At 40.9% G+C, this 72,089-nt stretch overlaps 5 protein-coding genes and 1 long non-coding RNA gene across 6 annotated transcripts in view; 5 read left to right on the forward strand and 1 right to left on the reverse strand.

The window, feature by feature from the left end:
- The window catches only part of LOC109848512 (5'-3' exoribonuclease 4-like), a 19,496-nt gene extending 12,541 nt beyond the window's left edge, over nucleotides 1–6,955 (reverse strand). Inside the window, 1 exon segment of the mRNA XM_020418030.1 lies at nucleotides 6,695–6,955. Coding sequence (XP_020273619.1) covers nucleotides 6,695–6,889 — 195 coding nt within the window. The 5' untranslated portion in view covers nucleotides 6,890–6,955.
- Nucleotides 14,995–15,259, forward strand: LOC109849410. Its single transcript, XR_002249086.1, has 2 exons — nucleotides 14,995–15,091; nucleotides 15,211–15,259. It is a non-coding gene; the product is annotated as an uncharacterized LOC109849410 (long non-coding RNA).
- LOC109849409 (40S ribosomal protein S18) lies at nucleotides 17,779–20,906 on the forward strand. Its single transcript, XM_020419238.1, has 4 exons — nucleotides 17,779–17,888; nucleotides 17,965–18,125; nucleotides 18,923–19,111; nucleotides 20,578–20,906. Exons 1-4 carry the CDS (start codon nucleotides 17,886–17,888, stop codon nucleotides 20,681–20,683), a joined length of 459 nt encoding a protein of 152 aa, XP_020274827.1. The 5' UTR covers nucleotides 17,779–17,885; the 3' UTR covers nucleotides 20,684–20,906.
- Nucleotides 34,148–37,420, forward strand: LOC109850383. The gene is made up of 2 exons (XM_020420403.1): nucleotides 34,148–34,856; nucleotides 36,975–37,420. Exons 1-2 carry the CDS (start codon nucleotides 34,534–34,536, stop codon nucleotides 37,036–37,038), a joined length of 387 nt encoding a protein of 128 aa, XP_020275992.1. The 5' UTR covers nucleotides 34,148–34,533; the 3' UTR covers nucleotides 37,039–37,420.
- LOC109850905 lies at nucleotides 42,389–43,215 on the forward strand. Its single transcript, XM_020420989.1, has 2 exons — nucleotides 42,389–42,595; nucleotides 42,879–43,215. Exons 1-2 carry the CDS (start codon nucleotides 42,436–42,438, stop codon nucleotides 43,085–43,087), a joined length of 369 nt encoding a protein of 122 aa, XP_020276578.1. The 5' UTR covers nucleotides 42,389–42,435; the 3' UTR covers nucleotides 43,088–43,215.
- Nucleotides 52,089–53,090, forward strand: LOC109847841. The gene has a single exon (XM_020417078.1). It carries the CDS (start codon nucleotides 52,089–52,091, stop codon nucleotides 53,088–53,090), a length of 1,002 nt encoding a protein of 333 aa, XP_020272667.1.

The following is a 72,089-nucleotide window of genomic DNA, read 5'->3' on the forward strand; positions in this document are numbered from 1 at the left end:
ATATTTTTTCCCCTAAAATAGAATTTTCTCTATTAGGCTCTCGACCTTTATCTTATACTCAAAAGTTGAATACAATTCCTTGTATTATCGTCTTCTCCCTACCAATGTTACAGAATGCGCTAGGCGGACTAGGTGTTTGAACCAGCGCCTAGATGCCTACGCATGTCGGTGTTTTTTAAATTATTTAATTATAATAATTGATAAAAAAAATATGCATTAAATTGTAGGTTGCTTAAAAAATCACTGTAGATAGTTAATCCCCGCAAAACACTGATTACAGAAGTTACAATCTGACGACTTTCACAACAACATACGAAGGTCACAATCTGACGACTTTTGAGGGTTACAACTGACAACTCTCACACCTCAGAGAGCCAAATGTCAGGATTACAAGATGACAATCTTTGTAACGCTCTAACAAACGAGATTACAAGTTGATAGTCTCTTCAAAGCAAAATGCGGAGCTCATCGCTGCGTTCCAAGATCGACGCGGAGCTCACTACCGCGTTTTCAGCCCAATACGCGAAGCTCACTACCGTGTTTTATAATCTAAACGCGAGGCTCATTCCCAGAACGCGAATCTCGCGTTTGACTCATTCAAACACATTTTAGACAGTTCCAAAACTGTTTTACACAAATTAAGGGCATTAAACCCTCATTAAGGAACGATTTAAGGGGTCAGTTACACCCCTTAAACCCCTATAAATAGCTGAGAAGTCAGCTACAAAAGGGATTCTTCTCTTTTTGAATCATCTTTGATTGGCTTTTGTGGAAGCTTTTGAGAACTTTTGGCATGGCTTCTTGAACCCATTTCGATTATCTCTTGAGATAGGCTTTTTTGGCTAAAAATGATTAATTTTATTTCTCAAATCAACTCTTCCCAATAGTTCCTAACTTGGCTAGAGTTTAAAACTTGCTCGGCGAGTGCTCCTCAAACTCGCCTAGAGTTTAAAACTTGCTCGGCAAGTTCCTCTAAAACTCATTTAGAGTTCTAAACTTGCTTTACAAGTTCTTCCTGACATCAAGTCAAGAGGAATAGACTAACGTTCCACGAAGTGAAGTGCTCGGATCGTCAACGGGATACAATAATCAAACTCTCATCGTCACCAAGAAGAACCCAGCTTTAAACAAAGGGAAAGGTCATTGTCGATCTTTCTCTCTTTTGTAAATCGAAAAATCAATAAGAGAAATTATAATTTTTTTTCTAAGTCAGTTAGAGAGAGATTACTATGAGAGATTGTATTTACTCTTTTCCTAAGTCATTTAGGTTGATTAATACAAATACATTTCCTCTCATTTCTTCTTTAATTTTTTTCTGACAAACATAAATTCATATAAATTTGTAAAAAAAGATAGCAATATTAGATTCACAATAAACTATGCATACTTAAATACTAATAGCCAAAATAATAACTAACAATGTTATAAAAAACGCTAGGAGACCTAGACATTGGACCCGACGGCTAGAGCCTAGGAGATGTTTATTTTTTAATTACAATAATTGATAGTAAACGTCAATGTTATAGAAAATTTAGATGCCGGACTGATGTCTAAGCGGATTTCTTTCTTCATTTAGGTGGTGATAGATGAGATTTTGCTAAAGGTCAGAGGATGTAGTGGAGGTATTCATATTTGGAGGTTAAAGGAGCTTGAAGGAGGTTAAAGGATGTAGAGGCTGCAACACAGAAAATTACGATCAATTTCTAAAGGATGCAGTCCATGTAAGCAAACAATGTTGCTCTAAACACTCTCAAAATCTAGATGGACAACTTAGATACCGCTCAGGTGCTAATTAGGTGGCTTAGGTACTAGGCGGACTAAGCGGAGGCTTTTTAAAATAGTGCTCCCTATCAGATTTTTCTCTATTTCGAAGAAGTTTGGAGGCTAAATCCTAGGTTGCATTGGTTAACTGATTAGCAAAAATCAAGGTCGGCCATCAGACAATTGGACTTCCAGAGATTGTGATAAGCACTAGCCTCGACACATTCTCTGTTCAGTAGTTAGACAATAACACCAATCTAAGCTAGGCTAACTTTCTAATAAAATTTGATAATCTAGTTATGAGTTTGTACTATGCAGACAACCATGTTGTGATTGGAAGGACATAACAAATGATCCACCTGCTTCTATAAATGATGTAACGATATGATAAATACTTGAGTTACAGTGAGTTACAGAACAGACTCCTGATTACTTTTCACTGATTGACTCACTTGCTGGTTGCATGAAATGTTCCACATTTTATACGAGACTTGCAACTTACAAATTACAATATAGAAATGAGTAATAACAACCCTATACGAGTCTGTAATTATCCCTATGCTCAGAACAATGTGAGTAGTGAGTACTAATGGTTACATGCCGATTTTTCCTTTCCGAAGTATGGATGGGTGTGGGAGGAACTTTCAATGTAGCCTGTGTTATCAATGTGCAATGTAGACTGTGTTATCGATGCGCAATGTGCAATGTAGAGCACAAAGTCTCTTTACGCGCACTTGCGCAAAGTGTGAGGCAATGTGCGAGCCCGAGTGAATACTTTTTTAAGATAGATACTCAAACATGAAAGAACATGTTTATGAATTTCACATAAAAATTATGTCAACATAGATAGTATCTACTAACAAATCACACCATAACATCTTAATTCATAATGCCAACACATCCAACACAGAAGTAAAGTTCATAAGCTTCCAACCAAAGGTCAAATCAAGATTAATAATGAAACAAAATCAAATTGTAAATGAGAGCAGGCTACTAAAATGACCAAATAAGGTAAATTTTCTTTTCAGGATATGGGTTATTGGGTATAAGGACCCGATTGAAATGTTAAAGGATAGAATTATATGATGCAATGCCTTGAATGTGACTTGTGCGAAGCACAAAAAGGCGCTACTGCGTCAGTTGCTCTCTGCCACCGCTCCACATCACAGGGTGCAAAAGGCGCAATGAATTATTGGGTATAAGGAACATAATTGTATGAAGCTATGCCTTGAATGCCGTCTATGTGAAGCACAAAAAGGCGCTGACGCGTCAAATGCAGGACGCTTCGCAACCGCCCCGCATCACAGGGCACATAACTAGCAATCAGGCGCGCACCTTTGATAACACTGAACAGGTGTGTAAATACTAAAGTTCATTAAACTTCAGAATATGAGTCTATTGCAGGTTTAACCATTTTGAGAATTTGTTTATGATATAAAGTAAGGTAGATGACAGGAGAGGATTTCAGCAATTAGATGAACTACACTTGGCAACAACTTTCAGATAGCTGCATATGCATCACACTCAATTTTAAGTCCTAGGCTTATCACCGTAATTTTTAGTGGTATTGAAATGCCCATATTAATGGTGAATGCAACTACATATGGACAAATGCACAAAAACAAACAACTTTTTTTCTCATATTAGGCAATAAATTTTATTCTGTATTATATTCGGCTCCCAATCTTAAAAATTGTAAGTTTCGCCCTCAATCTTCATTCTTCTTCAAAACAGTGGTATTATTTAAACTGGACAAATTTTCAAAACAGTCCCTTTTGGACTTTTAATCCCAAAAAACGCTCTATTTTGAACTTAATTACAAAAACCGACTTATTCTAAAACCATGTCGATTTTTGTAAAAAAACTTTCGAAACTTCACGGGACTTCAAGTCCCATGAAGTTTAGCAGCCAAGTTGTTATGCTGCTAAACTTCACGGGACTTCAAGTCCCGTGAAGATTTTTTAACGTTCGAACAAATACTCAAAAACTTCATGGGACTTGAAGTCCCGTGAAGTTTGAGGTTGATTTTTCTAGAGAATCGACTCTCTGAAAAATCTACCATGTAACTCCACGGGACTTCAAGTCCCGTGGAATTGAGTTGCCCTCCTATAAAAACGCAACTCCCTTTCTCCCTTGAAACCCAACATTCTCTCTCTCCCAAAACCCTAACCTCACCCGACCCTCTCTATCTCTCTCTCCCAAAACCCTAGCTCCGTCCATCCTCACCCGACCACCTCACCTCCCCACGCCGACGCCGTCCCCACCGTCGACCATCACCGCCATCGTCACCGTCGGAGATCACCGGAATTAGGGCATCGTCAAAAAATTAAGGTAAAATTTTAAAAAAAATCTATTTTAATTTTTTATATATTCTCTCAATATCTTGATGATTACTTGTAAGAAATTAGCTTTTAAAATAAATTTGGAAATATGTTGGGCATTTTGTGAAGAAAAATTAAACAATATTGTGTATGAGGTTAGAGGGGAAAATATTGAAATTTGTAACCGTGAAGTTAATATTAAGGCTTGACATTTGGTTAAAATTTCTAATATTAAAATTAGGTTAAAATTTTCTCAATATCTTGGCTAACATTTTGGTTAAAATTTCTAATATCGATCAAAGAGATTCACTATGTAAAATTATGAGTTTCTAATATTAATATTGAATTTTTTACTCCTCAGGGGTAACGATGAACAATCGAGTCCTAGTTTTTTGTTCATATGATGGGAAGATTAACTATCTCCAAAATAATATGTCCGTTTATGAAGGAGGTGTGACGAAGCCCTTGTTTATATCAAAGTCGTGTACTTTCGATGAATTGGTTAATGAATTACACAAACTTGTATTAACCAACTCACGTGAGTATCAACTCAATGTTATTTGCAATTATCCCGTTGGGGGAATAGAACAAGCGACGTTCAAATATCAAGTGACTATGATATGGGTCTCATTGGAGTCTTACACGACGAGAAGCGTTCGGCAGAATTGTTTATTGAAAAACATCAGAGGAATTTGGGTAAATCGGTGAATCACGACGGAATGTATTCCCACATATTGGAGGACCTTGAAGTTAACTCCGTCAGCTTTTTATCTCCGCAACAAGATGAAGACTGGACACAGTCACAATACATGAGCGGTCCTTCGTTTGTGGGCATGTCAAATGCTTTCGGTACTAACACAGCCCATCAAGATGATAATGCAAGTGTCGAATCCGATGATGGTGATGAAAAGGACGGCTTACAAATTAATAGCATGACGTTGATAGATCGTGATGAAACGGACAACTAACACATTGACGGATGTTATACTAATAATGATTATGTCATGTTAGAGGATCCACCGCCCGATGAACTTCAAGAAGAAAAATGGATTGGTAACTCCATGATGAAAAGTATTCCTATCGGCACTAATATCGTTAATGATACACAAGACGAGGACTTCTCATTCATGAAAGGGGATTTATTTGAAAGTAAGAAGACATTGATCCATGCACTTCGGTTGTATGCCATTGAAAAAATATCAAGTTTAGACCAATAAAAAATAACACAACAAGCTATAATGTGATTTGTTTTTATCACGAAGATGGAGAAGACGAAGATAACAGTGGACACCACGACGGAAATGTGAAATGTTCTTGGAAGCTGAATTCACGTTCGGGTGTAAGAGTAGGCAGGCAATTTAAAATCACGGCTTACAACGGACTCCACACATGTAGCAATTCTCGATTAGAGATGAATAACAAGCATGCGTCCTCTTCTTTTATATATCGATTGATTTTATCGTATCTAAGGGACAATCTTGATCTAAGGCCAAAAGGATATCTGTATTCTAGTGTATACTGTGTGCGGCTTGGATGTATCATACAACAAGTGTTTAAATGCTAGGAGGAAGACGATGATAAAAATATTTGGGGATTGGGATAAATCTTATGAGATCTTACCATATTATCTCGAAGCACTCGAAAGAGAAAATCCGGGGATGTTTATGAATTATCATCAGAACCTGTTGATGGCGGAGAATGTCGATTCACAAGTGTATTTTGGGCATTTGGCCTTGTATTGAGGCTTTCAGATATTATCTTTCTATTCTTAGTATCGATGGCACCCATTTGTACGGTAAGTACAAAGGCGTTTTGCTTGTTGCAATCGGAATTGACGTAGATGACGAATTATTTTCTTTGACGTTTGCAGTAGTTAATGTTGAAAACACAGTGAATTAGGCGTGGTTTTTTGCATGCATTAGATATCATATCCCTAGTGTGGGGGCACGGGTGATTACATTCATATCAGATATGATGAAAGGAATTCCAAAAACACTCCAACAACACTTTTCGTCGTCACATGCACATCGCTATTGCTTGCGACATATTAGGGATAACTTCAAGAAGAAGCATGGAAACGGGCAGGTTCAAAATCTTCCTTGGAAAGCCGGCTGTGCAACTTAACAACTTGGCTGCTAAACTTTACGGGACTTGAAGTCCCGTGAAGTTTCGGAAGTTTTTTTTTACAAAAACTGACCTGATTTCAGCGCTGAGGCTGAAACCAGGTCGGATTTCGTAATTAAGTTCAAAATAGGGCGTTGTTTGGGATTAAAAGTCCAAAAGGGACTGTTTTGAAAATTTGTCCTATTTAAACTACTTAATGTGTCCGGGGTTGCAAATTGCAAATAAGAGGGTGTTTTTTTCAAAACATATAATGAATTTAGGTGTGTAAATCACAAATGTAAAGATTTGGAAAAGCCTAATACAAAATTAAAAATAAGAAAGAACTTAGGGTCTAACCTATTAAGTGGTGCATAATCACTCTAGAGACTAACTGATTTCCTTAAGTCACGAAAATGGACAGTCCATACCAAAAACAAACAATCAACAACCAGCAGAAAATCTAATGAACCAAAATTAATAAGAGATACGAGAAATTGAGAAATTGTTACCCTTCGTTCGGGATGAAAGCAGGGGTGAATGATTCCGTTCATGTCAAGATACAAATTATCGAATTCGACGCCATTAGGGTTAGGTTTTGTGAGATCGACGCCTCGATCCACCTCCATGGGCTCGTCCTCGATCACGTCGGCGATCGAGAGAGGGTAGCGATCGGCGACCCATCGGTAGAAAGCCGGAACCCCCATATCTCTCTCTCTCTCTCTCTCTCTCTCTCTCTACAAAAACGAAAGAAAAATGAGAAATTTTTGAAAACAACCCTTTTTAGGATGATATTAGCAAAAAGGACCGTATTTGAACAAAATGAGGTGCAAGGGGAGAAGTTAATTACACTGGATGGCTAGTCCCGTGTAATTACAAAGGGTAATTAACCACGTGAATTACATGAGACTAGCAGTCATGTCTAATTCGCGAATATAACTCCCGGCCACCTCTACCTACCCTCATACCCCACTTCATTTCCTAAAAAATCTTGTGACCCCCTCCCGAAAACCGACCTCCTTCTTGTTGGATTTGCTCGTAACTACCGCCGTCTCCAACGCACTTCACGACGAAGCTATCGACCACCATCGCCTCCAACGGACTTCACGACGAAGCTCTTGACCGCCGCCGCCTTCGACCAAGCTCGTGACAACAACCGCCTCCGACCACATCCACCAAGCTCCAATCAAGGTTAAAATTTTCTCTATTTTGTTGTTAATTTTGATGAATGATATGGAATGAGTAGAATTAGGGTTTAATTTTGATTAACAGCCACTGATTAACAGCCACTAATGTGAAAAAAAACTCTTCCTGTTATAAAATTGACCGCTTTCATCTAACGTGGGCTAAAGAGAATCGTTTTTGCTCATTTTGTTCAAATACGGTCGTTTTTGCTAATATTAGTCTAAAAAGGATTGTTTGCAAAAAATTCTCCCAATAAAAATGTCGATCTTGTCGATGGAGATGCAGCGAGTTGTGACACTAACCGTACTGTCGTGATTGTTGTCGAGGAATTTGTAAATAAGTTCGGGATAGTTTACAGTTTTGCAAATGGAAGCTTGTTTAACCTTTGCAAGGGTAGGTACCGTAAATAGAGATGCTAAACGGTATCCATGTCCGAGGAAATATACGTAATCATATACGTTAGGATATGGATATGGTTACTCAAACCCATAACCTATAAGATATGGTTACGGATATGTTTTTGTAGTGAAATATCTGTATTCGTATCCGAAATATCCGAATACATATTAGTCATACTCTTACGGTAGTTTCGATTCTTATATTATGGATTTGCGGTTTATTTTGATGATCAAGATGTCTAATCTTAATTTTTCAGTTATAATGAACATATTAACGAACTCTTTTGTATCACATGAACTATATTTTTCTGAGTAATATCTAGTTTTTTATATTCGTTTTATATTCGCATGCATATCTGTTTATATATCCGCTTGTATATCCGTAACCGTATTTGATTTTAGCGGATATGATTATGAATTTTTCTTACCGACATATATTTGTATCTGTATCCGTATCCGATATGGGTAAGCGGATATGAATATAGTAAGTATCATACCCAAGTCTTATCCGAACCGAATGCACTCCTAGTAGGTAAGCTCTTTTTGTATGTTCTTGGAAACTTTGAACTTTCATTTTAAACTCCTTCCACATGTAAACGCGTGAAGAGAATAGGTGGGCCAGACCCACGTGACCACGAATCCAGCGCGGCCTCGTTTCCGCGTGAAGAAAAGTGGTAGGCCAGGCCACGTGAAGTTCAACACGTGAAGAAACTTTTGATGCAAACCGCGTGAAGGGAAAGGCCCACCCAACTCGAATTCGAAGCTATATATAGCTTCAGGTTCCTATGTTTTCGTCTGTGCGAAGGAGTGCAGCAGTCAGCAATTTTCTTCTTTTTGGCGGCTACAGTGCTGAGAGAGAGAGAGGTGGCTGTCTCGGGTTTTGTGAAGAGAGAAAAAGTATTTGGAGGCTGGTCTTTTCTTGTGAAGAAAAGTAAGGAGCCTATTTGAGGGTTTAGATTGTGAGAGTTGTAAACCTATTGTATTCTTTTTCTCTTTAATAGTAAATCTCACCCTCCTTGCCCCGTGGATGTAGGCAGTTTGCTGAACCACGTAAAAATTGATTGTTTGAGTTTGTGGCCATTGTAATAGTTTTTTAGGATCCCTCGACGCGCAGTCCTAGAGCTGACGAGAGGAAGAGCAAATATCCCACTTTAATGGGATATTAGGCTTCAGATTCTTGTTCCCTTTGAGAAACAAGGATTCTTATCGATCTTTCTCTCTTATTGTGCACCAGAAACTCTGCCGAAATTTCCGCTGCCCACAACAAGTGGTATTAGAGCCCAGATTCCAGATCTAGGGTTTGGTTGGAGGAGTAGATCAATTTGGAAGCCCGTTTAGGACTTCGTTGGTGATAAAGGTGGGATCTTTTGGTAAAGACTCTATCTTTTAGTTTGGATCTATTCTTTGTTCGTTGGTGCGTAAGATGTCGGGGAAAGAAGGTGCTTCAGGTGTCGAGGGTGGTTCTTCTGGCGTGAAGACTATTCAGAGTTTGAATATCCACTCTATGAAGATAGATGTGGAGAAATTTAATGGCACAAACAACTTTAGTTTATGGAGATACGAGGTTTTGGATGCGCTGAACGCGCAGAATTTGGAGGATACATTGGAGTTAGATGGCAAGCCAGAGGAGATTGAAGAGAAGGTTTGGAAGAAGATGAATCGAACGGCGTGTGGTGTGATTAGATCTTGTTTGACTCAAGATCTAAAATATGATGTGATGAATGTGACTTCTGCAAAGAAGATTTGGGAGATTCTCGAAAGCAAGTATCCGACAAAGAGTGTTGAGAACCGCTTGCATTTGAAGAGGAGACTTTATCGTTTTCAGTTGAAGAAGGAAACCTCCATTAGAGATTACATGAACCACTACACAAAGCTTCTTGCGGATTTGGCGAACGTGGATGTTATAATTGAAGATGAGGACAAGGCGTTGTTGCTATTGAGTTCCTTGCCCGACGAGGAATATGAGACATTCGTCCTTACTCTTATTAATGGGAAGGTATCCCTTTCGTATAGTGAGGTCACTGCTGCTTTGGTGAATTATCAGCTTCGGAAGAAAGATAAGGAGAATTCGACTGAGTCGGTAGCAGAGGCGTTGGTCGCAAGAGGGAAGAATCCAAACCGGAAGAATTGGAAGTCACAGTCTAAAGTAGGGCATCCTACAATTAGAAAATATCAGTGTGCTTGGTGCAAGAAGACTGGTCATTGGAAGAAAGACTGCCCAAAGCTCGACGAATGGATGAAGAATAAGCAGAATGGAAAAGGGAAGCAGCCATCATCAGAAGCAAATATCGTATCGGATGGTAATAATTCTGACTCTTCTATTTATTCGCTTTCTATCAGTCCTACAGATAGCTATTCGGAGGAATCTGAATGGATGTTAGATAGTGGTGCGACCTATCATGTGTGCCCTAGAACGGAATGGTTTTCCAGTTTTGAGAAGCTGGTGGATAGTGGTATGGTGTACATGGCTGATAACCGTGCATGCCAGATCCTTGGGATAGGAAGAATTCACATCAAAATGTTTGACGGGACTGTTAGGGAGTTAAATGATGTGAGATATGTTCCTTCTTTAAGGAAGAACTTGATCTCGATTGGAGCTTTGGTTGGAGAGGGTCTGAAGGTTCGTGTTGAGAACATGGTTCTCGAGATTGCGAGAGACTCTCGTATTTTGATGAAGGGCGTCAGGAGAAATAACCTGTATTACTTGACTGGAGGTATAGTGGCAGGTGGAGAGCTGACGACTTCTGTTGATTCGACTAGACTGCGGCATTTGGGGCTTGGCCATTCCAGTATTGATTCCTCGCATAGATTGAAAGAGGGTGCAAAGACCTGCAGTTTGAAGTCCAGTGAACATGTTGATGTGAGCAAGAAGACCGAGGTGAAGTGTGGCACCTCTATTCACCGTGCTAAGGGTCGTTCTGGAGGAGTTCACGTGGATGTTTGGGGGCCTTCCAATGGGGCATCATTGGGAGGTAATAGGCGTTTGGTTTCCTTTGTTGGTGGCTGTTCTAGGCGTGTTTGGGTTGCAACTAAATCCCCGATGGATAAAGTCCTAGTAGTCTCTAATAGTTTGAAGAAGTGTGTGATAGACAGAAAGGTGAATGTACTCCATTCTGGTGGGAGGTACAAGATGGACCTATTTCTGTATTGGAGCTGAGCTCACGGCATTTCGAGACACTTCGTTGGAAAGGAAATCTTGGGGCAACTAAATAGGGTGACAAATTCGGAGAACCGTGCCTTGCTGGAGGAGGATCGGTGTTTGTGGTCGAGCAATGGTTTGCAGAAGAGTTTCTGGACAGAGGCTTCGACATATTTGGGTCATCCTATTAAAGAGTTGTTAACTGCTGTAATTGAAGGTAAAACTCAATTAGAAGATAGGTCTGGTAGTGTCACTTTGGTTGAGGCTTCGATGAGGAAGCCAATTGACTCTCAGCAGGTGGAGAGTTTTGGACAGACCTTAGAGGTTTTGCAGCGGGTGGAGACTGATGCTACTCCACATTGGGTGAGGATTTTCTCACATACTCCAGGTCATTCTGCATTGGTTGGGATTCCAGCTGAGGTGACACAGCGTGGAAGTCATTTGGATTTAGATGCAGATGATGAGTTGGTTTTTGACTCGAGTGCAGCTGACAGATATAGTTTGGATATGGTCATTGGTTCACCTCAGGTGGAGGTGTTTGAGGCCATTGGAGGTGCTATCAGCCGCAGAGTTGATGATATTGGAGAAGGGTTGCGAACTCTTCTATTGGTTTGAGGTCGTTCGCGGTCATTTGGGTGAACTACGTTCGGCTTGATTCCTTGGGCAAGAGGATACGTAGGCAGTCTTTATGATGCAGCCGGGTTTGGATTTTGATGGGGATGAGATCGATTTGGTGAGTTGATACTGACTTTTGGAGAGTGTTTGCATTCTCATTTGGGTTCTCGACTTGTTATGGATTGGGTCTGTTGTCGTGAATTGTTTCACGGTGTACTAGGCACAACAAATGAGACATTTGGTTTGGTTGGTGTCGGCTCAGTTTTGGGAAAACTTCACCGAGGTGGAGAATTGTAAACGCGTGAAGAGAATAGGTGGGCCAGACCCACGTGACCACGAATCCAGCGCGGCCTCGTTTCCGCGTGAAGAGAAGTGGTAGGCCAGGCCACGTGAAGTTCAACACGTGAAGAAACTTTTGATGCAAACCGCGTGAAGGGAAAGGCCCACCCAACTCGAATTCGAAGCTATATATAGCTTCAGGTTCCTAGGTTTTCGTCTGTGCGAAGGAGTGCAGCAGTCAGCAATTTTCTTCTTTTTGACGGCTACAGTGCTGAGAGAGAGAGGTGGTTGTCTCGGGTTTTGTGAAGAGAGAAAAAGTATTTGGAGGCTGACATTTTCTTGTGAAGAAAAGCAAGGAGCCTATTTGAGGGTTTAGATTGTGAGAGTTATAAACCTATTGTATTCTTTTTCTCTTTAATAGTAGATCTCTCCCTCCTTGCCCCGTGGACGTATGCAGTTTGCCGAACCACGTAAAAATTGATTGTTTGAGTTTGTGGCCATTGTAATAGTTTTTTAGGATCCCTCGACGCGCAGTCCTAGAGCTGACGAGAAGAAGAGCAAATATCCCACTTTGATGGGATATTAGGCTTCAGATTCTTGTTCCCTTTGAGAAACAATGATTCTTATCGATCTTTCTCTCTTATTGTGCACCAGAAACTCTGCCGAAATTTCCGCTGCCCACAACAAGTGGTATTAGAGAAAGCTAGAGAAAGCTGAGGAATAGTTATGCATCGGGATGCTAATTATTATTTAAAATAACTTGTTATTATATAAGCTAGAGAAAGCTGAGGAATAGTTATTAAACAATTATTCGTTCAAAATTTTCTTATAATTTATTTGGGCTAAAATACTAAATTGGTATATTTATACGAATACTTTTGCCAGTTTGGTATTTAAAAAAACTCCGGCAACAACAAGACATTAAAGCTCGGCCTTTTTGACAATAAGACTCATTTCTCAAAATTCCGATGAAAAAATTTGTTTTTAACCCCCTTATCTCCCAAAATTATTAAATTGATACCCAAAATTATCAAAAAAATATTTCATCCCCTTCCTCCCCCCTCCTCCTCCTCATCCTCCTCACCCATTCCCCTCTCCTCCCCTCCTCCCCCCTCCAGTCCCTCTCCCCACCTCACTCTTCAACGAAGCCCCCCCTCCGACCGTACAACTCTGTCGTCTCGTCCTGCCTACGCGTCGGGCGCCTCGGCCTCGCCCTTTCCCGCAGGCTCTTCGACGTGATGCCGGAGATGAACGTGCTCACTTGGACCTACATGATCAATGACCTGAGTCTTTTGATAGATGCGCTCAATTGCCCGAGTCTGTTTCAGTCAGAGAATCCAAAAGACAGCCTGAGATTTGAATATGCAGGTTAACTCACTACACATGGGAAAATAAATGTTGATGTGCAAATTGTTTTGAATTGCCAACGTCAAACTTTGAACCTAATGCCTTCTCAAAACTAGTGCCATAAAATGTTCATGCACTAGTAAAAATTCACGTATCCTAGACGGAATATTCTAGACAGAAATTTTTCCGTCTAGAATGTATTAAACTAGACGGAAAATTTCCGTCTAGAATATTCCGTCTAGGATAAATTATTCTAGACGGAAATTTCCGTCTAGAATAGTATTCTAGACGGTTTTTTTATTTTTAATTTTTTTTAAAAAATCCTGATATTCTAGATGGAAATTTCCGTCTAGAATGTATCCTAGACGAAAATTTCTGTCTAGAATACGTGCCCATTTAAAAAAAAATTAACCCGTCAAAACCCCCGCTGCCCTGCATTCCCCCAAAAATCGAAATTTTCATCCCCAAAATCAAAACCCCCGCTGCCCTCCATTCCCCCCAAAAAATCCTCAACTCCAACACCTCCCCCCCCCCCCCCTCCTCTCCCTCTCCCTACTCAACCTCACCCCCGACCCCTCCCTCCCCCTCTACTCCCTCTCCCTCCACGGCCTCCACCACCTCTCCCGCCTCCTCTCCTCCTCACCGCACCCACCTGCCCCCCGTCTTGCTCGCCCGATTTCAAAACCGAGCCCAGAATCCCCTCCCTCTTCGGGCCCCTACCAAACGCCCAAAGCAAATTCAAACCAGAAGCGACATCAAAATCTTAAAGTAAAGGACCCAAAAGAAAACCCCAAAAAAAGGGCGAGGATGTCTATGTCAGATTCAACAATGGCGGTAATTTCTTGATTTTTCGTTTGCTTTGCTCGTGGAAAATTTTAAATTTCATTTGATTAAAGCTTATATTTTTTAAAGTGTAGATTTGACCATTGGATTGGAACTGGGTATATAATGATACACTTGCATCGTTCTTTTCAGACTTCTAAATTTTTGGATTCATGTGAAGTTGATTTATGTTTTCCAAGATATTGAGTTTTCTAAGCAAGAAAATAATCCAATAGGTGCCAAATATAAATCAAATGGATTAAGAGATTAACTTCATTGCAATATTTGTTTGCTTCTGGAGTTTCATATATCACCTTAATTTCCATATTTTTATACTACATCAGTTTTCGTTCCTTGCAAATTGACAGCCATGTAGGACTCATTATTTTAATAATTTAATTAATTCTTAAAATTCTGTATAATCCAACTTTGTTGTTTGAATATTTTCCTACCCTATACATCTGAGTGAATTCTGTAGTAGTGTTTCTGTTTCTGTCATATGCTTTATCCATTCTATCTAGGTTTCTTGAAGTGTCTGGCACCTGAACAGAGCCCCGGACTGAGGCCCGAAGTATGTTAAATATGATAAGCTATTTCGCAGTTTCTTTCTTGTTGAATACAACAATAACTGAAATTAGACTTATTTTGTAATCATTTTTTGTCATTGGCTTAAGAAATTAGCCTCAACTTTTAATCCACTTATTTAAAAACATATGGTCGTGCATGTGTGAAAAGGAGTATCTTTCGATCATCTCAAATGTGCCACCAGCCAGATGTTGCCTACAATAAGATTCTTTAGTTTTTTCACGGAATAATTCAAGTGTGGAAAGTTAGAATTGTTAATTACCGCATCTTTATATAGATTTTCGTATTGTTGCTGGGCTAGCATGGTAATCGTTCATATGAACTCATGCATGTGATGTTTGCAAATTCTATTAATTTGCACTCTAAATTTTTTTATTGACTTTATCCTCAATTATTTATCTGTAACAATCTTATATTTTGGGAGTATATTTTGTGGTATCTAATATAATGTGTCTGTTGTGTCTTCCATAGGAGAGAATACGCATTGGTAAAGAGCTTTTAGAAGCCAAACGAATGGAGGAAGAAAATGAAAGAAAACGGTTATACTCTGACTGCTTTTAAGTATTATGTTTATATTTTATGTTTTCCATACATTTGGTGTGTGTTGCACAGCTGTCTTTGGAATAATGAGTTATAAGTTTGTCTCTTTAATGTCTAGAATAATGGCACTGAGAAAGGCAGAGAAAGAGGAAGAGAAGAGGGCGAGAGAAAGAGAAGAGCTTTTACATATTCTTTATTGTTTGCCTCTTCAATTTGTATGTCTTTCATGTTTAATGTTAAATGTGTTACATATATAATAGGTTAGATAGAATGCATATATAATAGGTTAGACATATATAATAGGAATGTGCTGCGACTGTCAAGGTGCCATAGTAGAATACTTCTTGGTTTCGCATCTTTATTAACAAAGTATTGTTTGGGGCATAAAAGACTTTACACAATGATGAATACCCTTTATTTGCTTTGCTCTTTATTCAAATGAATACATAAGCTGGACTCCTGAATAAATGCCACAAGTGAAGAGTCCATTCCACCATTTGTATATTTTTACTGTCTAAATAGGTCTAGAAATCACATCCTTTTGGCATTACGGTGGTATTCCCTAAACGGGCGGGCAATTTCCTACATATCATGTGTCATTGTACTACTTGTGCATGTACTCAGTTAACTATGTCTTAACATGATTCTCTGCCATGTTCTAGAATGTCAATGAGGAAAGTACTAAAGTTAATGACCTTTCACTTGTCAAGGAAAGGTTTTTGCTAAATGAGACTTGATTATTGAGTTATAGGATAATAAAAAAACATGCAAGCTCTCCTCTAGAGACATTTTAAGTCATTAGTATAATGTTAATGATGTTGGCCATCCATCGTATATATAATGGACAGTTATAAAGCTTTCCACTCTCTTATCTCTTTTAACTTAGTCACTTCCTCCATTTCGTCACTTCCTCCATTTCGGTCCATATTAAAATAGAATCAGGCCTTTTTATACTGTTGTTTATTGTGCTATATCTTACTGCTATGAACAATCACACAAAAGAAAAAACACACCAAAACAAATGCATTATGCAAATGCAATTACTCTTTAATTTGTGATGCCACCGATGAATTGGTAGAGAAGCAATATTTTGTATTTGGAAAAAACAAAGTATATTGATCTCTTTTGCCATGCATGTCTGTCGAGTTTGCTAACGTGAATGATCTCTTTTGCAGGATCCACTGGTGACTAAAGGTGCAAACACTGCATATATGGATATTGAACTGGTGGGTGAATGCTTTGGGGTCCTCTCATCATTTGGCCAATTCTGAATGTGTTACGTAGGAAATTAATGATTGGAAGAATCATTGTTCGACTACTTAGTTTGAAGGTTTTTATGAGCTTTAGGGTTCAAATTGGTATTGTTTTTAGGAACTGTTGAGCAATCTAAATTTGTAAATAATTTATGTAAAAGTTTGTAAACAATTTATGTATCTCTAGTATTTTGGTAAATGTATTATTTGAATATAATTGGATTTGATATTATAATTTAATTAGATCTTGTTGGATATGAATTCAATCTAGTATTGTTCAATGTTGTGTACATGCACCAAAAGTAGGTTCGGCAAAAAAAAAAAAAACAACTGTAGCACAACATCATAGACGGAAATTCTGTCTAGGATGCTCAAATTCCGTCTAGGATGCTTTTTTTAAAAGAAAAAATTTAAAAAAAAATTAAAAACATCAATTTTCGTCTAGGATGAGTATTTTAGACGGAATTTCCGTCTAGAATACTCATCCTAGACGGAAATTTTTTCCGTCTAGAATACAGTATTCTAGACGAAAATCCCGTCTAGAATATTTCGTCTAGGATATATTCTAGACGGTTTTGAATTCCGTCTAGAATATTCCGTCTAGGATGTATTCTAGACGGAATTTCCGTCTAGAATACTACATTCTAGATGGAAACTTTCTAGACGGCTATTCTAGACGGAATTCCGTCTAGAATATACATCCTAGACGGAATTTTGAGTATTCTAGACGGAATTTTCCGTCTAGAATACCTTATTTTTTACTTGTGATGCAATCACACTAAAAGTTAGAAGTCGTGATGAGCAATGAAGGCCTTGTATTTAGCAGTTTGATAGAGCAATATTTAGAAGCATAGGCAGGACGAGACGACGGAGTTGTAGCAAGCAAGGTCGGCGGGGCGGGGGGCTTCGTGGAAGAACTAGAGGGCGAGGGAGAGGGAGCCGGAGGGATATTTTTTTGATAATTTTGGGTATCAATTTAATAATTTTGGGAGATAAGGGGGTTAAAAACAAATTTTCTCGCCGGAATTTTGAGAAATGAGTCTTATTGTCAAAAAGGCCGAGCTTTAATTGTCGCCGGATTTTTTTTAAATATCAAACTGGCAAAAATGTTTGTATAAATATACCAATTTGGTATTTTAGTCAATTTATTTGGGATGGGTATCTAACAGAATCAAGTATATTTCATTTTCATTAGTAAAAAAATCGAATACTATCAATAACGAATTAATTTGTTTGATTGTCGAATACTATTTGTGAACCTAAATGTGCATAAATTGGATGTAAGGTCATAAACATTTGTGAATCCGCAATTTCAATACCGGCGAAATACACAAAAGTTGAGATCGTACCGAATTGATGCGTGCGCTTGCGCCAAGGCCCAGGCCCAAATCAGAAAGTGCTATAAAAAGAAATGGTCCGGCCCATTTAACCATCCGCTATATATAACGAACAGCTCATTTCCTAGGGTTTAGTCGCGCCGCATCATTTCAGAGCTCTCGCCTTCCTCCTCTCTCGCGGAGACCACCAAACCCTAGGCGCCATGGTGAGAATCCCTTCAATTTCTTGATCTCTTCAATTTTCTTTAAACTTGTGGGTCTAACTTCGTTAGTTATCAACAGTCTCTCGTTGCGAACGAGGATTTTCAGCACATTCTTCGTGTTCTCAACACCAACGTCGATGGGAAGCAGAAGATCATGTTCGCGCTAACCTCGATCAAAGGTATCGGCCGGCGATTCGCCAACATCGTCTGCAAGAAAGCCGACGTCGACATGAACAAAAGGTATTTCCTTTGATCTAGTCATGAACAAAAGGGATTTCCTTTGATATAGTAAGTGTCTAGATTCATGAAAGTTTAAAACTTGAGCTATATTGTGATCTTTATTTGGCACTGAGCTTTGTCTGTTGGCTTTAAATTTTGTAATTTTTAGAGTAATGTGCGAAGAATTACGTCTGTTGAAGCCCAAAACGGAGCTATTCCAATGGATAAATTTCACACTCAGGGGTAGCCTGGTAATATCACCTGTTGGGTTAGAAAATTTAACAGACGGACGAGTTGGCAATAAAATTAATGATTTGAGGGACTTTTATAGATAAATTAAAGATGATTTAAGGGACTACTACGCAATTACCCTATATTTTTAATTTTGGATTTTTAGCAGTTTGAAAATTATTGCATATAATATTAAAATTATTGTGTTACGGGCTCTTATAAAGTATTGATTACTTGTTACATGCAATTGGTGAAGATGTGATGATTTCAGGTTCCACATAAATAATAGATACTTGCCTAATCAAGAACGATAGGGAATCATTTTGGATATGATTGAAATATGATTGAATGCCATAAAAGGATAGTTTGCAACAATATATGATAGTTATTTTGGATTTTAGTGTATTTCATTGGCTTCAGTAGTGGATTTGATGATGATTTACTTCGCCCAATTTGAATGCATTGTATGGATTTTTGGGTACATTGTGCTCTTCTGTTATCAGTTAGATCTTTCATAATGCTGTTTTTAGTTATTCTGATTGGGATTTTTTTTCTTCTATGACATCTATTTTATTTTATTTGTATAGAGCTGGGGAGCTCTCTGCTGCAGAGCTTGAAAATCTGATGACAATTGTGGCTAACCCCCGCCAGTTCAAGATTCCAGACTGGTTTCTGAACAGAAAGAAGGATTACAAGGATGGTAGGTACTCTCAGGTTGTTTCTAATGCATTGGACATGAAGCTCAGGGATGACCTGGAACGCTTGAAGAAGATCAGGTTGGTTATCCTTTTTAACCCTTTGCACATCTTGTTTTACTTTCGAATTTGTCTACTCTTATTGTCATTGTTTCTATCCTGAAGAATTGCAGTTAATCTTTTATATCTCTAGGATGCTGAAATCAAGTGTCGTCTAAAATTATTGATACTTCGTATCCCTTAAACATGTATGCCATTCATTTTGATTGCTTTTCTCTTGCTATGGCGCTCACATTTTTGCCCCTTAAGAGTTTACATTTTCCCTTTGTTTTTATTCATTGGTAAGTTTCTATTTCTGTGTACATTGCAGATCTAATGCTTTGACTTGGTTGATGAATACAAAACTTTGAATTTGATTTTCATCACCCGTGCATCCACTCTCTTGTTGGAAGAAAAACATCATAGATATCACTGAGCATGTAGGAAACAATTTGTAGCTATGTCCATTATTAAGTCGGTGTTATTGAAAGTGCTATATTTTTATAATGGAAACAATTGGCTCGTGAATTGACCTTTGACACAAAATATCTTATTCATTATACACTTTGTATTATTTACTTATTATTCTTATACAGAGTATGTGAAGGACAAATTTTCAAAACCAACCTGTTTTGAATCTTAATCTCAAAAAAGACCCGTTTCAAACTTAATTTCAAAAAACTGACTCAGTTGGCTGAAATTGGGTCGGTTTTTTTAAAAAAAGTTCCCAAACTTCACGGGAGTTGAAGTCCCGTGAAGTTTTTACGTAGCAAAACTTCACGGGACTTCAACTCCTGTGAAGTTTGGGAACTTTTTTTTTAAAAACCGGCCCAGTTTCAGTCCAACTGGGTCGGTTTTTGAAAATAAGTTTGAAACGGGTCGGTTTTTGAAATTAAGTTTGAAACGGGTCGGTTTTTGGGATTTTTTGGCAAAGAAGTCTATTTTGAAAATTTGTCCATGTGAAGAATATGTCACATAGGATGCTTAGTTTATAAATAATTATAAATATTACCTGCTGTATGCATGAAGTAGTGGTTGAATTGATAGATTGTGCACAATTTGTTACAACTTGCTGTAAATAGACAAATGGTTGGTAGCTCATCATGTAGTCTCAATCAGAAATTGGCTGCGAAAGATGGGTTTTGAAGTTGATCCGGCACAATTCTGATTGCAGCAATTAGATTGCATATTAATGCTCCGGAACTTGTAACAAACAAGTTGCTTGTGTTATTTTCCTGGCACATGAACTTTATCATGTTCCCATTGTGGTCTGGTTTATGTCTTTCAGGCACTAAAAAGAACAAATTCTATTGTTTAATATGAATTTTTTTATCAACATGTTTCCTAATAACCTGTGGTTCTTATTATTTAATTGTGTGTGGAGTATGATCAATCATCATTAAATTTATTAACATTTGTGATTTTTTAATGCTTGCTCCCCAAAACGGAAAGAATCTTCAAAATCTTGTTTTGTTGAAATTTTCTAATGCCTGATGCGTTCTCTGCAGGAACCACCGTGGACTGAGGCACTACTGGGGCCTCCGAGTCAGAGGACAGCACACTAAGACCACTGGCAGGCGAGGAAAGACTGTTGGTGTCTCTAAGAAGCGTTGAACTCTTGAGCTGCATCTGGTTGTATTTTCCTACTGTTGGAAGTTCATTTAGATACTATGTTTAGCTCGACTTATTTGTGAGGGTAATATCTAGTTTTTTGGCGACAATTTTGGTTATCTGTTGAACTGTTTGGAAGCTATTTCCCCTTGATTGGTACTTTGTATGGAATGGTTTCTTCAGCTTGAGTTCATATATGCGAAGTTAATTTGCTTTTAAGCTGCTATAATATTGCGGTCTTTTTCTTTCTTTCTATTTCTATTTTTTGGTCGGTCAATATTGCTGTCTTTCGGCTTCGTGAAGCGAGCTCTCCAGTATTTTTGGGCGTTTTTTGTTTACGAAAGCTATTGCTATTTTATTTCTATGAAAAAATGTCCTCTCTTTACTGACTATATGCTCAAATTTTGAATTAAATTGCAGCTATGTAAGACTTGCTCGAAATGCTGATGTTGTAAGTATAAACATGCCGTTTAATACTTGCATTACATTCTGTATTTTTCAGCTGCCTTGTGTTGTTAATCCATGATCTAATAGTACATACCAAGATTGAAAAAGTAGTAGGTTGTTTTTTTTCACGCGGCTTATATTTTTAGTCCATATTCAGAAGTTGCAATACTTGCTTCAAAGAGTTAATCAGAAATTATCGGATTTGTTTGTGGATCGGCTTCAATACTTTCTGTAAGTGAATAGGAGGGTTTATGTTCATAATTATCTTGCGGTCTAAGTAAACGTATTCGGATCCTCAGATTAGTACTTGTAATCAAGCTGTTATTGTTTAATGATGCAATTCATTAGAATACGTTAAATGCTATATTTGTAAGAATCAAAATCATCCATAACCATCCATTAAATATTCAACAGGCGAAATGGAAAGTAGCGGGGCTTATCATAAGTAAACTAATGAATAACACTTAACTTATTAAAAAAAAAGTTGAGTAGGGTATTCAACTCCTTTTCCTTTTTTTTTTTTTTTTGAAGTGCTAATGTTTGGTTGAGTGAAAGTGACGAGGTCTTTCGCTCGTTGTTTCCGCTTTCAAGCTCTTTTTGACCCTCTCCTGATAATGGTATCCCCATTTAGCATAACAATGGTCAATTTTGAAATAAGTTGAGGCCATATTTTTTTTAACGCTCATTAAGACGCATATTATGCAATTGTCGACAAGACAACGAAGCATATTTGTTCCAACGCCAATGTCAGAGGTGTGATTTAATTGTTTGCGCTAATTTAAAGTTATTAGCAGAACATTTGTAACTCGCTTCTTACTCCCTATGATTTTCTATTTAGTTGATTTTTTTACCTAAATAAAGTAATATATATCTTTAATTTTTTTTTCAGAAAATGTAAAAAGAAAATAAAGGGTTTTCCGATATTAGTACTTTAGATTGTGAACATTTTGAACTAAGTTCCTCAAATCATTGAAAACTGCTATTAGATCCCGCAATTCTTATATCTTGAACAATTGCCCTTGATTCGAGGGATTAATTTGAATAACTTATAAGAATCAAGGCGTTTAACAGCAATTCAACGATTTAAAGGACTAAATTCAAAAAAAAAAAACTTATAATTTCAAAATATTCAAGATTCAAGAAATTAATATCCTAAAAAAACCCTAAATAATAAATGTTATATCGCGAGACATGGTGCGAGAACCGAAAAGAAACCCTCCATACGCCTGGCATCACTCCCATGCCTATCCAGTTGGAACATTGATCTCTAGCTCAGGTTGTTTTCATTCCGAGTGTGACTGATGCTATTTTGAGCACAAAACAATTGATGATTTTGATGATGACATTGCACTCACAGGTGATTGTTTACAGTGGCAACGACCTTGGATGGCAAATTCACCCCTAACTCAAGCCACTAACCACTTCTTCACCAAATCATCTTGCTCACATCATCAAAATCATCTCAAGAGCATACAAATATCTGGCATTTGGCCCCTATGTGAGTTGCAAGAAGAGTCAGTCGATCGATCGCATATTGGCTAATCGTGCTTTTCACCGATGAACTTTGGTCCGAAGTGTGTGATTCTTCCTTGGTTCTTGCAACCCCAGAATTCTCAAGCTGGTTTTGAGATGTAGACCTGTCACCCCTTGTCTTCACCTCAAAAAAGATTACAAACCCTTTTGCCTTCACTGTTTGGAAAACAATGTGTGATGGGATCTTCAGGGGTACCAAAAAGATCGCCTGCTATCGCACTAATTCTTGCGGAGGTCTTTGCACGACAACATGCACGTAAGATGTTGGGTTATTAGTGCTTGTTTGTTAGGAATTCATGATGATGCTGTGTCAAAGAGCAATGCTGGTGTTAACCTTTCAATGGAGTACAGAGGCGAAGGGACTGATATACAAGGGAAGATCTGATATGCAAGCTTCTTGGAGATTGGGGAGCTACCTGCAAGTTGAGGAAACTAATAAGGACTTAATAAGAGTCCAGCTCAGCAAGAAAATAACCGTTCAAGTCCAGCTCAGCTGAAATATTTGTTAGGAATTCATGATGATGCTGTGTCAAAGAGCAATGCTGGTGTTAACCTTTCAATGGAGTACAGAGGCGAAGGGACTGATATACAAGGGAAGATCTGATATGCAAGCTTCTTGGAGATTGGGGAGCTACCTGCAAGTTGAGGAAACTAATAAGGACTTAATAAGAGTCCAGCTCAGCAAGGAAATAACCGTTCAAGTCCAGCTCAGCTGAAACAGTTATTTTCTGTTTTGGGTTCGTTACGCTGGTGCACGTGCACAAACAGTGCATTTTCTTTTGAGCGTTTCTTTTGAGAGGAAGATTGGATTGTATATATAGAGTGTTGTAATAAATCATAAAAGATAGGTATGAAAAGAGTTCTATTTCCTCTCACTCTAATCTTTGTTCATCTTCTTCCCTAATTCTCTCTCTTAATCTCGCAGTTCTCTCTTTCGTTCTCTCTTCTTCAAGTATCCAGGTTCCTCATGGCTAGGAATAGTTCATCAAGGATCAACAGAGGCTCTAGAGCCTCACAATTGGTATCAGAGCAGCTAGAATCTGAAGGAGTTCCTGTTGAGGATTCTAGGGCTGATCACGAGGAAGTTCCTGGGGATGAAGTAAATCAAGGTGAAAGGGTTGCTCGGATGGAGAACGAGATCAATCAACAGAGATCCCTCAGTCAACAAATAGCTGCACAGTTGAGAGAGATATCCTCTCAATTGCAGGAGCTCAAGAACTCCAAGGACGTGATGTGTTCTCAATTGCAAGAACTCAAGAACTCCATGGATGTGGATAAAGGAGCAACAGACAATGGATTGAGGAGCGATTCAAGAACCATGGGTTCAGGATCAAGAAGTGAACGTGGAATTCTTGGATCAGGCAACAGGAATCAAGCTCATGATTTCCAGCAACCACAACAGGGGAGGTTTGATTCCAATGGTGAATTTTCATTAACACATAATCTTGGTAATTCCTGGAATCAACAGAATTCTTTCTTTAGTAATCAGAAGCTAGTTCAACCAAAGTCTTTAAGATTAGATTTTCCATCTTTCTCTGGTAATAAAAATGTGATTGCATGGTTAGAGCAAACTGAACAAAATTTTGATTACTATGATATCAAGGGTGATGAGTGGGTCAAGGTCTGTTCATTTTATTTGAGAGATGAAGCTCTACAATGGTATAGGTGGATGATTAGAAATATTAAAGATTACAATTTATGGGATGTTTTTAGAGAAGAATTTATCACAAGATTTGGTCCCAGTGAACTCTCAAGGCCTTATGATGTCTTCTCCACCATGAAACAAACCTCTACAATTAGAGAGTATTTAGGGAGGTTTGAGCAGACTTTGGGATTGTTAGATGACCAACCTTCCAGGAGACACATCATTGAAAGGTTCATAGGGGGGCTTAAAGAAGAATTGAGGTATGAAGTGGCAGCTGCTAGGCCATCCTCTTTGAAAGGGGCTGTTTCCTTAGCTAAATTGTTTGAAGAAAAACAAAAGAGTGATAGGAGACCCAGGGGAAATTGGAATTCCTTCAATTCAGGTGGTTCTTTACATAACTCTTCCCATGATATGCCTACAAAAGATACCTCATGTTACCCTTCTCAAAAAAAAAAAATTACTCCTGAAAAAAATACATAGAAGAAGAAGTCAAAACCTGTGTTTTACTTGTGATGAAAAATGGCACAGAGGCCATCAATGCAAGGAGAAGAAGCTACTCATTATGGAAGGAATTTTAGAAGGGGGTATAGATAGAAATGGAGATGCTATTGAGGAGGATAATCAAGACTCTCTAACCTTAGAACTAGCTGAAAGTTTAGTGAAAGGAGCCACATCTATTTCCGTTCAAGCACTGAGTGGCATTACTGCATCTCACACCATCAGAATAGTTGGATACTACAAAAACCAAGCAGTTAGTATTCTCATAGACTCTGGATCAACACATAACTTCATCAATGCTAAAGTGGTTAAAAAACTGGGACTGACAGTGTCTGAATCAAATAATTTTGATGTCTTGGTGGCTAGTGGAGAATTGATTAAGGGAGGTGGAGTATGTCAAGAGGTGCCATTAGACTGCCAAGAAGTGAAATTTCAGATTAATTTGTTGGTCATGCCTATAGGGGTAGCCAAATTGTGCTAGGGGCTGATTGGATGAAGACCATGGAAGATATTACATTGAACTTCAAAAAATTGCAGGTCACATTTGTTAGTGAATGAATTAGAAGAGTCTTGCAGGGAATCATTCCAGGGGAGCTGCAAGTGGTTAGTAAAAAAAACCATTGTTAAAATATCAGAGAGCAGGAGGAAGGCTATTTTATTCAGTTGTGTAGTGTGAATTTGCAAGAATCATCAAAACAAGCAAGTTTAGAGGAGTGACCTGAGGATATGCACAAATTGATTAAAGAATTTGAGATAATTTTCCAAGAGCTTCCTCATCTTCCTCCTAACAGAGAGATAAATCACAAGATTCCATTAGAGGAAGGCACCAAACCTATATGTATTAGACCCTACAGATATGCACATTTTTTGAAAGAGGAGATTGAAAAACAAATTGAGGAAATGATTCAAAAGGGTGTTATTAGACCAAGTCATAGTCCTTTTTCATCTCCAGTGGTCATGGTAAAGAAGTCAGATGGTAGCTGGAGAATGTGCATTGACTACAGGTCCCTCAATAAGTCCACCATCAAGGATAAGTTTCCTATTCCTATCATTGATGAACTACTTGATGAACTTCATGGAACCAAGTTTTTTACTAAGCTTGACCTGAAATCTGGTTATCACCAGATTAGGATGTATGAGTTAGACATACCAAAAACTACCTTCAGGACACATCATGGGCATTTTGAATTTCTAGTAATGTCATTTGGTCTAACAAATGCTCCCTTAACTTTTCAGGCTCTTATGAATAACATATTCAAACATCTACTCAGGAAATCCATACTGGTATTCTTTGATGACATATTGGTATATAGCAAGCAATGGCAAGATCATCTGATTCATTTGAGGCAGGTGTTTGAGGTCATGGAGGCTCACAAGTTGGTGGCAAAAATGTCAAAATGCAGCTTTGGGAAGAGACAAATGGAGTATTTGGGACACATTGTATCACAGTAAGGAGTTGGGGTTGATCCTCTTAAAATTAAGGCTATTATTGAGTGGCCTACACCTAAAACCTTGAAAGGGTTAAGAGGATTCCTTGGCCTAGCTGGCTATTATAGGAAGTTTATTAAGGGGTTTGGTATGATAGCCCAGCCCTTGACCAATCTTCTGAAGAAGGGGGCCTTTAAGTGGACTCCAATGGCTGAAGAGGCCTTCACATCATTGAAACATGCACTAACTCAGCCACCAGTTTTAGCAATGCCTGATTTCAGTGTGCACTTTGTTATTAAGTGTGATGCTTCTGACTCTGGAATTGGGGCAGTGTTGATGCAAGCAGAGAGACCTATAGCTTATTTTAGCTATGCTTTAAAGGGAAGGAATGTTGCTCTCTCAACTTATGAAAAAGAGCTCCTGGCAATTATCCTTTCTACAAAGAGGTGGCAACAATATTTGCTAGGAAGGAGTTTTGTTATTAGAACTGACCATCAAAGTCTCAAGTTCTTATTGGAGCAAAGAATACATACAGGAATCCAGAATAAATGGCTTGCCAAGTTACATGGGTATGATTATGTTGTAGAATACAAACCTGGTAGATTGAAAAGAGCTGCTGATGGCTTGTCCAGGATCTATGGCGATGAAGAAGAAGCTACCAAGGGAACCATGGGTCTCTCAGCAATTTTCACTGTCCATAATGATTGGTTTGAAGAGATTAAGCTAATGTGTTCCACAGATCCTTTCTTCAAAGAACTTGACGACAAATTACAACAAGGACAATTACCAGTTGCAGATTATTGCAAGAAGAATGGAGTGTGTTATTATAAGGGCAAAATCCTTATCAGTCATATTGTTCAACACATAAAGACTTCATTACTGGAGGAGCACCATGCTAGCCCTTCCGCGGGTCACTCTGGGATTACTAGAACATTACATAGGCTAAGGAGAGCTTTTTATTGGAAGGGAATGAGGAATGATGTACAGAAATATGTCCAAGCTTGTGATGTTTGCCAAAGCACTAAAGGGGAGAATGTTGCTTCTCCTGGACTCCTGCAGCCTTTACCTATACCAGACTATATATGGGAGGACCTATCGATGGATTTTATCACCAGCTTGCCTAAAAGTGGAGACAAATCTGCTATTTTGGTGGTGGTTGATAGACTCTCAAAGTATGCTCACTTTTTTGCACTTACACACCCCTATACTGCTCAACCAGTGGCTAAAGTTTTCTTTGATGGGGTTTTCAAGCTTCATGGCATACCTAAGTCTATAGTAAGTGACAGAGATCCATTGTTTACCAGTTCTTTTTGGAGAGAGCTGTTTAAGTTGCAGGGTAGTCAGCTCAAGTTCAGCTTTGCCTATCATCCTCAGACTGATGGGCAAATTAAAATAACAAATAAGAGTTTGGAGGCCTATCTGAGATGTTTCTGTTGTCACAAGCCTAAGGAGTGGTGTCAATGGCTACCTTTAGCAGAATTTTGGTACAACACTACCTAGAAGGTTTCTACCCAAACCACTCCATTTGAGGCAGTATATGGAAGACCCTCTCATTCTTTGCTCTCTTACATTCCCAAAAGTTGTAAGGTGCAAGCAGTTGATGAGGCCTTATTCTCTAGAGACATTACCCTGAAATTTTTGAAAGATAGCTTGAAAGGTGCAGCTGAGAAAATGAAGAAATTTGCTGATGTACACAGGAGTCATCGCGGCTTTCTTGTTGGCGACTGGGTTTTTCTTAAACTTCAGCCATACAGGCAGATTAGTGTCTCCTCACACAAACCTCATAAGCTTCCTCCTAAATACTATGACCCTTATCAGATCCTAGAAAAAATTGGTGAGGTTGCTTATAGGATTGCTCTTCCAGCTCAAGCTAAGATTCATCCTGTTTTCCATGTTTCTTAGTTGAAACGGAGAATTGGATCTGGCATTGTCCTTCAGGTTGATTTTCCTACATATGTGGAGGAGATAGTGGATGAGCCAGAGGCAATCTTGGGCAGGAGATCTATTGTCAGGGGTAACCATTTAATTCCTCAGGTCCTGATCAAGTGGAAGCAACACACATACTTGGATTCCACATGGGAGTCTTATTGGGATTTGGTCAAGCGATTTACTACCTTTGACCTTGAGACAAGGTCAAATTTAAGGAGAGGGAATTTGTTAGGAATTCATGATGATGCTGTGTCAAAGAGCAATGCTGGTGTTAACCTTTCAATGGAGTACAGAGGCGAAGGGACTGATATACAAGGGAAGATCTGATATGCAAGCTTCTTGGAGATTGGGGAGCTACCTGCAAGTTGAGGAAACTAATAAGGACTTAATAAGAGTCCAGCTCAGCAAGAAAATAACCGTTCAAGTCCAGCTCAGCTGAAATAGTTATTTTCTGTTTTGGGTTTGTTACGCTGGTGCACGTGCACAAACAGTGCATTTTCTTTTGAGCGTTTCTTTTGAGAGGAAGATTGGATTGTATAAATAGAGTGTTGTAATAAATCATAAAAGATAGGTATGAAAAGAGTTCTATTTCCTTTCACTCTAATCTTTGTTCATCTTCTTCCCTAATTCTCTCTCTCAATCTCTCAGTTCTCTCTTTCGTTATCTCTTCTTCAAGTATTCAGGTTCCTCATGGCTAGGAATAGTTCATCAAGGATCAACAGAGGCTCTAGAGCCTCACATTGTTCCATCTCTCCGTCCCCCCCTCTGCTGGTCCTCGCCTCCTCAAGATATGATCAAGATTAATACAGATATCGCTATCCGCTCAGATGCTTTAGCCATTGGGGTTATTGCTAGAGACCATCTCGGGTGTAACTTGCTCTCTTTTGGTGAGTTTGGACCTCCACTCTCACCTAGCGAAGGAGAGGCTTCCGCGATCCTCAGAGCCCTCAAAATTGCTATCTCCAGGGTTGGCGGCGTATTCAGGTTGAATGTGATTCCTTGAGTTTGGTTCACATGATTCTTGGAGTTGTGCAAATTCCCTAAGTACTTATCCAGTTTGTTGGTGAATGTTGGCTTTTGACGAAATTTTTTGACACCATTTTGTTTCAACATATTCAAAGATAGGGTGATGGTAGTGTACATTGCCTATCTCAATTTGATCTTAGATATGTTTTTTTGGAGCTCCCTGAAAGTTTAGAATATATCTGTAACCAAATTATCTATGAGGCAATGCATTGAATTCAAACCTACACTTAAAAAACTACACTTAAAAAAAAATACTGCATCCGGATAAGGTTAATTCTTAAGAGAGAGAAACCTGCCAAACAAAGGAAAGGACAAAACGACCAATAGCAGGTAGGGGTGAGCACGGTTCGGTTCGGGTCGGTTTTTACCAAAATTTGAACAACCGAACCGAACCACCTATAATTCAAAACCGAACCGAACCGTTGCAAATCGGTTCGGTTCGGTTCGGTTCGGTTTGTTCGGTTCTAACTTTCATCGAGTATAACAATCAAAGGCACAAATAATCAAATATTGCTTGACATGAAAATTTATATCCAAGCATCCAAGGACCAAGCAAATAAACACAGTAGCAAGTTGTTGACATTGATTTTTTGAAAGCAAACACAAAGCTTTGTAACATGAAAATCACAGTGTTGTAGAGTTAAAGTTTACATACTAACATGAAAATACATTGTCAACAGGAATCACAGAGAAGACATCAGTACATCACCAACAGGAATCACAGTGTTGATTTAAAAAGACCACAACATGTTGAGGTCAAATTGGACTTGCGTTGCAAAGGAGAGGATGCTGAAATGGATGCTTCCCATGTCTGGAACCGTGAAATGCTGTGTCAAATTTGATGTCTCTTGTTGTTAAAAGTTAAACGACCTGTAAACGAGTTAGGATATAGTTAACAGCAAGAGTTGGTTAACAGCAAGAGTTGGAAGTATGATCTATGTTATGGTTGGACAACCTATGTGATTTCAGCAATAAAAAGTTAATAAAAATCAAATCATTTAACATACAAAAACATAAATGGTAAATACCTATGTCTAACTTCTCAAGAGCATCCAAATCTTCTTCAAAGCAAATTTTGCTCGAACCCGGCGTAGCCAACAAGTTTCGAAGCCAATCGGAAGTGCATACTAGGCTTTGTACCATTCTCGGAGTCAATGAGCTCCTAAATGGATCAAGTACTCGGCCACCTGTACTAAAAGCAGATTCAGAAGCAACTGTGGAGATTGGAATAGCTAATACATCACGAACCATCCGAGAGAGAATTGGGAACCTTGCACTATTAACTTTCCAATAAGCTAAAATATCAAAGTTACTTTGATCGGCTTCAACATCCTCGCTTAGAAATTTTTCCAACTCTGATTTTGCTTCGACACTTCCTTTTGCGGCTTTCAACCTTTTAAATTGACTTCTTACATCGGTTATTTGATTAACATCACCACTGTCAATATTATTAGATGAAGCACCAATTGATTGCTCACTTGCATTTTTTTCAGTTGCATATTTAAGCTTGTAGTCATTGAATAATGCAAATGCGGCATCTTTGATGAATTTTAACTTATCAACACTTTCTTTCTCACCATATGTAAGCTCAAGAATAAAAGTCACAAAATCTTCTTTATTTCGTGGATCTAGAAGCGCCGCAATGTAAATCAACATGTTCGTCTTCTCCCAACTTCCCCAATACTTCTCATATTTATCTGTCATTTTATTAGCAATTCTAGCATATAATGCATCTTCAGACAATCTCCATTTTTGCAAATCACAAGCAACATTACCAATTTCTTGAAGAAAAAAATTACTTGTCACATATGAGGAACCTGAAACAAGTAATGTTAGCTTGTAAAATTTTTCAAGCAAAATGCATAACCTTCTCACATTAACCCAATCATCCTCCAATGGCATTCCATGAGCTCCATTTCCATTACTTAGTTCAAATCTAAAGAAGGGATCCTCCTCACCATATCTTTTTAAAGCTTTTTCATATTTTTGAGTAATGTTCAACATCAAATAAGTGGAATTCCATCTAGTGCATACATCCAAACATAAAGATGAACCAAATTCAATTTTTTCTAGTTCAATGCAAGTTTTGAATTTAGCTAATCTAGATGGAGATTGCCTCACATATCTCACCGCCGAACGAACACGAGCAACGGAATCCCCCAAACCTTTGAGCCCATCACTAACAATAAGATTAACAATATGAGCAATGCATCTCATATGAAGATATTTCCCACCCAATATTGTGCCTCCCCAATTGTTGAACCTCTTTTTTAAGTATGCAATCATGGTATCATTTGAACTAGCATTATCAACCGTGATGGTGAAAACATTCTCAATTTCCCAATCTAGTAAACACTTCTCGACCACCTTCCCAAGATCATCTCCTTTATGACTTGAAATAGGACAAAAGTTTATTATTCTTTTGTTCAATTTCCAATCATTATCAATCCAGTGTGCCGTTAAACACATATAATTAATATTTTGAATGGAAGTCCAAGTATCGGTTGTTAGACACACCCTCTGACATGTAGCTTTCAATAAATTCTTCAAATTTTTTTTTTCTTCAAGGTAAATTTCATAGCAATCTCTTTGGATTGTCCAACGAGAAGGAATATGAAATCTAGGGCAAGCGGTTGACATAAAATTTTTAAACCCTAAACCCTCTACTAACTTGAATGGAAGCTCGTCCAAAATGATAAAATAATTAAGGGCTTTTCTTATGGCTCCTTCATCATAACTCCAACTACCAAGGGTTCCCATTTTTGTACTAGATCCACTTTGTGAATCACGATTTGCCTGTAAATTTAATAACTTCTGTCGAGTGTCGACATTATGTGGATGCTTTTTGCAAGACTCCATGTGATTGCGAAGAGCTGTAGTACCATTTTTTTTACAATGTGCAAAATACACTTTTTCACAATACTTGCATTTTGCTTTTGGGTCACCATTTTTATCTTTAAACTTAGTAAAATGATCCCATACCTCCGATCTTCCTTTTATTGCTTTCCTTTTAGTCAAAGTCTGAGAGACTTGTGTAGATTGATTAGAATCAACTTGACTTGCATTTACATTAGGATTCTCCTCTTGAGAAGCCTGCATATTATTTCAACAATTCAACTAAATTAGGGTTTTTAACTTTTTAGCACACTAATATGCATAATCATATCAAAAAATATCAAAACCAATAAAATCAAAACCAAAGTCTTTCTTAACTGGACTAACTTTTGATCATAGAGATACACAGTTCACCTTACATTCTTTTCCAACAAACAGATGCATAATCATATCAAAAAATATAAGATAATGCACATCATAAGAAAAACAAAAGATTTCATTAAAGAGTCAGAACATGTTCTCAGATTTCAAATTACAAAAACAAACCAAAATGCGAACATTAGAAGAAAATGTCATAGGTTCCAATCAGGCAATCACAGCAGAACAAAATCAAAAATGGAGAAGGAAAATACGTGTTTCAATAAAGTCGAATATTTAAATTTTATGAAAACTATTCTATAAAACCTTAGCTGACATAGTTCTCAAAAATATAAAAATTCTAGCTGACATATCATTTGCATACAACATCCTTGTGTCTATAAAGAAAATTATTGATTGAGATGAGATTTTTCAAACAATATAAACACAACGTTGAGAAATGACTGCATTACTTGCACCATATATTAAAATATTATGTGCGAACTAAGAAGAATTATATGATAACATTTGTATTTCTGTCATATATACGATGCCGAACAATGGCAGTAAAATGTACCAATAACCCGATAACGTAAATCTATAAGAAAAAATATCTACAAGTTAATTAAACTCCAAATTATCTCTCTGTAAATGGAATGTATGACATAATTTCACATACTGCGTTGTTTTTCTCCTTTCATTATGTCCCTCGAATAAGCAAACACAGAATTCGACGAAGAGGTCTCCCTGTAAATGGATATACCACACAATTTCACATAGGATAAAATTCCTTGCATATTATTCACATATGACTTGAGTCTTCTGAAGCATTAACAAGCAAAATAAACATTTTTATCACTCGCATAATTTCAGTACATACGAAAATAAAAACGAAAATATTTACAACAAAGCTCGAACACAACATTCCCTCCCAATTTAGCTATCTAGACTTCTTCAGATATTTACAACAAAACGAAAATAAAATAATCAAATTCATAGACGAATTTAATCGAATTGGGATCTTTGTTCTGATTAAAAGAGTTGGATTCATGGTTTCGAGATCCATTACCACTACCAACATCAGGATAAAAAGTTAAAAACGAAAATAAAATTAAAAAAAATCCACATGACAAGAAAAGCTAAAAGACTGCGGAATAAATTCTGGTGCGGGTGTTATACCTCGGCCTCGGCTTCGGCCTCGGCGACGGTGACTGGTGCGGGTGTCCCCCCCAAAGCCGGAGGTACATCTGGAGCCTGATCTTGAGGCGGAGTTAGATCCATGAAGTATTGAAGACCGCGGAAATGGGGAAACTGGTGCGGGTGTCGGCTGTCGTGGGTGGCCGCTGTCGGCTATCGTGGCCGTGGGTGGCCGCTGTCGGCTAAGGAGAGTGAGAGAGAGCGAGAGTCGAGGGATTGAGGGATGAGGCCGAGGGAGTAGCGGCGGCTGGGAGGAATGAGAGGAGAGGAACTGAGGAAATGAAAATAGGGTTGAGAATCTTGAGACTTGAGGGTTTGGGACGGGTCGGGTAAGTGGGTAACGCAAACGGGTGTGAAATTTGGGTGTGAAATTCGGTCGGTTCGGGTCGGGTCGGTTTGAAAAGTTGTCAACCCGACCCGAACCGCCTTATTCTTAAAACCGATTTTTTCGGGTCGGTTCGGGTCGGTTCGGTCGGTTTTTTCGGTTTGGACCGAACCGTGCTCACCCCTAATAGCAGGGGACAATAGTTATTGCTTGTCGCTACCTCAGAGTAAAAGCAGCAGCATCTCTTGGATATTTCTCCTCCGTGCTTCTCTCTTTCTCTCTCTTGCTCTTCCTTCGGTGGTTAGAAAGAGAAGCTGGTGAGAGGGCTTTGCCCTTGAAGATTCCTCGTCCCAAAATCAAAACCCAAAACAGAGATTTGCTCTCAATCTCTGTAGGATTGCCTACAAGGCAAGTAAACTCTTGCTCTTCATTGCTCCAAGCAAAATTCTCTCAGGTTTCTTTTCTATAGTGTAAAGTTTGCCTTTTTGTGATCTTTCATCAGGTTCCAGCTGTTCTCAATCAAAATTCATCCTGTTTCCGGATTCTTTACTGAAAATTCTCACATGGGTCTTCACCAAACTTGACAAAGATCAATCCTATCTGGTCTTGGATTGATAACCATCCAAATTTCTGATGAGGGTTTGCTACAGTCCATTGGTTTGCTCATCAAAGTCCTCTTTTGCCCACAACTCACCTTGCCCTTTGAAATTTGAAGATGTTAAGCTTGTTCCTTGTAGCCCATCTCCAGTTTCTATTGTTTTAGAGAAGAGGTCATTGGATGATAAGGTTGTCAATATTGAGAAGCATAAATTGGATGATGATAAAGTTGAGGTTGTTCGAAAGAGCAGCCTGAAGAAGCCTGCTGATCGCGGTGCGAAAAGGGGAAAGAAAGGGAATGTGAAGTGGATGGATTTCGTTGGGAAAGAACTCTTTGAGATTAGGGAATTCGAATCCTTGTAAGTTTGTTTCTTCTTCCTAATTCTTTAGCCTTATTATTTTTGTTATAATTCTAATTTGTGATACTATGTTTGATCTCAATTTGCATAGTGATGAAGAAGCTTGATAGGATGTTTTCTGAATATAATAGCCTGTTTCTTTGGTTAAATACAACTAGTCGAGGAAAAAGGATGCCAAGGTTTATTTAAGATATGGATAGGGAACATGTTCATGCTTTTGGAATTTTCCTTAAATGGTGAATCAAATATTTTGCTAGCAGAAATTGGATTACCTATTATTCTTCATTCTTTGATTGAGCACAATATGGCCATTTGTCCCAAGTTGCATGATGCTTTTGTGCATGAATGGCTTGTTGCCTTAAGATATGTAGCATGTTAGATTTCAGATTTGATACTTGGCTCTTTGAGCTTTTTCGGTAATCTTAATCACGTAGCTCTTATTTTTTGGTGAATAATTGGGAGGTAAATTTTGAAATAGAAACTAATGAATGGGTATGTTTATGCTGGGTAAATTTCATCAATCATGTGGTTTACCTATGCCTTGTGGACTTTATGCTTGAGCTGGATACCTATGTCTTTCTTTTGGGACATCAACTGGATATCTAACTCAGATGGTAAAATGGCACCCGGTTCATTGTGGTTTACCTCGGTCTTGTGGACTTCATGCTTGAAGATGCTAGATAAATGAATGATAACAGTGCTTATTGCTAAAGAGTAACAAGACCAGATGCTTAAATTATTGATAATATGCAAGCACTTGGTGGGTAACCTATTAGGAGCAATTGTCAACACAAACATCCTTTGACAGCATGACTTTGATGCCCGTATGGTGATACAACAAGTCTTTAAAAGTAGGATATGAAAGCACAAGGATACCATGTCTGTTTGTACGTGCAGACACCGAGATCCTTGTGACATTAAACTCCTGGTGATCTAAGACATCTCATATGTTAACAATTGAAATGGAAGCAAATAAAACCTTAGTGTCTTACATCTTTAAGTTCTGACCTATGTTACTTGGGTACTTCTATCTGAAGCTGTATCCATACCCGACTTGTACCCATACCCAGACCATGGCCCGGACCCATATCCATACCAAAACTCCTTGCATGTATGCTTACATTTATTTGCGCATGTACTCAATTATACAATACATGTTTTAATTTAAAGCACTCGTCATACACTTCTTGACGTATATCCTTCACTTCACATTCACTTTTCGAAACTCGATGGGCATAGGTCAGGTTCCGAACTATGATTTTAAAGATTTTTTTGGGTGTCTAGTTCAGCACCAAGCAGTTTTCCAATTTATAATCCACATAACAAAAGAAACATAAAAATATTTTAGGAATTTTAATTCTTCACGATATTTATCTCATATCAATTATTAATTTCAATGTATAATATATAAATGTGTATATAAATATTTATATAGTCGTGTCCCTATATCCTAACTTTTACTAATTTTTCGTGTCCCGTACCCATACCACTTCCATGCAACTTAGATTCGGATCAGAAGTGACTGGAGGAAAAGGGTAAATTTCGCAAATCCCCTTGATATTTAGGGTGTCTTGCACTAAACCCCTGAGACTTCGTGATTAGAGAAAGCCCCTTGAACTTGTTTTGCTAAAATAAAATGATTTGACGACAGTTAGTTCAACTTATCAAGCTTCGAATATGACCTATTGTTCTGGACAATTTTTCCATTGTACACTTTTAAATTTTGCTGTGAGAGTTTTTTCAGACTAGGGCACGCAAAGTAATGAGAGTAATTTAAACCTTATAAAGTCATTTATGACAACCTCCAATAGTTTTTGCGGGGAAGGGGAGCTTGTGTACAATTTTGAAAGGTCAGGTCTGAATCTGGTATGGTTGAGAGGGTTGAGGCCATGTTCATGTCTATATGCAACCATGCAAAGAACTTAGCGAAGCATTCAACAACTTGAACCTGAAAAGCCTTAACAATATAGCTAGGTATATGTTGTTTTCTTGACAATATAGCTAGGTATGTGTTACTTTCTTCAACCGAAACTCTTCTTTAGACACCGAACATAGTTTTGAGTTATGTACCAGTTCAGAGATATATTTGCATCGCTAATTTATCAATTGCAAATGCAGGGAATCAAGAGAACTGGACGAGAGACTTTATAGCTATCCAATTTGTACTTGCACCATCATGTGAAAACCGATCTCTGTAAATATAAGGGAAGAAAAGAAGCAGGAGTGATCTACGTAATGTTTTTTTTTTTTTTTTTACTTTTTATGGTTGTAGTCTGTGTAGATGTTGAACAAATGTTGCGGCCAAATTGAAGGGAGCAAATGCCGCAGCTTCCGTGAAGGAACTTGAAAAATAAAAATTAATGCCACCTCATCAAAAAGGGGCTGTTTCGTTCAAGCAAAAATATGGCATTTAGTGTGGATTGCAAGTTTTGGGATCAAAACATGAGTTTTTTTTTTTTTTTGGGATTCCATAGTTGGTGCTTGTTTCAAAAACATTTTTGAAATGTTGAATCCCAAAAGTGTAAAATATACCCAGTTTATAGAATTTGCGAAATCATTTCAATTAGAGAAGATTTGGCAAATCCTATAAATGGGTACGCTTACCTCTCTATTTATACCCTTGTATTTTATTTTTGTGTGGGAGGTGACCTCACCAAGGCAAGTAATCCACATCTTCTTTTTAAGAATTTGTTATCCTATAATTTGGGTTTGAACCAAACAAGATATTTCAAATTTTAGGATTTGCGTCTTATAAAAATGTTGAACCAAATAAAATATTAGAAATCCCGAAGTATGTATAAAACACTATGGATTTGAAGTTCTCTATGAGATTACAAATCTTAAAATTTTGAACCAAATAAAATATTAGAAATCCCGAAGTATTTATAAAGCGCTATGGATTTGAAGTTCTTAATGAGATTATAAGTCCTAAAATTTTGGCATTTGAACCAAACGACCCCTAACCATATGGTAATTTAGTTATGAGAAAATCATCTCCAATCTTGTTTTACCTGCTTGATAAAATCACCGCCCGTCTTTCATATTCCCCGTTTGCTTCTGGGCACAAGGTTGCTTTGATTTTGAAATTTCATAGAAGAGAAGCCTAACTATTTTTTCTGCTTGATAAATGGGATGATTATATCTCACTTTTTGCAACTGATAAAAGTTTCAACCATACGGTATAAATACAAGCTGTGTAACTTTTGCCCCAATTGGGTTTCAACCAAACACTGAATTTGCACTGAAAATGCATATCTACAATAATAATAAAAAAGATAATCCAAATGATAGAATTAGAGTTGATTTCTAGCAACAAATGTTGCGTGCACCAATCGTTGCTACAACATTTGCTACAATTCATTTTTGCAATGAACCAAACAACTCTTATGTAGTTGAGTTTCGATACTTGGATGATTTTTAAAGATCCAACTCCCATAATTCAAATTGTAGTTTATAGGACAATGAAGTTCAATGACCATCCTTGTGACATTAAACTCCTAGTGATCTAAGACATCTCATATGTTAACAATTGAAATAGAAGCAAGTAAAACCTTACCATTCCATTCTCACTTGACTTCATTCCCACGTACCAAACGAGGCGTTAGTGTCTTACATCTTTAGATTTTGATCTATGTTATCTGGGTAGTTCTACTGAAACTGAACCCATCCCGGACCAAGGGCCCAGACCCATATCCGTACCAGGACTCCTTGGACACTCCTTGCATGTATGCTTACATTTATTTGGGCATGTACTCAATTATACAATACATGTTTTAATTTAAAACACTTATCATACACTTCTTTGACTTATATCATTCACATTCACTTTTAGAAACTCGATGGGCATAGGTTAGGTTCCGAACTATTATTTTAAAGATTTTTTTTGGGTGTCTAGTTCAGCACCAAGCAATTTTCCAATTTATAATCCACATAACAAAAGAAACATAAAAATATTATAGAAATTTTAATTCTGGTACGTAACACATGAAAGAAAAACAATATTTATCTCATGTAAATTATTAATTTCTATATATAATATATAAAGATGTATATAGATATTTATATAGTCGTGTCCTCATATCCAACCTTTTATAAATTTGTCATAAATCCCTTTGACATTTGGGGTTTCTTGCACTAAACCCCCGTAACTTCGTGATTAGAGAAAACCCCTTGAGCTTGTTTTGCTAAAATAAAATGATTGACGACAGTTAGTTCAATTTATCAAGCTTCGAATATGACCTGCTGTTCTGGACAATTTTTTTCCATTGTAAGCTCTCTATATTTTGCTATGAGAATTTTTTCGGACCGAGGCACGCAGAGTAATGAGAGTAGTTTAGATCTTAACGCGATTTGTGATAATCTCCAATAGTTTTTGCTGGGGAGGGGAGCTTGTGTATAATTTTGAAAGGTCAGGTCTGAATTTGAGATGTTGGTTCACTGTAAATTTGTATGATCTGCCTATGTGACAAACAGTAGTAAAATGTATATATATCTAAATTGATACGAAATAGAGTAGCAAAGGTAACCACCACAACCAAATTTGCATTTCATGTGTTTGGTTTGCTAAATTATAATTAGGAAACATAAGTACATTTACATTAGAAAAAACTTACAGCAAAATAAAAATTAATGCCACCTCATCAAATAACCACACGGTAATTCAGCTATGAGAAAATCATCTCCAATTATGTTTTACCTGCTTGTTAAAATGTATATATATCTAAATTTTTGTGCCTAATACCTTCATACAGTATTGTGCTAAATTTGTAGCGTATGAAAAACAATTATCATGTAAAATTAAATAAAACAGTATACAAATATGAACAAATGAAATTTATGTAGTTTTTAAGAATTCATGATGGCAAGTTGACAAAAGGGGAATGAGATGGTTATATCTCATTTTTTTGCAACTCATAGCAGTTTCAACCAAACAGGATAAATACAAATTATGCAACTTTAGTCTTTTGCAGCATTTGGGATTCAACCGAACATTGAATTTGCACTTACTTGTCACAATGAAAAAATAGATAATTCAAGTAATAGAATTGAAGTTGATTTTCCGCAGCAAATGTTGCGTGCACCACTTGTTGCTACAACATTTGCTACAATTCAATTTTGTAATGAACCAAATAACCATTAGTGCACTAGTGGAAAACCAGGTATTCTTGTCGGGGAATCCCGTCAAGAATGCCTAATTTCCCGTCGGCGATATATATCCTTGACCGTCAGCCATCAAGGATAAGCCGTCAGCAATAGTCCCGTCAGAAAAGAATTATTCTTGACGGGGAGCTGTCAGTAATGTATTTTACTGACGGCAATACGTTGATGGCAGAAGCAGTCAGTGATAATGAACCATCGCCGACGGCAATCCCGTCAGCAATATGTTATTGCATGTAGATCGTGCTCCTAACATAAATCACGTTATTCTATTTAGATGTAAAAAGTATTTTCACATCCAACTAGAATTGTGTGAGTTTATATCAGAAGAGATTCACATCCAACAATATTAGACGGGAAACTAGGGGTAACGACTTCTGATTCATAAAATCATGATATATAACGCAATACAATCTCGATATATCTAACTAATCAAAATTTTCAGTTAAGATAACGGCTAAATATCAGTAAATCCCCATTAACTTTGGGACTATTATCAGATAACCCCCCTTAATTTTCAAAATATCAGAAAACCCCTCTTATTTTGATCCATATTAGGAAAGATAATTAAACTTAGGCGTCAACATTAAAACCCATCAATATCCAATTTTGAACTGAAGAATCAAAAAAGGACAAAAAATTACCGCTTGGATCTCCTGCACTACAATCCAAGAAAACGTAAGACCCGCTTGGATCTCCTGCACTGCAATCCAAGAAATCAAATCTCAAATCAGAAACAACAACAAAACCTAAAATCACAACAACAAAATTTGGGAGGGGTGATGGCGAGGGCGGCGGGCGGTGAAGTCGAGTGGGGTTCGGGAGGGGTGATGGCGAGGGCGGCGGGCGGTGAAGTCGAGTGGGGTTCGGGAGGGGTGATGGCGAGGGCGGCGGGCGGTGAAGTCGACTGGGGTTCGGGAGGGGTGATGGCGAGGGCGGCGGGCGGTGAAGTCGACTGGGGTTCGGGAGGTGATGGCGAGGGCAAGGTCGGTAGCGAGTCAGAGCTGAGAGGGGATGTCGAGGGCAGCGGCGAAATTAGGGTTTTTTTACTGTGGTAGAAACAACGAGAGGGGCTCAGTAAAAAACAATTTATATCAAACATCGCTGACGGGCTTCTCATCAGGAATGTTTATTTCCCGTAGGCGATGATCACATCGCCGACGGTTATAAGGCATTTGTGACGGCAATAACGCTGACGGGAATTCCCGTCAGCGATATAAACATCGCTGACGGTAAATTCCCGTCAGTGTTGTTGCCGTCAGCGAAACATGGTTTTCCACTAGTGGTGTAGTTGAGTTGAGATACTTGGATGATATTTAATGACCCGACTGGGCCGACTCCCATAATTCGAATTGTACTTTATAGGAAGTTGAATGGCTACCCTTGAGATGAGAAAGTATCCACTAGATCACAGGTCCATCGAGATAGGAGAATCCTTGGATTAGTGAAAAATAGAAGAAATTTAAAGATAAATGTACCAATTCAACCAAGATACGAGGATTGCTATAAAATAGAAGGAATTTGAGGATAAATATACTGATTTAAGGATCCTCGTTGTTGGCCACAACTTAAAATGTGTATGGTCCATTACAAAGTTTTCCTAGACTGTTTGGAATCTAATATGATCGAATTTTTATGAATATATTATTTGAAAGATCTTATTGTTTCTTTCCGTAAATGTTCCAAAAAAAAATCCTTGAGATAGCCCCCGTTAGTTTTTGAAATATCACTTAACCTTCTTAAATTTAATCAGATTATCGCACTAATTAACGTGGCTAGATTTGACTGTGTTGCAATTAATTTAATTGATGACTAATACAGTATGATATTATAATTATTAGAAGGTTCATTTGAAAATGGTATTTTGGTCTTTGTATTGGTTCATCTTACACCAAAAGAATGGAAAATATTTTGGAAAATTTTGGAGGGTTTTTTTAAAACAACCCAAACTAAGAGGGGTGTTAAGTGACATATTGTTAAAAGTTTTAAGGGTTATCTCCACATCAACGAAACCCAAAGGGGGATTTTGTGAAATTACCCCTTTTTCTTTCCTTTTGCTCCTTTTTGAATTTGTCAGCACGAAAATTGTCACGAGTTGAGTGCATCCCATGAACGGGCTCAGACCACGGAACGATTCACAATCCAATTACAGGTCCAACAGCGTAAAAAATAATCCGAAATTGAAGTCCTAAAACTAGTAGTAAATATTGTACACCTAATTAAAAAATTCATGATCCTTAATCTAAAAGGACTCTCTATTTTTGTAAAGTCGAATCCGTGAAGGGCTATGATTCCTCTCCAACTTGAAATTGGAATTAATCTCTATATAAGATGCTAGACGTCACCGTTCTTGAATTAAGAGATCATAATTCTGAGAAAAAGAGGAATAATTTTGCTCTAAGTTAGTTAAAAAAAATAATCAATGGGGATGATGAAAATTCCTCTATTTGTGATCTTGATCATAGCGTCCGCAGTGATTTTCATCGAAAAAACCTACATCTTACTACCGTTCCTCTTCCATGGGCTCTCCCGATCAACTATTTCCCTCTTTAATTTCAACACGCCTCCGGTGGATTTGTACGGTAATTACTGCATCATAGCAACTCAGGTTCAAATCCCGTTCCCACGAGTTTTGAGTTTTTAAGTAGTGGAAGTAATAATATTTCACAGCGATTTTATCCGAAAAGTCGCGGTAGTTTCGTAAAATATAAGAAAGCTTTCGAGTTTAATTCATGTGTAGTTTTTCCAATAGTATGTGATATTTTTCTTGTATACTAGAACAGTTTATGGCGGTCTTGCGTAAAAAAATCATTATTCCTGTCCTTTTCAAATATATTTTTTATTAAGTTCTCTTTATTTTTGCAGATCCTGAGGATATTTCGCTAGATCGTGTATATATTCCTCCGGCGGACGAAATACAAACCGTGATAGTTCTAATGTTTTGCTACGCTATCGTCTGTGGGTGTTTTATGTGGTTCTGCTGTTGGTTATACAGCGGTACGCAGCTAGGGAGATTAATGGGGACCAGAGAGTCAAGACACAGGACTACACAAGTTGCATCGGGAGTTGTGTAGTTTTGACTACAGGTTATGAAATATGTTGACTTGTTTTTTCTATGTATTTTGGTCAAATTTGTATTTCTTATGGGGCATCGAATCTGTTCCTTTGACACACGTGGAAGAATATTGGAGAGGTTTTTTTTATGTATTTGTACGTCTTATGAGACATTAAACCTAAGTTGTTTTGATAGATGTGGAAGAATATTGGGTCTGTGCGAGCTGTCCAAGTTATTTTGAATAGAATATACTTAGAGCTTGTTTGGATTGAGGGGAATAAGGGTGAAGGGAAGTTAGGAAAACCATTCACCTTGTTTGGGAACATTTAGGAGGTGAAGTTATTCACCCTAGTTCCCCTTGGTTCACCCCCTAATAGTATAAAATTTGTTACCCCCCAAATTGGGGTGTAACCAAGGGGAAGGGAACTCCCTTCCCTTCCCTTCCTGTCACGCCCGCTTCCCAAAATACAGGAGAATCGGAACGTGAACAAGCCCGCGACGTATTAGATTAAGGAGAATAAATAAAATAATCGTTTCTCCTCAACCTAATACGCTAATCGTCTGGAAATAAATACAATGCAAAGGCACAAGTCCCCGATCACAATCAATAATAATATAATAGACAAACTCAGAATAAAAAGAGACATATCACAAATGGGATATTATTCGAGACACAAAGTTTGGGTCAAACATGCCCTTATTACAAAACAGTCCAACTAAAATAAGAAAATACATAGTCCACCAAAATAAGAAGGAAGTACTGCAAAAATAACTAAGTCCCTCGAAAGACTAAAGGATAAGGTACTACATAAGTAATCTGGTGTCCATCAGTGACTACGTAAAAGAAAAGACTAAGCTTCCGTCTGTTCTTCTGTTCCACCTAGAAGACACTCCGACTGGGCCTGGGCATACTCCTGCTTTAATGCATCATCATACTAGACCTGTCCATCCTCTAAATATGACGTACACCAGAGAAAACAGGTGTACGTCAGTGTGTATGGCACACGGCAAGATCCCACAAAAAAAGTAGAAATGGTCGAACGACCAATACAAGAACAATAATAATAATAATAGTAATAATCTAAATGAAATACATCACTAAAATATAATAATCAGACTAAAATATAATAATCATAAGAATCTAAAATCGATCGGTAACAAGGTCATGCAACTAGCGATCAAACTAATCATCCAAGTAACGAGGTCATACTACTAGTCATTGTATAACAGGTCACTGGTACATATCTCACACAGAGTCAACGTTCATATCATTGGATAACTGACTGTTCACAAATCCCCTACGTGTATCCAATCCCGCTACACATGCGGCCTAGAGGACTACACGCAATCTGTTTTCTGCTTGGTTCGAACTTCAAACAGAACCCGGGTGACGAAATAAATTTCTCACTGACCAAAGTGATGTACACACTTCACTTTAGCCCTACAAACCAACCCCAGTGGCGACACCAACCACTGGAGTGAGACTGGAAGATACATCAACAGCCTTATCCGATCACATGAACCATGACTTTCCCACCCCAACTCTCTTGTTTTTCTAAATTAACATACACACAAGTTTCTACGTCTTAAACAGCACACACCAGGCCACACTAGTTATGAATTTCTAACGGTTCTCAAACATAACAAAGAGTAATAAATGCAACTAATCATATACAACAATATCATAGCATATCACATAATTAAAATTAAGAAACATAAATCATGAATAATTCATAATAATCCCTTTTCTAAAATAAATCCTTTAATTTTTTTTATAAATGGTCTAAAATAATTCCTTTTATAAAACTCTCTTAAATTATTAAAATTATTCTAAATTGATACTTATTCTAAAATAAATTCTTTTAAATTATTTATAATTATTCTAAAATAATTCTTTTGTCAAATAAATTCTATTAATTTATTATAATTACTCTAAAATGATTTTTCACCAAATAATTTATTATACTTATTTTAAAATGATTATTTTGTCAAATAAATTCTTTAAAATTATAAATTAATCTAAAATATTTTTATTTTATTTTATCTTTACAGTATCTATTATCACAATATTATTTTTGTACTTTTTAATATCATTCGTCAAATAAATCCGTGTAGGTCATCACAGTATATGTATTACAACGTGAATGGTCATACGTTATTGTTCACAGTCCATTTCGTTCATGACAGTTCTATACGTTATAGTTCTCAGTTCAATATGTTCACGACAGTTCTATATTTGTAACGAATAATTATTCGAGAAACGAGTTCTTATGCATAATTAATCTGTGATCAATCTAAAATTGTACTGAGCAAGAATAGAGATCTTGCCTCGGTTTCGTTGAATGAATCGACGTCGACGGTGCGAGACAACGGATCCGCGCTAGGCGACGAGCGCGAGGAGTGTGCTCGGCACGGATGGACTCGGATCTGGGGAGTTGGGCGAGCTCGGAGGCGACCGCGGTGGAGGTTGGCGGTTGTTGGCGAACAGGAGGAGGGCGGAGGTGGTCCGGCACGGTTCAAGGGTCGTCGGCGAGGGGAAAAGATGCTGGACGAGCTTGGGTGGGGCTGTGGTCAGGGAGGAGCAGCAAGAGGAGACTGGCAGCGGGTCAGGGGCGTCGAGCAAAGGCTGAGGAGAGGAGTTGGGGAGCTCGACTGGCGCTGGTGAGGCGACGGCAGAGGTGAGAGGCGGCGTGATGGACGAGGGACTGTTTGGGACAGCGGGCGAGAGGGGTGGAGGTGCAGCGCGGCTGGCTGTGTCGCGACGAGCAGGGAGGGGCGGAGGTGGTGCTGCTGGTCGTTAGGTTCGGTGGTTGGGCGGTCGCAGGAGCTTGGGAATGGGGACGGCGGCGGTGCGGCTTGGAGGTCGGGGTGGCCGTGGGTGAGGGAGCGGAGCTCTGCGCGAGCGCTGACTGAACCGGTGGAGGCGGGTTTGACGGCGAGGGAGGCGGCAAGCTCGGGAGGGCGGTGGCGAGGTCGGAGGACGGAGGAAGGAGGCGTGGGATCTGGGTTGGTGGAGTTGAGGCAGAGAGAGAGAGAGAGAGAGAGAGAGAGAGAGAGACTGTGAGCACGAGAAAGGGGTTGGGTGAGGGTTTAAATAAAAAATTTTCATAATAAAAAATTTAAGATATGATTGATTAGAAAATCATGAGCTGCTTAGTCTAAGTTTACGGTGCGCATGATTCATGAACAGCACAGATTGATTAGAAAATCATGAGCTGCTTAGTCTAAGTTTACGGTGCGCGTGATTCATGAACAGCGCAGATGATAGAGGTAACTGACGTGGATGGGGTTTATCTCCTATTGTATTATTTATTTATTTATTTATTTTAACAAAAATAATTAAAAGTTACAAAATGAATAACAAGAGTTAATTAATGATAATTTAATTTATAATTAGCTAAATAAATATAAATTTGGATTTTTAAATCATAAAGCTTTAACAATTATTAAAAGTTTTTTTTTCTTTTTTTCTTTTTTTTTCATTGATAAAATATTTAATTTATAATTAACAAAACTATTAAAATAATTATAAAATCAGATTTTTAAATCATAGAAAATTCTGGAAAATTGGGTAATTTATTACTACTCTTTTAAAAATAAAATTTAATATTTAAAATACCAAAAAAAATTATTTGAGTCAAGATCGAAAAATTTCGGTTATTACACTTCCCTTCTCTCACCTAGTTTCCCTTAACTTCCCTTTATCCCATTGAAATCCAAACACACCCTTAAGTGGACAAGAGATTATTGTTTTCATATCCACTTAAATTTTTACAAGAGCTTTACTCCTCCCTTCAATTATATTAATACAGAATATTTTATGTAAGGAGATTAGGGGCTGTTTGGTTGTAAGTTTTTACTATGTAAAAGGATGGAAAGTGTAAAAAAGTGGATCCCAATGTCAGCTTTCCTCCTTTTCAATTATTTGTTTGTAGTTGTAAAAATAGTGTAAAGTGATTTACTATACTGATGTGACATGTATTCACAAAGCTGACATATGTGTCAGAAGTGAGAGGGCTAGGCCAGTGAAATCATTTGACTAGGGACCACTGTCACGCCCCGCTTCCCAAAATACCAGGGAATCGGAACGCGAACAAGCCCGCGACGTATTGTTATCAATGTCACTTGTGTCATCCTCATCCTCATCATCATCACCATCATTCTCATTATTATTCCTTTTTCTTTTTTTGTCTCCACCTTTTCCAAAATCATTTGGAAAATCATTTAGAACAACAGAAATATTGTGACCTGTTAAGGCTCTGGGCTTGCTGCCATGCTCTACACTATTATCAAACCACGATTTCTTTCTTCGGTATGGATGTGAGGGTTTCAGAAATTTCCTGTGACCCATGTATGAAAACTTCCTGCTGAAGCGTAACCATCTATGATGTGTATTTTTCCCACATATAGGGCATGCTTTTCTTCCTTTTGTAGAACAGCCAGCAAGATTTCCATATGCTGGAAAGTCATTTATAGTCCACATCAACATTGTCTTCAAATTGAAAGTTGATTTGCTAAATGCATCATAAGCCTCAACCCCATTCTCCCACAACAATTGCAAATCATCTACAAGTGGTTGCAAATAGATATCTATGTCGTTTCCCGGTTGCTTTGGACCAGGAATCAGCAATGTTAGCATAATATTATCTTTCTTCATGCACAACATAGGAGGCAAATTATAATTCACAAGCATTACCGGCCAACAACTATATTTAGAGCTTAAGATGGAGAACGGGTTGAAACCATCAGTAGCAAGTCCAAGTCTGAGATTACATGGATCAGCTGCAAATGAGGGCCATTTATCATTAACCAGGTCCCAAGCTAAAGAATCAACAGGGTGACGCATTTTCCCGTCTGTGCTTTTGTTATCAAAATGCCATCTCAAATCTTTAGCCATTTGTGAAGACCTGAACATCCTTTTAAATCTAGGAATAATAGGAAAATATCTCAAAACCTTAACTGGAACGCCTTTTCTGATTTCTTTACTACGCTTATTTATCTTCCATCTTGAAGCACCACATGTTGGACAGTTGTCCAGTTCCTCATACTTCTTTCTAAAGAGACAGCAATCATTCACACAAGCGTGAATCTTTTCATACCCCATGTCAAATATCTTGAGGAAGCTTTTAATCGAGGCGGCTGAATCTAGCAAAACATTGTCCTTTGGCAACATACGTTTAATGATACCTAACAACTCATTGAAATGTTTACTTGATAATCCACTCTTGCCTGCCTTTGAGTCCATACAAATCTACAATGGCTGACAACTTTGTGTAACTTTCGCAGCCTGGATACAAAGGAGTTTGTACTTCTTCTAGTCTCCTTATGAACTCGTCACCATGTCCATGTTCAGAAGGTTCATTAATAGGTATAGGCTGAACAAGTTCTTCATCTATAAAGTAGGCAGCTTGGAATAAGTTATATGTCTCGTCCTTAGTGGCTTCATAATCAAGCTTCTCACCACTTTCTTGTTTCTCTCCATGCTTATTCCAATGTGATTTCATTCGGTACGAAAGATCCATCCCCTTTGTAACCAAGTGTTCAAAAATTGTACTTCCATCTTGATGGCTCATATTACGACATTCCGTACAAGGGCAGAACATCCTTGTAGGAAATCCCAAATTCTTTTCAGCTGTCTTTACAAATTGTAATGCTTTTTGTTGGTACTTAAGGGTGGATCTATGATTTTCAAAGAAAAAGAGCAAGAACAAAATACATTCCAGATCTAGTTAAATTACTACAACTTTACAAGTATTGGTGAACCAACAGATTAAGATATGATTCTTACCCGTGGAGCCACACCCACTCTTTTTCCTTCATCTTTTCAATGAAGATTTATGCAAGCAATGTCTAACATATGAAAACAAAAATAAACTAATGTCAACATATGAAAACAAAAATAAACAAAAATAAACTGGATGATATAAGGTATGAAGTCCCTTTTGCATGACAACTAACTGGTGGTTTCCATATATTCTTGCTGACCTACTAGTAGTGTTCTCTCATGTTGAATGTTCAAGACGTGGAAGTCTGTTGTTGTTCCAATTAAATTGGAAAGTATGCATGGGGAATGGTTTGAGGATTTGGTAATTGATTTAGTTTTCTCTTGCACTGGTGTTAGTTTTCTCTTGCACTGGATGATATAGTGTATAAAGTCCCTTTTGTATACCATTACAAAGTTAAATTTTATAACTTTATAAGCTTGGATGGCTTGTTGATTGTCTCATAGTAACAGAAAAACAAAATTAAACTAAACCCAGCCTAAAATCCCAAACCCATTCTCATTATCATACCAAGTATACCATTCGAATGAAACATATAATAAACTCAAATCCTAAACCCAGACTAAAATTGAACACCATAAACAAACTAATACGCAATTATCATTCAAATACCTAACAGTAAACAAATTAAACTCTTACCCAGTTATCAAATTAAACAAATTGAACAAATTGAACACCATAAACAAAATTAAACTCTTACCCAGTTATCAAATTAAACTCAACAAGAATTTCAAAAGGAATTTCAAAGGAATACTATTCTTCAGATTGCTCCCTGAGCTCCAAGTGCTCTGCATCACAAATAAACCACAAATTCATCACAACTAATCTCACAAAATAACTACCCAAAAAAATCAAAAATCAATGTTCCCCTTCCTTTTTCCTTGGATTTCGTCGTATTTTGCTTGAAGAACCTAGGGCTTCATCACTTTTTCTTCGAGGTATGTTCTTCTAACTCTCATTTCTTTTCACCAAGCTTATTTTTCCTTTGATTCTTGGTAAAAGCCAAGCCCCCTAGACCACCTCTTGGATATTTTCATGTTTTTATCTTAAAAACCTAACTTTCTTTTGTAGGATTTTCGATAAAAATCATTTTTTATCATTTCTCCCAAGAGATCTCATGCTTCCCGAGGTAGATCGGCCTCTCAAGCGGCCAAGAGAGAGGAGCCCGCTGTCACTTCATATGGGGGGTAATTTTTCCAAACTTTTGTCAATTCAAAAGTTAGAATTTTTCCAACTTTTCATGTAGATCCTCGTTTGTTCTCCTGATAAACACGTAAAATATGCATTATCTTAGTGTGTTTCAAGCATGATTTATGGATTTTTAATGCATATTTCGTGTTTAGATCGAGGATACTGCTGTTGTTTGTGTTCTTATATGTAGGTATTGGCTCAAGATTGAAAGATTTGATAATTGTTGGAAGTTATACAAGAGTTTGAAGCAACAATAAGATTTCGAAGGCATGGTTCGTGAAGAAAACGGATGCACGAGTATGAAGAATTGGAAATTCAACCATGATAAAGTTCGAATCAAGAAAACTCAAAAGATAAAAGTTGTAGATCTCTTCAACATGTTTCCAATTCAATTTGAATCACCTCATTCCGAGGTCGGACGCAAAAGTTATAGCCAAAATACCAAAAACTGAAGAAACAAGCACAAAATCAGCAAAACAGCCCCCACCACACCCTGGTGTGGTGCAGACCACACCTGTGGCGTGGGAATTAGTTATTTTCTAGATTTTTGTGGACATATAAATAGATGTTTTGACTTAGGGTTTTAGATATCTTTTGTTATGTTCTCTTAGCCATCAATTAGCAATTATTTTGGAGTTCAAGTATTGAAGAAAGATACTAATTTCTTGTACAAGATTGAATTGCAAGTTTTAATTTTGAAGATCTCAATTGAAAGACGGGTTAATTCTTTCCTCTCTTTGATTTATTTCTTCTTATGATTGATTTGCATAATTATTTGATATATTCTCTTATCCCAATCATGTATGAGTAGATTTCTTGTCTAGGATTGGGAAAGAACCTAACTTTTTGGTGATTGATGATGAATTGATATAGGTTCTTGGTGAAAGTTTAAATCTTTAAACTTGATTTCTAGTGTTTTTAATTTTGTTGATTCGCTTGATCACCGTATTAGCAATCATAGGTAATTAATTGAAGGACTGAAAGGTGAAGATTAATACCGGATCTCTAGAAATTAAGCAAGGAGCTCGAACCACGAAAGTAGGCTAGATTCCTTGGGGATTTGATTTGGGTTAGCATAAAGCTTAATGGGTTTAGCTTAATCTTAATTCCACGAAAGTAGGTTAATTAAGATTAATTAGGCACGATCTTTAGACCTTGAAAAAGGCTTTAGATTAATTTAGGCTAATTCACCCTTTTTAGTTTAAACCAACACCGAGAACTAAAATAATTCATCATTGAGCATCAAAGTTGTGGTGATAACCCAATCCTGGCTCTTCATTATATTGAATTCCACCTGATTAGTTATTATTTTATTTCTTTTAATTTTTATCTCTTCTAATTTACTCATTAGTTTAGCTAGTCTAATAACGTGAAATTTGGTAATTAACCCTAGTCCCTGTGGGATCGACCTTGATAGCTACAACGAGTCTGTGCGCTTACATATTTTGCCTATCAAGTTTTTGGCACCGTTGCCGGGGACTACGGTGTTAATATTGAGTGCTTACGTTATTAAACTAGACTAGATTTTTTTTCTCTTTTCTTCTCACTTTCTTTTATGCAAGGGAATCAAACAGAAGTAAACGACGAAAACAATCCTGAACTATCGGTGACTCTTGTAAACATAAGAAGGTCTATAAGGGAACAAAGGAACACAGAACAAGCTACGATGGGAGATCAAAATCAGCTTCTTAAGGATTTCGTAGCCCCAAATGCTCAAGGCACACAGTCAAGCATTACAAGGCCCAATGTTGAAGCTAATAACTTTGAGCTGAAACCATCACTGCTCTCAATGGTTCAGCAGAATCAGTTTGGAGGAGGTGCTACTGAAGACCCGAACCTCCACCTATCGATTTTCTTGGAGTATTGCGACACTTTGAAACTTAATGGAGTGACCAATGATGCTATTCGACTCAGATTATTTTCGTTCTCTCTAAGGGACAAGGCTAGGCTTGGTTGCACTCATTGCCAGCTGGGTCCATCACCACTTGGGATCATTTGTCCAGAGCGTTTCTTGCAAAGTATTTTTCTCCAAGTAAAACAGCACAGATGAGAAACCAGATCACAAGCTTTGTACAGAAGGAAGGAGAGTCACTTTATGAAGCTTGGGAACGCTACAAGGAATTATTGAGGATGTGTCCTCACCGTGGACTGGAGAAGTGGTTAATTGTTCACACCTTCTATAATGGGCTCACTTACAACACACGGATGACTGTTGATGCTGCTGCAGGAGGAGCTTTGATGAACAAAACAATAGACGAGGCATACACTCTCATTGAAGACATGGCTCAGAATCACTATCAATGGGCAAACGAGCGTGCTCCTCAGACATCAAAAGGAGGCAAGTATGAAATAGATGCTTTAGACCATATATCATCTAAAGTTGATGCTTTATTTAAGAAAGTCGAAGGCTTGAGTATTAATTCTGTGGCGTCTACTTCAATTTCGTGTGAGATATGTGGCTATGTGGGTCATTCTGCACTTCAATGTCAATTAGGAAACCCCCCATCCATTGATACTTCTGGTAATGAGCAAGTTAACTATGTTAATAACTTTAATCAGAAGGGAGACCCATTCTCCAATACTTATAATCCGGGGTGGAGGAATCATCCTAATTTTTCTTATAGAAACCCACCTGGAAATCCCATGCCTGCATCTAATTTTGGTCCACCTGGTTTTCGTGCTCCTCAATCCAATTTCCCTTCTCAAAAGTCAAATTTGGAAAATATGATGGAGAAGTTTGTGACGACTCAATCAAAATTGAATGAAGAGTTTAAGCAGCAACAACAAACCACGAATGAGGTGGTAAAACAATTGGCCTCTAAGATGGATTCCCTAGCTACGCATAACAAGATGTTAGAGACACAAGTCACCCAATTGGCACAAAATGTTAGCTCTTCCTCTAGGCCTTCAGGCATGCTACTTGGACAACCCGAGACAAATTCCAGGAGTCATGTGAATGCTATAACTCTTAGAAGTGGAAAACAATATGAGGGACCCAAGATGAAGGAAAATGATGGGGTGGATGGTCATCATGAAGAAAAAAAATGAAAATGTGATAGATGTGGATAATGAGACCCAAACACAAGAAGAAGAAAAAGTTGAAAAATATGTGGCCCCCGCTCCTTACAAGCCTCCTCTACCCTTTCCCCAAAGGTTAGCTAAGGCTAAGTTAGAAAAGCAGTTCAGAAAATTTTTAGAGATTTTAAAAAAGTTACACATCAATATCCCGTTCACTGAAACTATTTCTCAAATGCCTTCTTATGCTAAGTTCTTGAAAGAGATCCTATCTAACAAAAGGAAGTTGGAAGAATATGAGACTGTGGCCCTTACTGAGGAGTGTAGTGCTATCATCCAGAATAACCTGCCTCCTAAGCTTAAGGATCCAGGTTTATTTTCTATTCCTTGTGTTATTGGTAATGTCTCTATTAACAATGCTTTGTGTGATTTAGGTGCAAGCGTAAGTTTGATGTCAATGTCTATTTGTAAGAAGCTTGGCATAGGTGATTTGAAGCCAACCACGATATCACTCCAATTGGCGGATCGATTGGTAAAATATCCGGTAGGTATACTTGAAGATGTACCTATCCAGGTCGGTAAGTTCTTTATCCCGGTTGATTTCGTTATTTTGGAAATAGAAGAAGATTCTAACATTCTAATTATATTAGGAAGACCCTTTCTTGCTACTGCAGGTGCTCTAATCGATGTTAAAATGGAAGGCTCTCTCTAAATATTGGAGGGGAGACGGTAGAATTTGATTTAACCAATACTATGAAACTCTCTCTAACTGATAAAATTTGTTACAGGGTTGACGTCATTGACAAGTGTACCCATGAGCAAGTTGCAAACCATAACTCAGCTGATCCACTTGAGAAGTGTTTGGTATACGACAGTTCAATAAATGATGAAGACCCCGAGGTAGCCGCGTATGCTCAATCTTTAGAATCAACATCAACTGCTCCACTTCGAAATGCAAAGCTTGAAAGATTGATGCTAGAGACAAAAGGTTCTATTCGTGAAGAGGATAATGCACCAAAGGTAGAATTAAAACCCCTCCCTTCCTCTTTAAGGTATGAATTTCTTGGCCCTAATTTTACTTATCTTGTGATTGTGAATGCATGTCTGAATAAAAATGGAACTGATAAGTTGCTTAGAACACTTAGGATGCATCGCAAGGTCATAGGATACACCATGAACGATATTAAGGGAATTAATCCATCAATTTGCATGCATAGAATTCTCTTGGAAGATGATCATAAACCCTCTATAGAACACCAACGTAGATTAAATCCTAACATGAAAGAAGTGGTTAAAAAGGAAGTGCTTAAGCTACTAGATTCTGGGGTAATCTATCCTATTTCTGATAGTGAATGGGTTAGCCCGGTTCATGTGGTTCCTAAAAAGGGAGGTGTGACCGTAGTTAAGAATGCAAATAACAAACTTATCCCTACTAGGATGGTTACGGGTTGGAGGATGTGTATTGATTATAGGAAATTGAACAAGGCAACCCGAAAAGATCATTTTCGGCTTCCCTTTATAGACCAAATGTTGGAAAGGTTGGCTAGGCATTCATATTTTTGTTATTTAGATGGGTATTCGGGATTTTTCCAAATTCCTATCCATCCTAGTGACCAGAAAAAGACCACTTTTACCTGTCCCTATGGGACCTTTGCTTATAAGCGCATGCCTTTTGGTCTTTGTAATACCCCCGCCACTTTTCAACGATGTATGATGGCCATTTTCTCTGATTTTATAGATGATATTATGGGCGTGTTTATGGATGACTTCTCCGTGTATGGAACTACTTTTGATGGTTGTTTATCTAACTTGTCTCGAGTTTTGCAGCGTTGCGAAGAAGTTAATTTAGTCCTAAACTGGGAGAAATGTCATTTTATGGTAAGGGATGGAATAGTTTTAGGGAACAAGGTGTCTGAGCGTGGAATTGAGGTTGATCGATCAAAAGTGGAAGTCATTGAAAAATTGCCTCCACCAACGTCGGTTAGGGGAGTAAGAAGTTTCTTGGGACATGCCGGTTTCTATCGGCGTTTCATCAAAGATTTCTCAAAAATTTCAAAACCCTTAACTAACCTTCTTCTTAAAGATGCTACCTTTGATTTCACTGACGAATGTCTTGATGCTTTTTGCAGGTTGAAAGAAGCATTGATAACAACTCCTATTATGCAACCGCCGGACTGGAATCTCCCATTTGAAGTCATGACTGATGCAAGTGATTATGTGGTTGGTGCTGTGTTGGGCCAAAGGAAGAACAAGATAGTTCATGCAATTTATTATGCTAGTCGCACTCTTGATGAAGCCCAAGTTAACTACGCTACCACTAAAAAGGAGCTATTAGCAGTTGTATTCGCCTTTGACAAGTTCAGGTCTTACTTAGTGGGGTCCAAAGTCATCGTTTATACCGACCACTCCGCCATCAAATATCTTTTGAGCAAGCAAGATGCCAAGCCTAGGTTGATCCGATGGATACTACTTTTGCAAGAATTTGACCTAGAGATCAAGGACAAGAAAGGGACGGAAAATTTGGTGGCAGACCATTTGTCGAGGATGAAGCAAGAATCACATGATAAGGAGGAGGATGAACTACCGATCGATGACTCTTTCCCAGATGATCAGTTGTTAGCCATTGAAAGATTGGATGCACCATGGTATGCGGACTTCGTCAACTACCTAGTGTGTGGAGTCTTGCCTCCAGATCTGAGCTATCAACAGAAAAAGAAGTTCTTTGCTGACTTGAAGTATTATTTTTGGGATGAACCATTTCTATACAAACGGTGTGTTGATGGGATGCTTAGAAGGTGCGTTCCTGAAAATGAGGTTACAAGTATTCTCCATCACTGCCATTCATCTTCTTACGGAGGACATGCAAGTACTTCAAAAATAGCTGCAAAAGTTCTACAATCAGGTTTCTATTGGCCGAGTCTTTTCCGGGATGCAAGACAGTTTGTGATATCTTGTGATAGTTGTCAGAGGACCGGGAATATTTTGAAGCGACATGAGATGCCTTTACACTCCATCTTGAAAATTGAAGTCTTTGATGTGTGGGGAATAGATTTTATGGGACCGTTTCCGTCGTCCTGTAACAACAAGTTCATTTTAGTGGCGGTGGACTACGTCTCCAAGTAGGTAGAAGCGATAGCATCCCCCACCAACGATGCTAAAGTTGTTGTGAAACTATTCAAAAATGTTATTTTTCCAAGATTTGGGGTGCCACGAACGGTGACTAGTGATGGAGGTTCACACTTCATTGAAAGAAAATTCGAAGGTCTTTTAAAACAATATGGGGTCACTCATAATGTTGCCACGCCATATCATCCTCAAACTAGTGGTCAAGTGGAAGTTTCGAATCGTGAAATTAAGAGTATTTTGGAGAAAACAGTTAATTGTTCAAGAAAGGATTGGTCTATGAAACTCACAGATGCTTTATGGGCCTATCGAACTGCATACAAAACGCCCATAGGTATGACACCATTCAAATTGGTATATGGCAAATCGTGTCATCTCCCAGTTGAGTTAGAGCACAAGGCGTATTGGGCTATCAAACTCCTCAATTTTGATATGAAGACCGCAGGTGAGAAAAGAAAGCTTCAACTTCATGAGCTAGATGAGTTGCGTTTGGATTCGTATGAGAATGCTCGTATTTATAAAGAAAGGACTAAACGATGGCACGACAAGAATATTCTTCGAAGAGAGTTTAATCAAGGAGATATGGTGCTACTTTTCAACTCTCGTTTGAAGCTTTTTCCGGGCAAGCTCAAATCTCGTTGGTCCGGACCTTTTCAAATCCGTGAGGTTTTTTCTAGTGGAGTTGTTGAAGTTTGGAGTGAAACAACGGGATCTTTCAAGGTGAATGGGCAACGATTGAAGTACTACATTGTAGGGGAACAGCACGAGAAAGGGGTCACGTATACCCTTTCAGATCCCCCTTTGTCGGAGAATTAAAAGAAAAAGGGGTCGAGCTCATGACCATAAACGAGCGCTTCTTGGGAGGCAACCCAAGTTTTCATCCATTTTATTTATCTTATTTTATTTTATTTCATTTTATTTTTATTTTTTTAGGCAATTGGATCGGCACAAATTTAACTTATAACATTTTCAATCATGCAGGTGAGAAGAAGGGAGAACATGGCATATCAAAAAAAAAAAAACCTGCAGAAAAAAAGGAGTTAAAATGGGCAGTGACAGTGATCCCTTACCACTACCCAGGGGGGGTGTTAGCGCCACACCATGGCTCGCTGCAGGGAAAGCTGGACAACTAATTCCAGAGCTGCACAACCCGTCCGCCACACACCCACGGTCCGCCACACACCCCTGGTTCACGAATTTTTTTTTTCCAGACTCTAACACCCGCACCACACCTGTGCGTTCGCTGCGGGTAAAAAGAAAAAAAAACAGAAAATCCCTCAAAAACCGCCACCCTCTTCTTCGAACCTACCAAGCCCAATTCAGCCGCCGCCCATACCTTCATCCCTCGACCACATGTCACACCAACCCAATCCTCCTTCTCAACACCGCATCTCCGACCGGATCGCCGATCACCGACCGCATCCCATCCTCAGCAATCACCTCCGACCGCCATCTCCCTCACACCAACACCCGATTCCCCTCTCCGATCAGCGAACCGCCGCTCCCCTTTCATCTCCCCGACTCCGAGCTTCGTCATCACCACCGCGCATCAACCATCGCCGACCATCTCCGTCGCCCCTCTTCGATTCTCGACCAGAGCATCGATCTACACCGCCTTCACCTCTTCAAATCAGCCAGCGCTGTCATCTCCGACGCCGCTCACCACGATGACCCCCGCCCCCATCCTTCATCACCGCAACCAGGCCTCTCTCCCCTTCATCACTGCAGAAACCACCCCCACTCTCAGACCAACCATTCATCCCCTCATAACCAGCGGCCGACCAAAATCCCCCACTACTGTTTCGAGTTCGCCACTGCAACACCAACTCCATTTCACGCCAGCCAGCAACTGCCTTCAAAATCTGCTATCAATTGCATTTTGAGAGACTAAATGGGACCTAAGCGCGGACGGCCTAGTCAGGGAGCTTTAATTTCTACAGCGCGACGACGCAAAGGTAACTCTCCCCCTCCCCAAAACCCTCATGCTATAGAATTTGTCAATGCACGGCAACAATCTAGATATAATACATTGGTTAAGCGGGGAATTCTGAGTACCCGCTACTTGGATGAAAACTGTTTGCATGAGTTAGGACTTTGGGATGATGTTTCGTACCTTATAAAACGGGTTGGTTGGTTAAATTTTGTAGAGGCTAAACATCCTATGTACGAGCGTATTACTCTCGAATTTTTGAGCTCTCTTGATGCTGTTTTATTTAATGGTGAGGGCGTAAAGGAAGGGAAAATCACTTTCAGGCTATTTAATCAGTCTCACACCCTTACATTAGCATAATTAAATCAGATATTTGGTTTTCCGGAGGGTGGGGCTAGAATTGTTCCTAAAAATTTTAACTTGACCCCCTTTTGGATTTCTATCGCACGCTCTACCGCTCAAAGAACCTATGATCCCTCTTTGTCACGAGCCTCTGCTGTTTATAACTCATGCTTTAGATATTTACAGAGGTTCATGGCTTTCACTATTTTTGGTCGAGGTGAGAGTGATGGAGTCATGTGTCAGAGAGAACTCTATCTTTTATGTGCCATGGTTGAGGGACATAAGGTTGACACTGGAGCTTTTATGATTCATCATATGTGTCGTGCAGCGAGAGCAACAAGTGGAAGAATTGTGTTAGGTGGCTTGATTACCACTTTAGCTTACGGGATGGGTTTAGGAGAATTTGTAGATGGACTTCATCCATTAAGCCCTAGTGCGTCCATTAACCTCGATGCTTGTCTACATATGAAATTGATTAGTAATAAGGGCAATAGGTTATGGTTATGTTTTCAGGATAATTATCTTTTCCCACTCCCTGATCCTGATCGCACGACCATCCATGTTCACGCTAATTGGTCCTATTTCACACCTGATTTTTTGAATTGTGATGGTCATGAGGTTGTACCAGCTGAGGATGCTGACATGGTGTAGGGTGAAAATTTGATTTCCCGAAAACAGGGAGTTTCGTTTGTATTAATAAGGAAGCTTATTACAAACTAATAATCAAATGTTTACAACAGAAGCAGAGGGAATGCCCTCTTTGTTTAGTGTGGGGACTTTAGGTGGCTGTAGGACGCTTCACTCGATGCTCGTGTCGAGTCTGCTTCCCTTGGACCGTTCGATCGAAGTTGCTGGAGAGCTTCAGTACACAGTAGAAGCTCGAGTCGAAAGAGTTCGAGTCTGCTTAGTTCGCCGGCGATCGGAGCTCGGAACTAGGCAGTGGTGCTGTAACACAAGGATTATGCGAACAGCTTGGTCTCAACTGCTTTCTCCAAGTTTTTCGACCTCCTTCTACAGTGTGCTAGAAGGGGCTTTTAAATGGAAGAAGGACAGCTTGACTACTCCTTGAATTATGGGATGTGAGGCGGCTCTTGCCCGTTGCTTGGACAACTGAGGTGAGTCGCATTTATGAGGGTGCAGACTGTTTTGACATCTGTCTGCTCACCTGTACTGTAGACGGCTATTCGGCGGGCCTGGAGTGCCGTGCCTTCTCTTTTCAGGTCAAGAGAGGTGGGAAAGCATGTTCCTGGCACTCGAGTGGGTTTGGACAGTTCGCCGAATGCTGGCGGATCAGTCTCCTGACTCGGACAGCCGAAGTGAGTCGTATTTATGAATGCTCAGGTCGACTCAACACCTGTCCAGTTCCTCGTACTGTGCATATTATGAGCTGCCGCTTAACGGTCTTGGGGTACTGTGCCCTCTCCCTTCGGGTTGAGAGAGATGGGAAGGCCCATCTCAGCACGTGGGGTAGCGGATGTGGGCGGCCTTGAGATTTGTAGGCGGATTCGACTTTGGACTCGGGCAGGCGAGTTACGTGAAAGGCGAATTTCTGCTATTCCAATTGATCTCAACTCGTGCAGGTGAGCTGATCATTCAGGCGAATCTGGAACCAAGTACATTTGACGACCATGCGGCTCAGGCAGGCGACTTCTTACAGGCGAATTTCCCATAGGCCATCAGAGGTATTTTTTACCGTCTACAACACCCCCTTTAAAGTTTTCAGACCTAAACTGGCTTGCGTGGGGTCTGGAATACTTTGAATGAAGAAAATTTTGGCGAAGCAAGCGCCTTTGGGTTTCTTTTTTAGGATTTTTAGCAAACCCTCAGCTATCAACGGGTTTGATATGCCTTTACCTCAGCTATCAACGGGTTTGATGTGCCTTTACCGATCACCGTTTGAATCGGGCTAGCCATACTATTCCCCTCAGTATGATGAGTTGTCGAGTAGTTTCTCTTAGACTTGATGCTAAGATTTCTACTCTCAACCTTAGCCGTTCGAGGCATGGTTTTAACCGTCCGAGCGAGGTCATTCTACTGGCTTGGTTCATAATTTTACCTTAAAAAGCGAATGAGTCGTCAAGGCGAAATCAGGTTTTGGGGGCAAAATTGTGTTCGACTTGTGGATTTGGGTCGAATTTTCGCAGGCGAGACCCTTCTTTTCGGGCGCGAAACTCGGTTCGACGTGGGCGAGCCACGTGTCCGCTGGTGGGCTTCGTGCTTTCCAGCTAAGACGACGTGGTTCTGTCACGTCGCGTCCTGACGCAAGCTTCGTGCTCCCCGTTTGAATCGTGGCCGTGGTTTTCGAACCCAACCGTCAGATACAACCGTCGATTTTGGTTCAGGTTTAGGTTTTTTCGGCCGACCCGTTTCCCGCTTCGACGTGGCACTTCAAAATGCCAGGGGGCGATCTGGACCGTTGATTTCGATCATGGTCACGTTCCCCGTCCGCCAGTATTTCACTTTTTGAGGGCGATCGCGGCCACGTTGGCAGCTCCTCCGTTAAATAGGCTGTTCTCTTTCCTTGAAAGTTACCGTGCTCAAGAATCTTGAAAGTTTTCCAAAGAGAGAGAGTTCCCGCTTAATCCCCTCAATGGCGCCGAAATCCAAGAAGGGTGTCACGAAGGGAGGAGGTCACGGGCGCTATTCCGACCGCCTCGCCGCCGGTGCACCCGTCCGCCTACCTGAGACACATTCGTGTAAGTCCAAGGGTTCCCTTAACGATTTCGCGTCGGTTATAGGTGTTAGGTCAGGCGGATGAGCCTCGTTTATCCCCCTTAGGTTCGACCGTCTTTGGTAGCTTCCTTGATTTAGGGAAAAATCTGCCCCTTCTTGGGCGGATTTTATATTTGCTCATATAGGACGATTTCTGCCTCTACAGGTGAAATCGACTTTTGTTGGGTGGAGGCGAATTCGTTCTTGATAGGCGAATTCGACCTCTTCTCTGGTAAAAAGGGGAGTGTTGTTTTCGCTTTCCGACAAGCGAATTCGCCCATTTTTACTGGATTGGCAGATTTATTCTTAGGGCGGATCCTATCCTGACTCTTCTGTCTTTTCTTGCAGCGACCTTTTCCGACGAAGCCCTTCCGCAGGGCGGGGCCGTCGGTCTTGCCGGAGGTGCAAGGCACACAGGGCCTCCCAGGTTTCCTTCCTTGGGTCCGGTGCCCGTGTTCTTCGCTGATAAGCCGGTCGGCTCAACAAAGAGAGTCGCCGATGGACACCACCTAACGCTGCACGAGTTGGCCACTGACGCGGCGCTGACGGACGAGGATAGGGTGGAGCTGTCGAAACCTTAGTTTTTGTTTGGTGATTCTGCCACCGATCCTTCCGCCCTGTTGATCAAAGAGAGCAGGTGGCTCCGCGAAATGGACGGGGTTCACTACTATCTCCCCAACATGCCGAGGGGGTTCTCAATTGTTGAGCTGTGCTCTCTTGCGGTCCCAAGGACGATGAATTGGGATCTGACCCCAACTCAAGACGGGGTGACTTGTGGTGTCTTTACATGCTCCACGGCAGGGTACGGAGTAGAAAGCTCATGTAAACGGGTGACTGGCCTGTGTCCGGGTCTACCGTTCAACGAGGCGCCCACTGGAGAGACGACAGCAGTCGCGGAGACCTTCCGTCATTGCTTCTTCCGAGCTGGCGGGAGATTTCCTCCAAAGGATTTCAGAGCTTCGGGGTGGGTCTACTCCGCGCCTGGCAGTAAGACCTGGTGGTCCAAGATCACCGAGTACATCCTAGTCGAGAATTCCGACCTTGCGGATACAGAGTTGTATGCGGCCATTCAGGCCACTTGTCATGGTCTGAAGATCAATGCTCCCCAGTTCCATAGCGTCTTGGAGCTATATTGTGCCGACAGTGGCACGTTTTACACCCCCAACGGTGAGCTCGGTATAACTCTCCACGAGATGTACGACGTGTCGGGACTGCCTCTGGGCGACTTTCCGTATGAAGAGTACATTCCCGACCAAGATGAGATCGACCAGCTCTCAGCCCACTCCCCACTAGTGGTTGAGACTCTGTGGGAATTGCTCTGCCACTACCACATATGCCTCAACACCTTAGGGGCGGGGGATCACAAGGGTAAGAAGAAAAGAGCTCCGGGAATCAGTCACAAGAACTGGGCTGATTATTTATTCCCGGAGGGTGATGTCAAAGGGATGGCTGCTCTGTCGTTGCGTATATGCGATGAGGCTGAAGTGGAGAAGAGGATGGCCGAAGGGGAAGCCACTATAACTCTCGATCATGACGAGGGTGGGTTCAAATCTGGAACGGTCTTCCATTCGTTTCACCACCAGGCCATGTCCCCTATCTCTGGGAAGGCTTTGCTCGCGGGGTATCTCATGTTGTGGCTCAAGAGGTGCGTAATCCCCACTCACTCTTTTGAGGCTATTCCCGTAGAGGTCGTGTATCCTGCGGTTTGCTTAGCCCACGGGAAGTCGTATTCTTTGGTGTCGGCGACGATAGCGTGTATCCACCGAGGACTCCGTACGTTGACGGCCCAGTTCTGTCGTGTGTCGACTGTCGACGAAGGGGAAGGGGAAGTTATCAGGACCCCCAATCCCAGAGTGGGGCTGCCATACACCTACTTGATGGCGTGGTTTGTATACCACTACGAGTGTTTGATGAGCGCTCCCGCGACTCTTCAAGGAGACAGGTTTGTTCCTTTCCTTGAGCGTTTGGAAGGGTGCTCTTGGAAGTGTAAAGACATTCCTGATGCGCGGAAGACGCTCTCCCATTTTGTCCACTATAATTTTCGTCGCTTCTTCCCCTACTTCAGTGGAGGAAGATACGGCGAATCTCTTAGGGATGCGCCGACGACGGACCATCACACGTCTCTTCCTCGTGGCGCATTCTGATGGTTGGTAAACATTCGGCCGGGGTATCACATCCTACGCACAGGTTATGTGTGTTACCTTGAGACGTATATCCCTTGCAGGTTTGCTCGCTAGTTTGGGTATGATCAATTGTACGTGGGCAACGCCAATCCCCGCCAACACTTCGAAGGAGGACTGGTGGACGGAGCTCGTGGATGGTTCTGGACCCATGCTGGTGGCACCCAGGCTCACTTTGAATTACCCATGAAGGATCGTGATTTGCACCACACGTTCCTATACTGCCGGTGGTATCGGGGCGCCAGCGTTAATCCCTCTGGTTTCTGGTTCCAGAGCTCATGTTTGACGGAACGCGATCGTCCTCTCAGAGGATCTCTCCGTTCTTCAAGGCGAAGGGGCCACCAAACTGCTAGGGAGCTGTTCTTAGAGGATCCAGTTGATGACGCCGAGAGTTTTGACGCCGGTTTAGACGAATCGGAGGCTCCCGAGGTTCGAGTTCCTTCTCCTGGTCCCTCGTTGGATGCCCCTGGCGAACCAAGAGAATCTGAACGCCCAAGACCGGTCCAGAGTCCAAGAGTTGGACAGATGGGGACGCCTCTTCTATCTCCGAGTAGCTCGCTTCTCTCTAAACGCCAACGAGAGATTGCGGCCGAAAGTTCTCGAGCGGAGGCGGTCAAGAAGGCCCGTCGCGATGAGACAGTCGAGACCGCCCGAGCGGCAGAAGGTCAGGATAATGTTCCCCAGGTAAGTATCTCCGGAGCGGCGACGTCCGGGTCTGGAGCTATGCTGCCCGCCTCTTCTGCCACAGCGGGGGCAGTTCTGGCGACTTCGAAGGATGCCCCTCCGCAATCTGGCGTGAGGCCACAGACAGGAGTTCCAGCGGTTTCTGTGTCTGCATCAGGAGGTAATCTTTGCAACAGTACCCTTGATCGCAACGTTGATTTTACAGCCTTTTGACACTTGTATTGGGTCCATGCAGGTTGGCGGTTGAGAAAGCGAATCTCCATTCCTGTCTGACGAAGAGGAGGAGGCTGGAGATGAACGAGGGCGCCATAGGCTCAGGTAAGCGGTAGTGTTTTAGCAATTACTCATTCTTCGTACCAACTGTCGATAGGTGGGCCCTTGTTCGAGGGGCCTCTGTTAACCTCTTGCGTTGCTTGTAGCAGAATTCCTGCTCCTGAGGTTGCTGGCAAAGAGGATCCTACGTCTTGGGCCGAGTCGCTCGTAACTGGTGGCGGGCGAATCTGAGGATGGGATGAGCGACGATCGTCGGGTTCATGAAGGCGTTATCCAGTGAGGAAGGAGTTGTTGGGCTGACGTGAGGAATGCGCGCTGGCACCAAATAGAGAGATCTCCTGCTCATATGCGGAAGGCGTCAGCTGGGGATCGTGCCTATTCAGCGCAGGAGATCTCCGTTTCAAGGAGCTTCTACTCCGGCAAGTGAGCCACTTCCTTGCCGGCGCGGAGGCCGTTAACGCTTGTGACCGTTGTTCCGAGGGCGTCATTGGTCGCACCGGCTTTGGCGGCGCCAGTCCCTACTTCTATGGTTATGACCATAGGTACTTCAACCGTGATTTCATCCACTGTGGAGGATGCTGCCCTCTCTCCCTTGGAGCGTGAGCGAAAAAGGAGTGCGGCACGATCCGTGGCTGATTTCCAAGACACTCTAGCCGGGTGCATCAAGCTCGCTTTGGAGGAGAGTTGCCCCTTCGAGGATTTTGAAGAGGACCTCGACTACATTGTGTGCTTCTTAATCAAGAGTCTTGGTCACACTGCAGCGAAGCCCTACTTCCAGCGTAAGGAGGAAGTGAAGGAGACTATTCAACGGTTGCTTGCCCTTCGCGCGAAGAGTTCCACTCTTGTGGACCTTGCATCCGGCGAAGTCCGAGCAGCGGTGGAAGAACGCGATCGCCATCTGAACGAGACCATGTCGCTGGAGGCAAGATTGTCAGCAGAGTTGGAGCAGGCCAAGGCTGAGGATGAACGAATGGCCCTCGAGGAGCAGAAGGCCGATAACCGCGTTTCTCGCTTGTCTTCGGAGGTAGAGAATCTGAAGCAAGTTATAGCTAAAGCGCAAGCCTCATTGGCCATTCAAGAGAAGGCTCATGAACAGGTGGTCAAGGAATTGGAAAGCATTGGATCCCGCCGGACACTAACGGCTAATTCCGTTGGGGAAAAGGACCAAACCTATAGGGAGGTCAAAGAGACCGTCCAAGACTTGGCCTCACGCACTGAGGAAGATCTTCGCCAAGAGATCTTGAGGAGGCTAGAGCTTCGTTATGCTAGGGAGATTCGTGAGGCGGAACTGCGGCTGAAAGCCTTGTAATTTGTCCCTTTTTGTCTTTGATTGTCAGTTGTACTAGGACTTCTTTCTATGAATGAAATTATCCCTTTGTTTTTTGGCTACTGTGCATGCTCCATTTTTCTTTTAACATGTGTTAGCTAGAGCGTTAGTTGTGAGGGGCTGTCTTCAGCTGTCGGCGAATTTCGGCCGTAAGCTTGTCTCCTTTGCGAGCGGATTTCGTCCGCAGGCGGATTTGGAATTGACTCAAATTCCAGAAGGGCAATCAGTTTTGACCCGCGGGAATCTCAGCGAGGCGGATTTGGAATTGACTCAAATTCCAGAAGGGCAATCAGTTTTGACCCGCGGGAATCTCAGCGGCGTATTCGCCATCAGATAGGCTCCGCTTTCGGTGGGCCACGTATTGGTTTATGCTTACGTCAGCCGAGAGAACGTGGGCACATCGCTCCATATTGAATGCGGCGTAGTGGGGCTCTTCGTCTCTCGCGCCCGATTCGGGCCGTTGTTGAAGATTGCGCTCAAGAAAAACCGTTGGATCTTGGTCGTCCAGGTAAGATCTGATTTGTTCGGCCTTACCCTTCAACTGTTTTAGCCTTGAACGGTCTAATCAAGTATTGAGTAACCGCCTAGGGTTCTTTGGGTATTTAACACCCTTACTCTCTATCAAGAGGATCTACAGCCTTTTCATTGTCTTCCCCAGAGTAAACCCAATTTTTCCTTCCTCATACCCCCGATGGTGCCGAAGGTGAAGAGGGTCGCTTCTAAGAAAAGGAAAGAACTGTCTTCTTCGGGCGCTGCTGAGGCCGCCGCGGCCGAAGGTATCTTTCTGTTCTGACTCTCGCGTGGGTTGAACAGGTATTCTTCCCTTGAATCCTCTCTGTGTTGTTGTTGTGTTTTGCAGATCGAGGGGAGGCGCCGGCTGCCGAGGAGCACGCGGCCGAGCCTATCCTGATTTCGGACGATGAATCCGAAGGTCCTGCGACCTCTGCCGCCTCAGACTCTGCTCCCCAGTCGGGAGCTGAGCCCTGCCTCGAGATTCCGCCCATTATGGCGCTCGCTCCGGGCCAAGAACCTGCCCCCTCCGAGTCCTTGTCCTGGCAGGCTCACATCGAAGAGTTTGAGAGCACTGTGAGACAGGTGATTTCCCTTGTCGACCTTAGCATGGGTAGCTTTGACAGCTTCAGGCAGTCTCTCCTCGATCGCGTGGCTGATTTGCGGCGATCGGACGAAAATCGGCTCGCTACCCGTTGCATGCACGAGCTCCGTCACTTGGAGTCACGTATGATAGGGTTAGAGACCTTGCTACGGGAAGGTCCGGAAGCCAACATGGAGTCTTGCCTGGCTCATGTCAGGCGTCAGGAAGCCCTGGAGCAGGAGACCCGTTCCAAAGAAATAGCGGATTTGGAGTCCGTCGCCAATTTCTGGGTGGGTCAACAACATTTGCTAGAGGAGCAAATTATTGACCTCAATCGCACTATGGCTCGCCTGAGGGCCGAATTGGGACAGGCGGAGGCGAACTTGAAGGGGCTCCAGTCCGACGTTGTGAAGGTCAGCAAGAACGCTGAGGCGGAAACTCGATGCCTGCTAGCCTTGCGCCAGGCAGATGCTGCCGCCAGGTCGAACCGCGAGGACCGGATTCGGAAGGCTGCTGAAAACAAGGCTCCGGAAGACCACGCGAGCCAGGTGGAGGCGGCCAAAGAAGAGATCTCCACTTTTAGCGTGTTCGACTGAGACTTCTGCCTTATGATTGTGTTAAGACATTTTGTTTATGACTTGTTTGTTTATGAAGTCATAACTTTGTTCAAATGTATTGTCTTAAAAAACTGGGTGTATGTTTTGCTTCTTTGAACGTAATGTTACGACTTTCGCATTTGCAAAAAGACCATAACTTTGTTCAAATGTACTGTCTAGAAGCATATCATGAGGCCTGTGTATGCTCCTCGTGCGTATACTCTTTTGATATGTCGCTTTCCAGTGTTTTGCTCTGTAATTGCTGACAATCTCGTGTCACAGGCAAAGTCTCTTGCATGACGACGAGTCCACTGTCAAAGCCAAACTCTATCCTGATGAGTTTACGCTGGTGGCGAAACTAAAGCGATGGTGAGTTCGCTAGGATGATGAAACTCGACTCCTGATGATTTCATATTGTTGGCGACACTCAACTGATTGACGAGTCCGTTTGCAGGCGAGACTCGATCACGGCGAGTTTTGCTTGGAGGTTAAACTCAGCTGCTGGCGAGTTTATACTGCAGGCGAAACCCGTATGATGGTAAGTCTGCGTTGAAAACCAAACTTGATTGATGGCGAATTTACACTACAAGCGAAACTCGTATGATGGCGAATTTACACTGCAGGTGAAATTTGGATAGTGGTGAGTTTGTCCAACAGTCAGAAATCCAACTGTGGGCGAAGCTTGTGCCACGCGTCTGTCTGCGGGCCCAAGTGCTTGCCAGCTAAGACTCTGCGGGCACATTAATGCTCATTAATGGTGAAGCGACCGAATGCTTCGCCTCTCGTGCCCAATCCGATCGGTCGGTTTGGGGTCTCAAGAGGAATGGCCTTTATTGGCGCTGAGTTCGAAGCGTCGCAGGACATCTGGGCCACTCGATCGCTTGGGGTAACAAATCTCAGCCGTTGAGTTCTTTTCGAATATATATCAGTACTCGCCTCTCTTCAGCAGAGTTCTTACTGCTTCGAGAAAAATCTGCTAGGAGAAAACCGCCGCAGTAACTTCCTCTGCTCTATGGCCTCTTTCTGCTTCCGATCACAGTGACTCGGAGGGTGTCGGCTCTTCCGCCACCGTCGTCGACGTTGGTGCTCCGGCTGTCGTCCCTGCAATTCCGAACCCCGTGGCTCACCCCACTTTCGTGCCCCTCCAGGCGTTGGTGGGTTTGGTGCACGGGATCGCCATCTCGGTCAGCGTTGGTGACGAGCGATACTACGATGCGCTTCCTGCTGTGGAAGCGGGCTTGGAGGCAGTTCGCCGCGCTGGTGATGCCTCGCTCACACGGCGATGTGAGCGGGAGCTTGAGCGCGTGGAGGGGTGGATGTACCGCCTCGAGGAACTGGCCTATGACGATCCCTCCGACGTGCCACCGCCCCTCTCGCTGCGTCTCCTGCTCGAGCGTGAAGAGCGGGCGAAGCGGATTCGGGCGAAGGAGGCCGAGCTCAGACATCTGCGGAAGCAACACCAAGCGGTACTGGACCGGATGGACGCTTACCTGGACAGGGCTTTCTTCGAGGACGCTGGCTCTCTTCGCGGCGAGGCAAGGCTGCGGGAGCATGAGCGTGAGGCGAGGAGGCTCGGTGAGGCCGCCGGAGCGGTGGAGAGGGAGCTCCAACTTCTTCGCCAAGAGGAAGAAGACAGCGAAGTGGACTTGGCCAGGCGGCAGCAGGAGCAAAAGGAGAAGGCGAGGATCCGGCGTGAGGCGGATCGTGCTGCGGTCAAGGCTAAGATTGGCTCTTTTAGCCTGCTGAAATTCCTGTAATGCTCATGCTGTCTAAGTCCTCTTTCTTCTTTTTTTTTGTTGTTTTGTTAACTCAGTTGGTGCCTCGGGCATCACAACTAAACTGAAAACTTATGTAAATTTTGGTCCGTTGTGGCTCTTCTGCTTGTTTTGCTTATTCTTGCTTTGCGTGCACAGTTTTCTCTTCCTTTGCCTGCGCTGTTTGGCATTTGAGTTGAACCTGGCGAGCCTCTGACCATTTTGTTTTGGACTTAGTCGTTTTAGGCTCTTGTTATGTTCTCTGTTGCTCACAACGTGGGGTCGGGTTAACTCCGATTTTCGCGTTGTAGCTCTAATGGGATCAAGAGAGTAACACTTGGCTTGCAGCAAAGAACAACCGTTCGCTTCTGCGGCCAACTGAAGGACTCAGCTTCGACTCGCCTCTCGGCGAATTGTTGCTTGGGGAACCGACAGACGAGTCGTCTGCCGAACCGCCTTCGATAATTGTCGTCATTTGGGAATGCGACAATTGATTGTGGTAGGAGTCATCGCGTGGTAGACTCTACCCATCAGTTATTCGAAAGGAATGTTAGAATATCTGGAATAGGTCAAATAGTTCAGGGACGTAAGAGTGTGACTATTGACAGGAGTAATAGCACGTCGCGTGGTAGGCTATTGCTTAGGCTGTGCTATTCGTAGGAATAACGGCGCCAATCATCAGAGGTGATCATTAACCTGATGGGGTCTTGTCGCGATTGGAGCAACTGTGGGGACCTACCATCCTTCTGAAGAGGATTGGTAAGTGGATTGTGTCAGAGGTTTAATGTTAACGTGACAGGAACTGTCGTGATTGGAACGACTTTGAGCACCCACCATCCTTTAGAAGAGGATTGGCGAGTGATTTTGTCAGAGGTTTAATGTTAATGTGACAGGGACTGTCATGATTGGAACGACTATGAGGACTCACCATCCTTTAGAAGAGGATTGGTGAGTGATTTTGGCTCTGGTCCTAACTATTTGAAGGTTTGACCAAGTGGGTGTTTGATGCCGCCCACCTGAGATGCTATTTTCGCCTGTTTTGAGAGATTCGCCAAGACAGGGTGTTTAGCTGGTAAAGTGAATTTCGCCTAGACTGATAGGCTTGCTTGATGTGGGCGATTCGCCTGATCTGAGTGATCCGCTTGATCTGAACGATTCGCCTGATTTGAGCGATCCGCCTGTACTGAGCGATCCGCCTGTACTGAGCGGTTCGAGAAATTGGAGCATAGGAATAGTTTTACCTCTTATACCATTTGGAGGGTGTGAGGGCCAGTTTAAACTCGTGCACTCATGGGAGTTGGTGAAGGAGAACTAGGGGTAGTACTTCTTATTTTATCGCCGTTTGGCTTGACGAGGCGATAGGCGCCGTTCGAGTAGACTGTCTCTACTACGAATGGCCCTTCCCATTTGGACTGGAATTTCCCCTTCTTCTTGGAAGTGAGGATCATTGGTCGACGAACGGAGAGCACGAGCTCTCCCTCTTTGAAGGCTCAGCGTTTGACTTTCCTGTCGAAATTCTTGGCCATCCGAGCTTGATAAAACTCAATGTGCTGCTGAGCTTCTAGTCGCTTGTCGTCCAACGTCTCGAGCTCTGCGAGTCGCAGTTGGTGATTTTCCTCGGCCGTCATCCCTGTTGCTAAGGCGACGCGGAGGGATGGAATTTGAATCTCCAATGGCAATACAGCTTCACAGCCGTATACCAATAAGTAGGGCGTGGTGCCAGTCGGTGTGCGAACCGTTATGCGATATGCCCACAGGCTCTCACCTAGCTTTTCGTTCCAGTCGCGCTTGCTAGTGGAAGTCAGCTTGATATGCCCACAGGCTCTCACCTAGCTTTTCGTTCCAGTCGCGCTTGCTAGTGGAAGTCAGCTTGGTCAAAATCTTGATGATCGTTTTGTTGAAAGCTTCGGCCAAACCATTCGCTGAAGGGTTGTAGGCCGTGGAAGAGAGGTTCTGTATTCGAAATTTGTCACAGAACCTGGTAAATGCATGGCTAACGAATTGCGTGCCGTTGTCATGAATGATACGCCGGGGTACGCCGTATCGGTATATGACATGATGTTTGATGAATTTGATCACGTTATTGGTCTTGACCTCTCTTAGGGGGATAGCTTCGGCCCACTTAGAGAAGTAATCGGTGATCGCAAGGATGAAGCGATGACCTTTCGCCGATGGTGGAGATATTGGCCCGACTATGTCCATCCCCCATGCTTCGAAGGGCCAAGACGCCCTCATCGGATGCAGGTCCTCAGGAGGCTGGTGCATGTAGTTGGCGTGGATTTGGCATTTGTAGCAGCGTTTCGCATATGCGACTGTGTCAGTAATCATCCCAGGCCAGAAGTAGCCTATCCTCCGCAGGCAATCCCAAAGTTTGGGTCCAGGCTGATGAGCTCCGCATACGCCGTCATGCGCTTCGCGTATGGCCTCTTGCGCCTCTGCCTTTGAAAGACAGCGAAGCAACAAGCCATCATATGACCTCCGATACAACGTCTTAGTGGTTGAATCGTAGTAGAACCTCGAGGCACGCCGTCGGATAGACTCTCGTTCCTTCGCGTCTTCGGGCAATATGCCGTATAGGACGTAATCGATGATCGGGAGACGTCAGTCTTCCTGATCAGGCCGATCTGGTGTTTGATGAGTGGCGTTCGCCTCCGGGACGTCTCTTAGTCGAAAGAGTTTTCGGCTGGCGACTGTGACCCGTTGGGTCGTTCCCAAAGGCTGGGCCAAGTTGGCCGCCAGGGATGTGAGAGCATCCGCATGGGTGTTCTTTGAACGGAGCACGTGCTCAATGCGGAAACTCTCGAGCAACTCTACTAGTCTGACAGCCGCTTTGTGGAGCGGGATGAGATCGTCGTTCCTGACTTCATACTCGCCGGTCATTTGCTTGATGATGAGTTGGGAGTCGTCATAAGCCTCCAGATGCTTGATCCCTAACTCTTTGGCCAACTCGAGCCCTATGAGCAGCGCGTTGTACTCAGCTACATTATTGGTGCACGGTTCCGTTAAGGAAAAGGCCCG

Source organism: Asparagus officinalis, chromosome 7 (assembly GCF_001876935.1).
Source record: "Asparagus officinalis chromosome 7, Aspof.V1, whole genome shotgun sequence".
In the NCBI taxonomy this organism is placed as follows: domain Eukaryota; kingdom Viridiplantae; phylum Streptophyta; class Magnoliopsida; order Asparagales; family Asparagaceae; genus Asparagus; species Asparagus officinalis.

Coding starts and splice junctions, on each gene's coding strand:
- LOC109849409 (XM_020419238.1), top strand. Junction 18,126..18,922: donor GACGTCGACATGAACAAAAG/GTATTTCCTTTG, acceptor TTATTTGTATAG/AGCTGGGGAGCTCTCTGCTG. Junction 19,112..20,577: donor GAACGCTTGAAGAAGATCAG/GTTGGTTATCCT, acceptor CGTTCTCTGCAG/GAACCACCGTGGACTGAGGC.
- LOC109850383 (XM_020420403.1), top strand. CDS start 34,534: ATGAGGGTTTGCTACAGTCCATTGGTTTGCTCATCAAAGTCCTCTTTT. Junction 34,857..36,974: donor ATTAGGGAATTCGAATCCTT/GTAAGTTTGTTT, acceptor TTGCAAATGCAG/GGAATCAAGAGAACTGGACG.
- LOC109850905 (XM_020420989.1), top strand. CDS start 42,436: ATGGGGATGATGAAAATTCCTCTATTTGTGATCTTGATCATAGCGTCC. Junction 42,596..42,878: donor GCCTCCGGTGGATTTGTACG/GTAATTACTGCA, acceptor TTATTTTTGCAG/ATCCTGAGGATATTTCGCTA.
- LOC109847841 (XM_020417078.1), top strand. CDS start 52,089: ATGAGAAACCAGATCACAAGCTTTGTACAGAAGGAAGGAGAGTCACTT.